The sequence below is a fragment of the Bidens hawaiensis genome, unplaced genomic scaffold (assembly GCF_021521415.1).
Source record: "Bidens hawaiensis isolate Kalapana, Puna unplaced genomic scaffold, B.hawaiensis_p1.1 tig00002866_1, whole genome shotgun sequence".
NCBI lineage: Eukaryota > Viridiplantae > Streptophyta > Magnoliopsida > Asterales > Asteraceae > Bidens > Bidens hawaiensis.
The window spans coordinates 2,913,388-2,985,476 of NW_027491154.1; the positions used below are offsets into that span (position 1 = coordinate 2,913,388).

At 36.4% G+C, this 72,089-nt stretch overlaps 1 protein-coding gene, 4 non-coding genes and 1 pseudogene across 6 annotated transcripts; 1 reads left to right on the forward strand and 5 right to left on the reverse strand.

Moving 5' to 3' along the window:
* Positions 1-32,644: 32,644 nt before the first annotated feature.
* LOC143621494 (glucan endo-1,3-beta-glucosidase 13-like) lies at positions 32,645-34,485 on the reverse strand (annotated as a pseudogene). The gene is made up of 2 exons (XR_013151531.1): positions 32,864-34,485; positions 32,645-32,754 (listed from the first exon to the last, which is right to left on the reverse strand). The product of XR_013151531.1 is annotated as a glucan endo-1,3-beta-glucosidase 13-like (transcript).
* A 9,435-nt stretch (positions 34,486-43,920) lies between these two features.
* LOC143621544 (small ubiquitin-related modifier 2-like) lies at positions 43,921-45,939 on the forward strand. Its single transcript, XM_077092945.1, has 3 exons — positions 43,921-44,096; positions 45,188-45,337; positions 45,724-45,939. Exons 1-3 carry the CDS (start codon positions 44,016-44,018, stop codon positions 45,796-45,798), a joined length of 306 nt encoding a protein of 101 aa, XP_076949060.1. The 5' UTR covers positions 43,921-44,015; the 3' UTR covers positions 45,799-45,939.
* A 15,222-nt stretch (positions 45,940-61,161) lies between these two features.
* On the reverse strand, positions 61,162-61,357 carry LOC143621549 (U2 spliceosomal RNA). The gene has a single exon (XR_013151546.1). It is a non-coding gene; the product is annotated as a U2 spliceosomal RNA (small nuclear RNA).
* Positions 61,358-63,747: 2,390 nt separating this feature from the next.
* Positions 63,748-63,942, reverse strand: LOC143621559 (U2 spliceosomal RNA). Its single transcript, XR_013151555.1, has one exon. It is a non-coding gene; the product is annotated as a U2 spliceosomal RNA (small nuclear RNA).
* Positions 63,943-66,140: 2,198 nt separating this feature from the next.
* Positions 66,141-66,336, reverse strand: LOC143621545 (U2 spliceosomal RNA). Its single transcript, XR_013151542.1, has one exon. It is a non-coding gene; the product is annotated as a U2 spliceosomal RNA (small nuclear RNA).
* A 1,689-nt stretch (positions 66,337-68,025) lies between these two features.
* Positions 68,026-68,221, reverse strand: LOC143621554 (U2 spliceosomal RNA). The gene has a single exon (XR_013151551.1). It is a non-coding gene; the product is annotated as a U2 spliceosomal RNA (small nuclear RNA).
* Positions 68,222-72,089: the final 3,868 nt, after the last annotated feature.

Below are 72,089 nucleotides of genomic sequence, written 5' to 3' on the forward strand. Positions count from 1 at the left end.
GTGAATATTATTTAAGTAATAAGGGTATTCTTAAATAATAAAAGAAAAAGAATAAGTTTCTTTGAAAAGAAGAAACGTCGGGTTTTTATAATAAACTAAAGGTTTATAAATATTGCTTTTAAAACTAAAGGTTTTAAAGTAAAAGAAATGAACTAAAGGTTCATCGAGGTAATAAGACTAAAGGTCTTAAGCCGGATTGTATATCCGACTAATAAAAGTTATACTCGTACTATAGGTGCGAGATAGCAAGAAAGATTACGCAAGGACGGTGTTGGAAACCGATCCCGATCAAAGGTGAATACGCCCCGCTTTGACAAACTTGTTTTCAAATAAACAAACGTGTTATGTGCAAAACTTTACATGAGACTAAGTGTCTCTAAAAACATTATTAATAAGAGTAAAAACCTAGCCCTCAGGCTGTAGTATACGTTTGTCTGGATCCTTATATATGTGATAAAATGAGGTGGGCACATCGCACCACGCCTGGTCACGACCTCCAGCCACGATGGGCCGAACCAAAGTATGTTCGAGTGAGAATGACCTTGTGTATATTTATGGTACCTAAGTACGTCGGGACGCTGCAGTGTCTTGCAGGGGTGACCTAGGTAGAGGCTCGAGTTTATAATGATGTTGTTTTAACTTTTTTATTCCTAAGCCAAGATGGGTCGAGGCACGCGTAACCCTCGAGGGGTAACAAAGTAAAAGAAAATGTTTTCGCGTCAGCATATTCACCAGCATTCGTTGCTGACGTATTTTTATAACATTTTGCAGGTAACCAAGATTAGAGCTAAAGGACGAAGGCTCAAGAATCCGATGGCTCGGATAATTTTTGTTAAATGTTAATATAACTAAAATGGTGGTTTTGTAAACTTAAAACAAGTAAACACAAATGGAACTTGTTTCCATCTTTTGTAATGTAAATATTTTATGACTTTGATCCTTAAGTTTTAAAGTCTTCCGCTAATTAACCGTAACTCTGATTTATTTACAAATGTGGTACCAACTATCGAGTCACACACCTAGGCCTAGTATGGGGGTGTGACACAATCGCTTCATTTTCCGGCGATTAAAAACCCTTAATATCCGATTCAACAACATTCCCCCACCCTTAATAGCTTTAATTGAATAACATTCCCATAAATTAATAACCGTAAATGGATGATATGGATGATCTTTCTCCTCCTCGATTCTACATCCGTGAAGCTGATGAAAAATCAAATGCTGAGAGGTTTTATGGTAAGTTCAAATTTTAGGGTTTATAATTGGGTTTATACAACTAACAACTGTTTATTTTTTTATGTGTAGTTAATAATCCAAATTTGTTCACGATCAAGTTGCACCATGGTGGCACTTTCACGAAATTCCTTGGACGAGTTTATAACAGACCCGTTGTCCATTTTGTTGACATGCTAGATATTGACAATTTTTCAGTTCACGAGCTTGATCGAATCTTGCTTGAATCATCCTATCCTACAGATAAGGTAAGATTCTACCATTATGTAGTACCTGAGTCAGAATTGGATTGGGGGCTTAGAGCTTTGGGAAGTGATGATGATGTTAGGGGATTTGCTAAGTATATTGGAGCTTTTAATCAGTTAATGAATGTGTATGTTGAGCATGAGTACACCTCTGTACACACATACTTCTGCTCACCCTCAAAGTTTACCATTGAAGAGATAACAGATGGGGAGTTTCTTGCAAGTGAGGTAGTACTAGATAAAGCAAACTCAGCAAAGAAAAGGTTGTTTCTTGAATGGCAAGATAGCACAAATGAGGTTGATGTTCAAAAGGTTTTTGTGGAAGAAGATAAGTAGGATGAAATTTTGACAAATGAGGGTGTTGTTCAAAAGGTTGTTGTGGAAGAAGATAAACAGGATGAAAATTTGAATGTTCAAGTAGAGAATACTGTTGGTGTTGTTGAACAACAAGACCAAATTGATTATGTCATGAGGATCCTGAATTTGACCCTTTGTTTGGAGAGGATCCTTTTGGTGTGCAACCTACAAATGAGGTGGAGATGGATTACAATGGAGGTGGGGATGGAGGTGGAGATGGAGATAGTGAAGAATCTTCAATTTCAGATGAAGAAAGTAGAGATGAGTCTTCAAGTTCAGATGAAAGTGGAACTGATGACAGTAGGGATTCTAATTATGAAATGAGAGATGAGAGTTCTGATGATGATAAACATGTAGAGGTTTGTCCAGTTAAGAAAGCAAAGAATGTGAAGACATCTAAGAATTATAAGAAATCTAAAAATGTTAAGAAAACTAGGGAGGGTGATGAAGATGTAGAAAGTGATTCAGATACTGATTTCTATCACAACCCAACCTACGGCGGAAATGCCGGGGCGTGAACTGATTGTCACAGCTCTCAAGGTTACTAGCATGCACAATATAAGTTTCAATATCTATTTAAAAATTTCAAATAATTCAAGTACAAGAATACAACTTATTAAACAAACAACAATTACAAATTAAATTCTTGATCGTATCATTTCTAACTTAAATTCTTCACTAAGTCTTCACCAACCTGCATTAAATTTCTACGATAACCTGCATATACGTTTAAAATAGAATTTTGTCAACAACACATGTTGAGTGAGCAACACACCAGTTTAGTTGTATATATAGTATATATAACCAAATACGTAATTGCAACAAGTCATATGAGAATAACAAATTAACCAAATGAGCAAGTATAACTGAGATGTCGAGAAGCACAAAGGTTATAACGACTGGCGTACGATCATACTATTATGAGATTATATTTGACCTCTCCGAATGTGGTTTACGTAAAGCATGTAAGCACATAAACAAGTAAGGTATAAGTTGTTAACACATAAGACAATATTTGCAGTTTTGTGTATAAGTATATATGAGAAATATAATTTACGCATATGTCCCCAAAACGTGAGAAAACGAGTAAAATAGGGGAATGTAGTACTCACCTCGATAGACGAACAAAAATGAAAAAGGAATTTTAAGATTGATGATTGCGTATCATCCGTTGACGACAAAGCCTAAGTAACATAATTGAGGAAAATAAATACGAATTGAATAAAGAATCTAAGACTAAATAAAGGTTCGGGATTTGATGATTGAGTGAAATCTTACAAATGCTATTTATTTCATTATTTTATTATGAATTTAATTATCAAGTTTTATCGTAATAAACATGATTTTAATCATATGAAATACATAAAAATACTTGGATAAGTATTTATAAAATTGTTGGATAAATTGTATAAAAAGATTCGTTTTAATGTTTATTTTAAACTAAAAATACGTTTTAATATATTTAAATATCATTTTATCGTTAATAATAGATAATATATATATTTTATAAATTACTTGAACTCTATTTTTAATATGCGAATTAACGTGAGATTATATATATATATATATATATATATATATATCTGTGTGTGTGTGATTTTAACCAATATCCGGAAACGTGATTAGTTAACATGTCGGGTGAAAACAGTAATATTTATTTATGTTTGTTTGATATTATAGTTTATCAAAAATCAAGATTTAAGAAAAAAATAAAAACCCAAAAAGGGCCGGCCGGGTCCAGATTGAATATATGTTTAAGGACCAGAAATAAAAATCCATAAACAGAAACGGCCTGCACCCATAAACCCTAAGAACCCTAATTCCCAAAATCAATCAAATCGTTAAGTTTATTTCAATTGATGTTAGGGCTTTGGTTCATAATCATAACGCGAACAAAACCATGTAATTAATTACCTCACAAGATGTTATATGATGGGTTAATCAGACAGAAACAGGGCCGGCAATGGTGATGACGAACGAACACTCAACGGCTAAATATAATTCAATCAGATAGAGGGTTAAGGACGGCGACGTCTTGAGGGTTGTATCTGTGGGATTAATTGCATTATAACAAACGATTTCGTGTATAATGGGTTATTCGATTGACTATTTGGTTCAAAAAGGATATTCGTATCCTATTGATTATTGTTTCCTAATCTCTTTCGTCGGTGGGCCGGTTATAGTAGGATGTATCATATCATTGATCTAATTCCAAGTTAAACGCGAAGATTAAGGACCAAGTTAACTGATTAAGATCTGGTATGCAAAACGGGTAAGGATTATCGGGTTTGGATCCTGGGTACTGGGTTGAAGATACGGGTTAAAGCACAAGTTTCATTTTAGCCCCTGAGGTTTAAGAATGGGTACAAAAAGGGATAAAAGGTTTAGTTAGGGTTGGTTTTGCCAATAAGAGAAGTTATATTTTATAATATGTAATTTAAGCAATAATATATTAATAATAAATCTTTTTGATAAACACGATATTTATATATATTTTAATAAAATAACCCGGACACCCAAACGGGTCGGGTAAAAATTGTTAATGAAAAAGTCCGAGTTGTTACAATTTCAACTATGAAGATGGTGACACACATGATGTAGATATGAGGGATTTCAGATTACATACTGATTTTGATGTTGAATAGCATGATGCAATTTGTAGTTTAGAGGGGTTGGACATTGAAATGGATGATGTTATGTTGGATAATGATAGGATGTATATGAAAAAACAGGGAAATGAGAAGGACATGGATTATCTTTTCCATGTGGGACAAGTTTTTGGTACAAAAGCAGAGGTGAAGGATATGATCAAGGCACATGCAGTTGAAACAAGAAGACAAATAAGGATAAGAAAAGATGATTTGGTAAGGGTGAGGGCTGTGTGTGAAGGGGATATGGAAGATGGGTCCCACATGCAGGGGGTTGGATCTAGCAGTGCTAATAAAGATCAGGGACCAGTCCAGAAAAATATTGGGGGTAGGGGAAAAAGGAAAGACCCACTTGCTGTTAGATGCCCTTGGGTACTGTTGTTGTCATACCAAAAGAGAACAGCTTCATGGAAAATTACAAGGTTGGTTAGTGAACATAAATGCCTTCAATCTAGGAAAATTTATGCTTGCATAGTCGGGTTCCTCTTAAACCATTTGGTTACTGATCTTCAAGATGACCCAAAGCTAAAAGTTAAGTCTATCAAAAAAGGTTTCAAAGGAGGTTTGAAGTTGGAGTGTCTGACATGAAAGCTTACAGGGCAAAGATGTAGGCCAGGGAGCAAATAAATGGAAATTTCAGAGGCCAATATGGGTTATTGAGGGATTATATTGAAGAATTGAAGACTAATCCAGATACAGCAGTGAAGCTTGAATTAGAAGAATGCTCAGATCCAACATCTGAGACAAGACAATTCAAGAGGATATATATTTGTTTGGGGTCTTTGAAAAAGGGGTTCAAAGCAATAGGTAGGGATCTCTTGGGACTGGATGGGGCTTTCCTTAAAAGTGCTTGGCCTGGTCAACTTTTAACAGCAGTTGCTCTGGATCCAAACAATGGATACTACCCTGTTGCATATGCTATAGTTGAAGCTGAAACAATGAACTCCTGGGAATGGTTCTTGGAATGCCTTGGTGATGACTTGGATTTGAACAACAGTTCCAAGTTTACCTTTATGAGTGATAGGCAAAAGGGTCTTATACAAGCTGTAGATAAGTTGTTTCCATCTGCAGAGCATAGGTTTTGTGTGAGGCACATTGAAGATAACCTAAGAACTCTCTTCAAAGGAAAGGTTTTAAGGGATGCTCTTTGGAAGCTGGCCAGATGCACAACACCTACACACTATGAGAGAGAGATGAACAACCTAAAAAATTTAAACAAAAGGGCACATCTTTGGGTATCTAAGATCCCACCAGAAACATGGTCAAGATCACACTTCACTGGTAAGTGTTTAATTTTTATCCTTTACTCTTTAATAAGTTTTACTTATTATCCTTTATTCTCTAATAAATTTCAATTTTTGTCCTTTATCTGACACTGTTTTAAATGTTTTGTTATAATAGGTAAAGCAATGTCTGATGTGTTGACCAATAACATGTGTGAATGCTTTAATTCAAAGCTGGTAGATGGAAGGGACAAGCCTATTATCACTTTGCTGGAATACATCAGAGAATATGTGATGAGGAAGATTGTTAATGTGTTGAAGGTAATTGATAGGTCATCAGGGTTACTAACACCATATGCTACACAAATTAGGGAGTCAGTGAAGAAGGAAGCAAGCAGGTGAGTTGTATGTCAATATTTACTTGTCTTGTAAATGATGTGTGAATTCTTTACATATTTGGATGATAGGTACACTATGCATTGGAATGGTGAGGATCATTATCAGGTCACAGGACCACATGGTGATCAGTGTGTAGTGAACATGACCACAAATACATGTGCATGTAGGAGATGGGAGATAATTGGGATACCTTGCAGACATGTGGTGGCAAGTATCTGGGTGAAGGGTGCACATGACAGATCTGTTGGCAGGCCAGAAACATTTGTCAACCCAATTTACACAATGGATAGGTGGAAGGCAGTGTATAGCTACAAGGTGTATCCCACCAATGGTATGAGTATGTGGCCCACATCACAAGTCCCAATCCAGATCACAGCTCCTAAATTCAAAAAGCAACTGGAAGGCCAAAGAAATCAAGGAAAAAGTCAATAGTGGAAAGAGAAGATGGTGGTTCAAGAAAAAAGTCAAAGGTTAATGCAAAGGTCAAGGGAAAGGTTGTAGAGGGTGAAGGCCAGAAGGCGAAGGCAGTGAGAAAGACAAGGTCAAAAGGATCAAATACTTGTGGGACATGTGGTCAAAAGGGTCACAACAAGAGATCATGCATGAGAAATGTTGTTGATTAATGTGCCTACTGTTTGACTTTTTTTTGTAGTTTTTAAGTTGTTGACTTTATGTATGTGATGGTATGGATGGTATGGATGTTTTTAAGTTGTTGTCTGGATTAATGTTGCTTTAAGTTGTTGACTTTAAGTTGTTTTAAGTTATTTAATGTTTAGTAGTTGTTTAATGGCAAGTAGCTTTTAATATGGTTGTTCATTATCAACTTGGTTGTTGTTTGCATTTATGGTTGTTGGTCATATTTTAATGGTTGTGCAGATGGCTTGGACATATTTGCCCTTGGGTAAGATTTTACTAATTTTAATGGTTTGGCAGATGGATGGTTGTGCAGATGACTTATTCATCCTTTGTGCAGATTTTAATGGTTGTGCAGATGACTTATTGCTTTTGTTGGTGATTTTGACTTATGCTTGGACATATTTGCCCTTGGATCAGATTTTACTTAATTAGAACAGATTTTACTTTAATGGTTGTGCAGATGGTTTGAAATATAATATGTGCAGATGGTTTATGGATGTTGTTCATCCCTTGGTTTATGGTTTATGGATGTTTTTCATCTTTTGGTTTATGCCCTTGATGGATGTGCAGATTGTGCATAATGTGCATAATGTGCAGATTGTGCAGTACATCAAAAAGTCCAAAATAAACTAACCAGGGATCCAAAATACATAATAGTCAACAATACATAAAGTCTAAAATAAACTAATAAAGTCAAAATACAAATAGTCAATAACTTCAAATACAGTCAAGTAGCTACATTTTCATTGCGATTACAATTGCAATGAAAATGATCCAACTAATGACCAATCTGTTCTTCATCTTCCTTTCTTGCTCTTTATAACTCTCTAAACTTTGTTCAACTTTGTTTTTCGACTTCAACAAGCCTGGGATAATCTCCATTGCCCGTTCACACATTGGTGGGTCACGCCATACAAGAAAGGGGCAGTCCAATGTCTGGAAAAGAGGAGAAAGATGAAGGATAAACGATTGACTGGAACTTAAATCGAATTACAAACTTACCACGTCCGGACAAGAGAAAAACCGACGACCTGGATTTCTATCAGTCCATGAAGTTCGAACAACAGCTACCTTGCCACAAACACAGTAAGCCATCATCAATCGAGCCCTAGTATTTGAATTTCGCATCGAGCCCTAGTTGATTGAATTGATTGAAGACTTGATTGATTGAAGCCCTAATCGTGCCCTAATCGTGGAAGGTGTGGGTGGGTTAAAAAGAGGGGAAACACACTGATAAAGGGGGTTTTGTTGCAGGTATAAACGAAAAGATAAAACTACCCTCACATGCGCCTCACGTGATGGGATTTAACTGACTTTTTCTAACCCAGTTAGCGTAACGGACATAACGTGTAGGAAAAAAAATGTTTAAAGTACACCGCCTGCAAAGAAACTAAAAAAAGGACACGAACCGTAAATTGGCTTATTTTAAAGGACAAAATTTGTAATTCTGTCATAATATTAAGCAAATTATTTATTTTTAATTAAATCACATTCTTTTGGAAATGTGACTAGAACTTTACACCATTTTTACTAAATATACACCCCTCTGAACTTATTAGATCAATTACGATTACCTTTTAACATTATTTATATACATATTAGTCCATACAACACTTTTTAACTTAATAATCTTCACTACACATATCAAATTAAAAATTATCAAGTATTACTATTAATTTATTTTTTACTATTAATATTGTAAATATTTATAATATCTTTTTTTAAATTTTAATACTCCGTAGTATATATATTATAATATCCTTATTTTACCTTTTTATCTTTTACAAAATAAGTCCCAAACCCGAAACCCTAAACGCTAAACCCGAAAACCTAAACCCTAATCCCGAAATAAATAAAAAACGCAACTTGTAAAAACAATATGAAATCCTTAATTTTGTAATAATTTGGTGATTATATGATTTCAAGGGGTAATATTAAAGTTGGTTCTTTTTTTTATGGGGGGGGGGGGGGGTTCTGTCAAGCAACCAGGGGGTACGTTTAGACGCGGAAGGTAAAGTGTAAAATCATCTCTTTGCCTTATCCTTATCTTCCAACGAAAATTGAAATAGAACCAACTTGACTTCATCCGATGTAAAACCTTGACCCCCAATTGTGTTGCAAATTGAGTCATATGCCTCCAAGTGGAAGTACGGTTTCTCCGTTGCTAGACCCTTATACTTCGGAAGACTTTGAAGGGAATTGGTTCTTATTTCAAATGTCCTCCTTTGTTGATTGTGAGGAATAACCACCGGAGACGGATTATTAGTGTTGGGTGCGGATTTTTATCCTCGGAATTGAGCATAACTTGAGGATGTTGACTTAAGCTGTAATTCTGAGGAAGGTACGTTGACTAATTCAATTATCCTATATTATCTAACTGTTTTGCAGATAAGAGCACGTGTTAAATATGTTTATAAGAACGTGGATTACAACGGAATACTGCTTGAACTTCGTCAACAAACAAACGTGGACAGTAACGGCCTGCTAAAGACTTAGTCTAGGATTTCCGGAATAATCGGGATATCAGTTGTAAATCTCTTATTATATATTGAGCTGATAATATCGATAGGTCACACACAACTCACTTATTAGCTACTAGTACTCATTTTATCACATAGTTCACGATCCCTTATCAGCTCCAACACTTTGTATTCACCGATTTCATTATTAATAATATTGACGGTGATAGTTTTCACCTTCCGGGGGTTTTTTGTGCCGGAGATCATAATAATCAAGCGTTAATTCGACCAAAATTTTATGTTCGTAATCCTTAACCGAAGCTAATTCGACTAAGGATTAAGTTGTAAACTCTTGACCGAAACAAAGACTATTATAATCAAGGGTTTTATCCCTCGTAATCATATCTCTGTGTTCGATCTTTTTACCATTAAGCACCTAGCCTCACGCACTAATTTGATCAAAAGTTAGTTGTTAATTTTTGACCGAAACAATTTGGCGCCCACCGTGGGGCAAACGGTGCTTTGATCATTATCAACTTTCAAACTAAACCCTACTTTCAAAATCCTCAGCGAAACCTTCCATGCCTCCTCCTCCTTCTGTTGCTGTTATTCCAAAGAAACCTGACAACATTCAGAAGAAAGCTGCTACTCCAGTATTTTCGGGATCGAGACCATCCCCCCAGGATCCCGTTATGGTATCTAATAATGAACTTTTGTCTATTTATAAGCGGTTACAGGAACAGATGGATCGCCAGAACAAGACCAACCAGATGCTGGTGAAGGAACTTGAAGATATCAGAAAAGCCAAGAAGCCGGTGGAAGAATTCACGCCATTAATCCCGAGATCTCTGGATTTCACTCCTCCAGGATCCTCAGGATTGGTGCGTCCGGAGTCACCCACGGCGTACAACCCTGGATCCTCGCTTTTCCAGCACTCAGGGTCTACAGGATTGCACTTACCTGGATCTCAAGGATACCCGTATGCGTCATCTGCTGGGCCTAGTCAACATGTAGGATCCTCAGGATTGTCGCAGCCGAGAGGATCCTCGGGATTGTTCCAGCAATCTGGATCCTCAGGATTGTTTCAACAGTCTGGATCCTCAGGATTGTTCTATCAGGCTGGTCCTTATCAGCAGGCGTTATCCTCAGGATTGTCGCAGCAGGGAGGATCCTCAGGTCCTTATCAGCAGGTGGTATCCTCAGGATTTCCGCAACAAGCAGGATTCTCAGCATTACCTCCATCAGGGTCCTTCAATCCTCAACAACCATTTGCTCAGACTCAGCAGTTTGCAGGGTCCTCCGAGATACCCCAGGGAGACTTCATCCCGATGCAGGCTAACACCTCGACCACTCCATTTGTCACTCCAGAAAATACTATGTTTGGTAATGCTAGCTACAACACCCAAACCGTTCCTCAGAATATCAATCAGGGTAACACTTTCAATACAATTCCTTTTAATGCTAATCAGGGATTTTTGCAGGATGCAGGCATAAGTTCAAGTTTAGCCCAAGAGTTATAGATGCTTAAGGACATGATATCAAATGTCCCCGGTGTAATCCGTCCCATAGCTGAAGTTCCTACTGATAGCCACAAGATATCCCGGTTCGTGCCATCGATTAGCGACGTGCAGATCCCAAAATGGTTTCAAATCCCAAATATGAAACTATATGATGGCTCGACGGATCCTGAGGAACACGTCGCACAATACAGAGAATGTATGGAGATCAATCCAATCCCTATGGAAATCAAGGAAGCATGTCTTTGCAAAGGGTTTGGGTCTACCTTAACCGGAGCAGCCATGAAATGGCTACTGAGTATTCCCCCTAACACTATCAATTATTTTTCTCATTTAGTCAACATGTTTAATAACCAGTTTTCTTGCGATAGAACTTTTGAGAAAATGACAGGTGATCTTTATAGGGTTACCCAGAATCCTGGGGAATCCTTGAGAGATTTTATTACCAGGTTTAGTAAGGAGTCGCTGGAAATCCCGAATCTAAACCCAGCTTCAGCAGTGGAAGCTCTCAAATTGGGGTTAGAGAAGGGCTCCTCTTTATATGATGATCTGGTTATGACCCCATGCAGGTCATTAGATGAAGCGAGAAGCAGAGCTCTGAGGTTTATCAGACTAGAAGACGACAAGAAAAACTCTATGGTCGATATCCCGAAGTATGATCAGACGAACAGGAAATTCGAATCTTCGGGAAAGTCTTTTCGAGCAAAGCCTTACCACAAGCCTGATAACCCCAGGATTAATGCAGTAGATGAAGAAGATGACGAAGAATATCCTAAAATCTCTGAATATTATTTTTCTGTTGATATTGGTGGAATAATGTGTGCCATGCAAGATTTAGGTGAGAAAGCCAGGTGGCCAAGGAAGATGGAGAAACCAGGAGCATGGAAAGACAAATCAAAATGGTGTGCCTTCCACGAAGACTTTGGGCACTTGACGGATGATTGCATTGCACTCAGAAGGGAGATCAACTATCTTCTCAGCAAGGGCCACTTGAAAGAGCTACTTGGCAAGAAGAAGGGAAGAGAACAGGATCCCGAGAAAATTCCTGAAAAGCCGACTCCTCCACCAACGGATGCAAGAACAATCATGTTCATATCCGGAGGATCCGACATCTGTGAAACATCTTATTCTGCTGCAAAGAGAAATGCTGACCAAAGAAAGTTAGAAGTGGCTGACAGGCCAACAAATACATCTATTCTCACTCAAGAGAGGATTATATCCTTCGATGAAAGTGATAGAGTCGATGTTCAGGATCCTCATCATGATAGTTTGGAAATAACTTTATATGTGGTTAACCATTATGTTCGCAGGATCCTCATAGATGGCGGAAGCTCTGTCAACATTATTCAATTAGACGTACTGAAAAAGATGAATATTCCTGAGGATGAGATCGTCACCAGTTCCTCAGTATTGGTTGGATTCAGTGGAGAAACTAAAAACACTATAGGGGAGATTAAGCTCCCAATATATGTTGAAGGGGTAAATAAAATGCGAAAATTTTGTGTTATTGACTGTTTATCTTGTTGCAATATTATATTAGGAAGGCCCTGGATACACGAGTGTAAGACTCCCAAGTCCGTGGGGAGTTATCAAAATCATCAGTGACCAACAAGACGCCAAGAATTGCTACACCTCTTCCATGAAATGTACTGCCAAACCCCAGCAGGTGTAGCAATTACAGAAGCCAGCACGAGGCGTAATGGAGGCCAGGGAAAAAGAAATTAAAGAAGTACCTATTTATCCCGAGGATCCTGAAGTCAAAATGCTGATAGGAACTAGCATTCCTGAGGATATTGAGTCAAAATTGCTTGATTTCCTCAAGTCAAGGCGATCAACATTTGCATGGAAACATGAAGATATGACAGGTATTTCCAAAGATATTATAACACATAAACTTGGAATTGATAATTCTTTCAGGCCAATCCATCAAAAGAGAAGAAAGTTTGCACCTAAAAGAAACATAATCATTCAAGAGGAAGTAGAAAGACTCTTGAAGGAAAAAATTATTAGGGAAGTTCAATATCCACGATGGTTAGCAAATGTGGTGGTTGTATAGAAAAAGAATGGCAAATGGAGAGTTTGCGTAGATTTCACAGACTTGAATAAGGCTTGTCCTAAACATCCATTCCCTCTACCACACATCGATTCAATGGTGGATGCTACAGCTGGTCACGAGATGCTGACATTTATGGACGCATCCTCAGGATTTCAGCAAATCCAAATGGAGCCCTCAGATCAAGAAGATACAGCCTTCATGACTCCCACGGGTATTTATTGTTATATTGCTATGCCCTTTGGACTTAGAAATGCAGGTGCAACCTATCAAAGGTTAGTTAACATGATGTTCAAAGAGCAACTGGGGGCACAATGGAGGTCTAAATTGATGATATGGTGGTGAAGTCCAAAATAGCTGAAGATCACCTTCAAGATCTCAAGACAGCATTTGATATCCTCGACAAATACAACATGAAGTTGAATCCTTCGAAATGCCATTTCGGAGTGAAGGCTGGCAAATTCTTGGGATACATGGTCACCAAAAGGGGGATAGAGGCGAGTCTAGAACAGATACAAGCTATCCTAAATCTGAAATCCCCAGAATCGATCAAGGATGTTCATAGGCTGACCGGCAGGATAGCAGCGCTCAACAGGTTCATATCCAAATCCTCAGAAAAATGCAAAGAATTTTATGATATCCTGAAGAAAAACAAAAGGTTCAAGTGGACCAGTAAGCATGAGGAAGCTTTAGCATCCTTAAAAGCTTATCTTTCTTCTGCTCCTCTACTGGTAAAACCCGAGGAAGGTGAATCTTTATCTCTATATCTTGCTGTATCAAATAATGCTATAAGTGCAGTTTTGGCTAAGGATCTCGAAGATCAACAACATCCAATATATTATGTAAGTAAAAGTCTTTTGGATGCTGAAACCAGGTATTCTTATCTTGAGAAATTAATTTTAGCGCTTATTATGGCATCTACTAAACTTATACATTATTTTGAAACTCACCCTATATGTGTTAAAACTAACTATCCTATTAAGTCTGTTTTGAGAAAACCAGAAATGTCAGGAAGAATGGCAAAATGGGCAGTAAAGCTAAGTGCATATGATATAACATATGAACCTAGGACTGCTATCAAATCCCAGGCATTAGCAGATTTTGTGGCTGATTTCACCAATGAGCTTAAAGAAAAGGCAGACTTGGAAGTCCAACAACTTGAAGAAACAAAAGATAAGTGGACTCTATACACTTATGGTGCTTCAAATGTTAAAGGAACAGGTCTCAGGATTCTGCTGAAATCGCCACAGGGGGGACATTATACCTCAATCCATATCCTGCGGATTTCAAGCCACAAATAATGAGGCAGAATATGAAGCTTTAATAGCAGGATTACAACTAGCAATCGACATGAAAATCAGGTTTATTCAAGTACATGTTGATTCATTATTATTAACTAATCATTTTAATGGTTCATATACTGTTAGAGGAGAAAGACTAATGAAATATCTAGAGCTAGTCAAAAAACTAGCAAAGTGATATTTCGCAGGTACTCAGGGAAGAAAATGTTGAAGCAGACGCCCTAGCATATTTAGCTTCATCCTTCAGGATACCAGAAGGTGTCAAGATCCCTATCGAACACATCTTGAGCCCAGCAATAGAAGAACAAGGTGTCAATGAAATATCAAAAGATGACGAAGACGTGGGAGTCAAAAATCCTGAGGATAATGAATATTCTTGGATTATCCCAATCAGAAAATATATTCAGGAGGGTGTTATCCCCAAGGATGAAAAATCAAGAGCTTTTCGCACAAAGGTGATCCCATATACTATAATGAAAGATATATTATACAGAAAATCTCTTGCAGGACCATATCTTAGGTGCTTGGAGAAGGCAGAAGCTCAAGAAGTTCTTCAAGATATCCATGATGGGGATTGTGGAAACCACACTGGGGGCAGAGCACTATTCTCCAAAATCCTGAGGACGGGGTATTTCTGGCCAACGATGAAAAGGGACACTATGAATTATTCTCAGAAATGTGATGCATGCCAGAGACATAGCAACATTTTACACCAGCCAGCAGAACCATTATTGTCACACCCGGCCCTGATCAGCGGAAACAGCCGGGCGCGCGCGAGTGGGGATTGATACTTAAGCACGGGCCATTGCAAACATTCAAGATAAGATTTTCATTGCGCATGAAATGTTTAATACAAATACATTACATTGTTTAAAAATTACATAAAATCATCCAAGTATAAAAACTGTTGAAGATTTCCACGCCATATCCCCTTGCGCGGCGAGAACAACCACGCGCATCGAAGGGATAGAACTAAAATCTTCCAAAAAGCTAGTTTTAGATGTTCAGCGTGAGGTGCTCTAAGTGTGACTCCATGCGCTACCTAGTTATCTCCTGAAAGACACGTAAAACATTTGAATCAGTATAAACTGAGTGAGTTCACAAGTTTTAGTAACTTGATAAATCGTATTGCATCATAATCTTGATAAAAATCATTCTGAAACATAATTCTGATAGCATCATTAAAACACATGCTTGGTAAAACATAGTTCTATCAACACATTCTGATAAAATCGTTCCGCGGGTTACGCGCGAACATTTCTGGGAACTGTGCTCGTCTGTGTAAGTGGCGCTGCCACTACGAGCGAAATAAGTAATACCGTCCCGCGGGTTGCGCGTGGACATTTCTGGAAAGCCGTGCTCGTCTGTGTAAGTGGCGCTGCCACTACGAGCGAATAATACTGTAATACCGTCCCGCGGGTTACGCGCGGACGTTGGGCCGGAAAACAAGGCGCTCGTCTGCGTAAGAGGAGCGACCTCTACGAGCGGGCTCAAACCCATAGTACTGCCCCATGACCATACTAGGCACTCGTCTGTGTAAGAGGTGCGACCCCTACGAGTGGGCGGATCAAACCAGCAGTCCCTACCCTTAGAGTTCCAATGGTAAAGTGATCACTTACTCGAGTTCTGGCGCACATACATCGTAAATCATAGATAACCGTTTGCATTGCTCATCAAGAAACATAATTTAAACACAATCGCTTGCATAGCTTGTAAGTATACCATGATAAAACATTATTTAAGTACGTGTCACTCGCCCCGAAAATAGTTTAAAAATAGTGAAAACAGTGAGAATAGGGGCTATGAGACTCACCTGTGGTTCTTGTTAAGGGATTAATCGAGATTCGGGTTTTCTTGGTGTTGGCCTTTGAATTGAAGGTCTAGAATACGATTAAATAACAAGAAGTATATAAGAAATAGGAGAATATAAGGTTTGGAAAGTCGATCTCAAGTTTATAATCTCGGCTTACCTAGTAACTGGAACGGAATTGAAAATAACGGATGCTTGGGAGATGTTTAGTGCAAGTTTGCAGTTCTTAAGAGAGAAGTTTGAAGTGTGTTTGGGTGATAATTTAGGTTACATATTTATAGGCAAACTCAAGGGAACACAATCCCTTGCTTTAGGGGATTGTAATCTTTTCATATCTAGGTGTAATGATGATAAAGTATGGAAATTATTATTATTTATTTAAAAGTGTAGTGGATAAAAGATTTTGATTTGATTTGGTCAGGACATGCAGGTCTGTGGTTGGTGGGAGTAGGGTGGCTGACAGTTGACTTTTCATGTTACAGTGTGCTTTTTCAGGTACTTTTGTCAGTGTACAGTAAAAAGTGTAAAATCTCTGAAACACGCTACTGTTTCCTTTTGGGCGGGAGTAATCTCCTTACGTCTGGAGAATAGACTAAGTGTTCTGTGCGTATCACTTTGTGCGCATAGCTTTCTGCGTGAAGGACATTTCTTTCCTGCGGGTAGGTGCGTAACCTTCTCGCAGTTAGGGACATTGAGTTTCATTTGTAGATTCTCCAGGTGGTCTTGGTATTTCAACATAGTGATCAGTTATGTTGAAGTCAATTCCATCTTGGAGCTTCAGACAAACTAGCTCTCAATGTTCCCGCCATGCGGGGAGGTTAGTTCCCTTCCGCACGCGCATAAACGATTTAGGATGCACCCGCCTTAGCATCATGCGGGATGGTCAACCCATTAGACAACATAACGTTAAGGTACATGAAAACATAAAGCCAAAACATTCGCGCATGGCGCATATAACATATGCCCACGCTGGTTCTTAACATGGTGCGCTCGCGCAGGGCGCACATAATATGCCCGTGCTGACTAACATGGCGCGCTCGCGCAGGGCGCACATAACAAATGCACGCGCTGATTAACATGGCGCGCTCGCGCAGGGCGCACATAACAAATGCACGCGCTGATTAACATGGCGCGCTCGCGCAGGGCGCACATAACAAATGCACGCGCTGATTCTAATATGGCGCGCTCGCGCAAGGCGCATATAACATAATTACCTAATATTTAGGTTGATTACTTGGTTTAAGGGATTGGGAATTTACCGGGTGTCACAATTATATCCTTTTATATCCCCTTGGCCTTTTATGAAGTGGGGAATGGATATCGTGGGGAAATTACCAAGAGCTCCAGGAGGAAAAGTTTTTATGTTGGCTATGACAGATTATTTCTCGAAGTGGATCGAGACAGAAGCCTTTGTTCAAGTCAGAGAAAAAGAAGTTATCGCATTCATCAAGCGCAATATCCTGACCAGATTTGGGATTCCTGCAGAGATAGTATGTGACAATGGCTCACAATTCATCGGCAAGAGAACAACTAACTTATGTGCCAGTTGGGGAATCAAGATGATCACATCAACACCTGTCCATCCTCAGGCTAATGGACAGGCCGAATCAAGCAACAAAATCATTATCAATAACCTGAAGAAAAAGTTGGGGTCTAAGAAAGGAAAGTAAGCCAAGGAACTACCTTTCGTTCTTTGGGAAGATAGAACCACTTCTAAGAATGCTACTGGTCAGACTCCTTTCTCATTAGTGTTTGGAGCTGAAGCAGTTATCCCCACAGAGATGGTTATCCCGACTGCCAGAGTCACTCATCAAAATCCCGAAGATAACACTCGTAGCCTACTTGAAGATTTAGAGGCAGTAGAAGAACTCCGGGATTTGGCAAAGATCAGAATGGATTCTTATCAACAGAGGATAGCAAAGTCCTATAACAAGAATATCAGAGTTTGAAGGTTTCAAGAAGGAGATTTGGTTCTCCGAAAAGATTTTCAAAATACTACCAATCCTATGGATGGGAAGCTCGCACCAAAGTGGGAAGGTCCTTACCGGATCGATTCGGAAGCAGGAAAAGGGGCATACAAGTTGTCTACTTTGGATGGTGACTTACTACCGAGGGCTTGGAATGCTATACATCTCAAAAAATATTTCATGTAAGATTTCTATCCCGAGGATAATTGTTATACTAAACAGTCAAGGTATGTACTCAAACCTATACTTTTATTCGCTTTTTAATCTTATTATTTTTCATACATGGTACTGACTTAAGCATCGGAGGGATGTTAGCAAAGCTAACACCCACCCCTCACTTAGAATTGACTGTTTTGTAGATATGAGGGATTCTCATATGGAATAAAATTAAAAGGGCCTTTGTCGCCAGTTTGTAAGGGCCCTGTCGCCAACTTATTCCTAAGGTATGAGAGGTTTTCACCTTTTCTAAGGTTAAAGAGATCTTCATCTCTTCTTAAGACGCCTGTAGCGCACGATTTATTCGGCCTTAGTTTGAGAGGCGGGGCCAGCACATGAAATATAGTGACTTGTTACCTCGTTATCCTCGGCTATTGGTTTGAATCACAAATTTATGGTAGACGTACCATAATCTAAGGTTAAAGAGATTTACATCTCTTCTTAAGGGCCTCGTCGCCAGTTCATACTTAAGGTTTAAGAGATTTACATCTCTTCTAAAAGGACTAGTCGCAAGTTCATTTCTAATGGTTTAAGAGATTTTTCATCTCTTCTTAAGGGCCTTGTCGCCAGTTTATTTGGGCCTTGTCGCCAGAATTTCTAAAAATATTTTTCAGGGTAATGCTGTGTCACAATTCTATTGTTGTATCCTCAGGATTAGGAGAACATTCTAAACAGTGATCTTATTGCAAGGATAAGACGATCTAGACAATTTCCGGATTAATCGGTACACGATTCTGGCATGATTTATTATTTGCAAGAATTTTATCTTTTATATTATTTAAAGTTTATGAATTAATATTGGTTTGCTGATAAAACTTAAACTATTAAGAGATTTTTCATCAAACTTAGATTTTTCTAAAAACGGAAAAAATGAAAGCATGCCAATATATGTCATAAAAAGTTGTACTAATATTATTATGCAGAAAAAGATAGTCCGGGTTTTACTCAAAATGGAGCCCATCCACCCGAACTATCATAATTGTTTTAAGTGCAGAAAGTAAAAGACGGTTTGGGTTTCGTCCTGAAACCAGGATCCCTCCACCCAAACCATTATCCTGAGCCTACTACCTTGTCCTTACGTAATCAAAATAAAAATTGTCCAAAACAACCATTCAAAACACATAAAAACAACTTGGAAACCAGGTTCAAGCTTTCCCACCTTCAGCATCCTCACCTTCCTTCTTCTCCAAATTCTTCGCCTCCCCAGCTTCAGTCTCCTTCACATCTTCACCAGCTCCAGCATCCTTAATCACCTCAGAAGTCTCAGCCATCTCATCCTCTTCAAGCTTCTCCCCCCTCAGCATTTTGAGCTTTTTCTTCCAAGCTATGGAATTCCAACACTCCATCACATGACCCTTCGTTTGTACTTCCTCGGACATCTTAATCATCGACTCCAGAATGCTGGCGGCTGCACACTTCTTAGCATCCTCAAGAAACTCAGATTTCTCTGACTCGAATGAGGCTCTGAGATCCGAAATCTCTTTGTCCTTCTTTTTGAGCAGCTTGTCCTTGGTGTTAACAGCTTGTAGGAGGTCGGCGAGCTTGGCTTCAGCCTCTCTCTTGGACAGTTCAGCATCCTGGGATATCTAACGGTAATTTTCGGCTTTCTGTTATCCCCAAATTAACATTAGTTTTTCTGCTGATTACTATTTTTCAGAATAAAACGAGAATACTTACTGTTCTGAGGAAGTTAGCAAGAGCTTGAAGTTTCTCTACAGCATCAGTGGTGGTCATGTCAACGAAGGCTTCAGTCTCAGCTGAAGTGGTAGGTTTTCTCTTATTTTGTGCGGCGTTTTTCTGGCGAGTTGTCGGGATTCTTACCGATGGATAAAGTGTCTTGGAATTTTCTTGCTTCACCACAGGCCTATCCTCAATAAAATCGTCCAAATCAACTAAGCTAAAAGATTTTGGCTTCGTCATCCATACACAACGATTTATCTAATTATTCTCAAGATAACAAAATCCCTAGAAAACCTAAAATCCCTATAATACTTACCAGAGGTCATACTCTCAGCAGGTTTTGCAGTAATCACACTTGTCTCTCCTATTTCTTCCTCTAACCAGAATTCCCTTTCCTCCGCTGGAATCTTGAACAACGCTTTGAGCCTTTTATTCGTGTCCTTCCTAAGCTTTATCAAATCCTCAAACACCACTGTCAAAAATCAAACCATGTTAGGATAAATCATTATAAAAAGAAGTTTTATCCTACAAATTTCCTACCCTTATGAACCCATTTAGTAGGCAAATTCATCCCATCAGGAATAGAATCCCGGCGAACGAAGAAGAATTGTTTTTTCCAATCAGGGTTGCTACCGGACACCTTGGGAACTATATAAACAAGGATGGACTTGGATTGAAGACACTAGCGAAAGGATCCGTGGGTTCGAAGGTTATAATTCGCGGAAATCTCAGGCACACCTATGGATAATCCATGGGTTTTGTTCAAACGATCTACTGTTGCCAAAACCCGCCACACCATTGGCATGACTTGTGAGTACGAGAATCCGGTCACATCAAAGAACTCTTGTATGAGCGGGGAAAACGGATATGAAAGGCCAATCGAAAAGGGGTAATAGAAAAAGCAGGTCCAGGTTTTAGAAAAAAAATCGGCCTTGACTTTGGGATCGTATGGCCTAAAGACGGTTTCGGCAGGTAATAAACCCGATTCTTTCAGAAACCTAATATCTAAATCTTTAAAAAGCCATTGGTCTTCATCGGTCGCCGGAATGAGGCCTTGGTCAACGAAATCATCTGAGGTTGCGAGGGAAAAAGGATTGGGCGCCCGAGGGGTTCTCTTTCTCATTATTGTTTAGTCGAAAGGAAGATTTCAAGAAAATAAAGAAGACAAAGAAGAAGGACTGACCTGGCTTTGAATCGGTGGAAGAAGTATTTATTTGAGATTGGGAAATGGTTTAATTATAACCTGGAAGGGCAGTTATAGACTTTCCTCGATCCGCGTACACGTCCTTTCAGTTGGCAGAAGATATTTTGCTTTTCAAAATTTGAAATTTTTACAGCTGTCCCGCCTTATCTGTAAAAATTGGGGGCAATTGTTGGGTGTGGATTTTTATCCTCGGAATTGAGCATAACTTTAGGATGTTGACTTAAGCTGTAACTCTGAGGAAGGTACGTTGACTAATTCAATTATCCTATATTATCTAACTGTTTTGCAGATAAGAGCACGTGTTAAATATGTTTATAAGAACGTGGATTACAACGGAATACTGCTTGAACTTCGTCAACAAACAAACGTGGACAGTAACGGCCTGCTGAAGACTTCGTCTAGGGTTTCAGGAATAATCGGGATATCAATTGTAAATCTCTTATTATATATTGAGTTGATAATATCGATAGGTCACACACAACTCACTTATTAGCTACTAGTACTCATTGTATCACTTAGTTCACGATCCCTTATCAGCTCCAACACTTTGTATTCAATGATTTCATTATTAATAATATTGACGGTGATAGTTTTCACCGTCTGGGGGTTTTTTGTGCCGGAGATCATAATAATCAAGCGTTAATTCGACCAAAAGTTAAGTTCATAATCCTTAACCGAAGCAAATTCGACTAAGGATTAAGTTGTAAACTCTTGACCGAAATGAAGACTATTATAATCAAGGGTTTTTTCCCTCGTAATCATATCTATGTGTTCGATCTTTTTACCATTAAGCACCTAGCGTCACACACTAATTTGATCAAAAGTTAGTTGTTAATTTTTAACCAAAACAATTAGTAATTATGGGTCGGAAATGGGCTTCAATCCCTCTTACCATCTCTCTTGCATGCCTTCTTGGTACCCCCATTGGTACTTTTGGTTGAACCATTTGCCTATAAACGGGCCTTGGCTGCGCAAATTGTTGTTGAAACTGTGGTTGGGGCATTTGCGGTTGGAATTGTTGATCTTGAGGTTGCCCTTGCGGTTGTTGAATAACCGATGGCGGTTGAACTTGATTAACAACAACCAGTGGTTGTTGTTGAGCTTGTTGTATAACTGGCAGTTGTTGAACGTGTTGTTGGACAACCGGCGATGGTTGTTGTCGATTAAGCTCTTGCAACGGTTCTGATTGTTGCCATTGACCATAACCAAAATTTCCCTGATTTACTCTTTTGCTTCCATAACCTCCCACGTAGTAACCTTCCACTTCATACCCCTCAAATTCACTGTCAAACCCATATACATATCCGTCACCTTGTGATCTTGAATGTTGCATGAAAGGTTGGGGTTGGTATTGGTAGCTTGATCGTGTTTGTTGAAAGGGTAGTGGTTGATATTGTTGAGATGATGATGACGTACCAAAGTTAGGAAAAAGGTTGGTAATAGGTGGTAATGTTGATGATGTTGAGTAGGTGTATTGAGCAGGGATGGGTTCGGTTGTGGGTGGTGGTTGCGATTCACTTGATGCTGTAGGTATATAAGTAATGATCGGTGGAGGTGGATTTGTTGGAGGTGTTGTCGGGATTGGTTGACCCGAAGTGGGAACTGGTGAATCCATGTTGCTGTTTGATGCGGTTGGAGAACCAAGAAGCTTGTTCTTCGTGAGTAAGACTCGGTTTCTTCGAAGCGTTCTGTCAATCTCGGGATCGATTACTAGTGGTGATGACCTGTTAGATCATCTAGTATGCATACACCTGTAAGTACCTGCACACTAACACAACCATCGTAAACCCGAAAATAACAAACCAAAACTACTAAAGCTAACACACGTTGCGCACTACTCCCCGGCAACGGCGCCAAAATTTGACGTGAGGTCGAAGACTCACTCAAAAATAAACCAAATACAACTAAATAGATAGATGTAAGTGGATATCGAACACAGGGAGTTTGTGGAAAATGCGTTACTGAGTAGCTATAAAATTAATCTAAGTGAAAAATGTAAATTCAATGATTTGGTTGTTTGTTTTTTATTAACAAAATTAACTAAAACAATAAACGAGTTTTAAACAATATAAGAAATAATGCTCTCTCCCGATTTCAGGTTTTCAATGTTGATAAAGTTAATGTTTATTTGTGAGATGAACTACACAATTATAGTTCGTGAAAGTGCTTTTGAATGTGATAAGAGAGGACTAATGACTTGGATTACAAAAACGCAAGGTTGTCACTCAATAATCAGTTTAGTATTGTTAACCCTAATTCTCTTCTACTAAATCTCGATTGCCTATGGCACCAAGAACGGATAGTCAAGAACACGAATTATACCATACTAACAATTACAAAAAAAACACACAATCACCATAGCACAATAATCATATGATCACAATACTATCTCACCAATAACATAAACGATTAACAAATATCCAATTAGAAAACCATACAATTCGAGAGAGAACAATAAGAGTACTAGCCACACATCGTTTGATTAATCATCACATCAATTAGGTTAATCGAACGAATCATAAACCCGAACAAATGATTAAAATCACCAAAGTCTTGTCCTTGCTCTCCAAAATTCGTCTCTAAGGTGTTTTTGATGAAAAGATAATGAAAAGCCATCCCAAAAACGAGTAATAAACTAAAAAAATTCGGCTGTTACGATCTGGACCGTGGCCCACGGTCTCCACCGTGGGTCACGGTGTCTCTGAGAAAAACTGGACTGTGGCCCACGGTGGAGACCGTGGGTCACGGTGGGCTTCACGATGACCACAGAGGCCACGGTACGGTGTCCTCTGTGGTCTTTTGCTCATTTGGACCGTGGCTCACGGTTCACACCGTGGGCCACGGTGGACTTCAGCCACAAATCCTTGTTTTTCATATTTTTTGGCCTCTCGCGCGTCTCCGGCTCATTCGGTTGCCTCGGTATACACCATAATAGCCCCGGAACCTCCTTTGAACCAAAAATTTACCAACAATACCGTAGTCATCTAATTCCACAAGATAAACCAGTTCAATACATGATTATTACGGTATTAACTCACTTAAGGGTTGTCCCATGAACCACCCGTCACATTCCCACACTTAAACGTTGCTTGCCCCCAAGCAACATCTCAGCACAAACTTTCTATTACATTCAACTTGTATCCACCAATCTTACCACAATTCCGGTTCAGTTAAGGTCCCAAGTCATACTCTATTCCCTTATTTTTATCGGGTGCACTAGTTTACTTGATGTTCCATTTAAACCGAAGATTTCTAACCAAACCTAACATGCTTTCGGTTTTTACCTATACATAACACACATTTACACATTAACTTTTCCTTGGTGATCATCCATACATTTCATATTTAATCAATTCTCATCGCATACGCTTGTACAATCATCAAATCTCCACCTATGTAAATGCATTTGACATGAATACAAATCAAGATGGTCTTAAAACGGGTTGTAATGGGGCCAAGTGTAAGGGTATGGAAGGGAATATTGAAAGTAGCTCAAGCGACCCGATCCGACTTATTACAAACAAACTAAGAAAACAATGAAATAAGCAACTATAAACATCACTAACTTTTTTTTCACTCAATAATTAATACTTTAAACTATGTATACATAAACATTGCGACTCTAATACAATTTTATTTTGAACTAATATAATACTTGAACTTACATACCAGCATGATAAACATAATACTTCACATCTCTAACTGAAAAATACTAAAACAATTACATAGAAACCTATTAAGTCGGATCGTTTCGCAAAATAACACCGGGGTTGATTAAATAAAAGAATAGGCCCAATAAGGTTTTCTAAAGGAACCAACCCCTCGCCCCTCACATAACCTTCCTCATATGTATAATGTATGAGGCCCCAACCCCCCAAAACCCGCACTCTCGCTCATCCAGATGAAGCTTAACCTAAGTGCCTCTATCACTTTTGCACTCATGCCAAGCTAAGATCTCGAAATGCACTAATTGTACAAGTTTTATCGGAGAATATCAACCGTCTCACCAACCAATACTTTCTCAATTCTCAAGTGTAAACGAACGTGTTATGCAAGTTATTACACCGAAAGCATGCTAACCTTGGTTAGAAAACTACATAATCTGCTTTTTTAAAACAACTAGGCACATGTTATTTAGGGAATTGAGACCATGAAAAGGGACGAAAACTTCACCCCACCATCTTACCACTTTCCGGTTTCATTAAACACACATTTTTTTAAAAAAAAATTAAGTTTTCTGATTTTTTTAATTTTTTCTTTGATATATATTTTTTTAAATGAAATTTTTCAAAACGAACGAAAATTTCCTCATCCCCACACTTGGGATACATTGTCTCCAATGTATGGTTTTGAGAAAATAAAAACAAAGACACTACTAAGTAAAACTCCATTTCCTTCCATGAAAAAACCTTGGTTGTTCCCAACACAGTGTCGAAGAGAAATCCATAAGAATTTCCCACACTTGGTTTTTGCTAAGATGGTAGCTTAAAATACCACTAATAACAAACAAACAAACTAGAAATTATAATACAAGAAATAAAAAATAAAATATACAAAATGTACAATTACCACCTTTTTGAAACTTTTATGACATTCAAGGTGGGTGACTGGCCCACTCTCGTGCAGCCTTCTCGTTATCAGCACACTCTTTTTCAAGCAACTGTTGCCAGTCTTCCGGCAAACCAGGATCGTGCCCGAACATCCTCAATATCCACCATGGATCATTTAGTTTAGGTGGATGTCTCACTTTCGTCTTCCTTGGTCTGCTACCTTTTTCTGCCACCTTCTCACTCTGTTGATGCTCAACTTCTTTGTTCTCAACTAATCTGTCAATCACAAAACACTCCACTTTCGTGTGATCCTTGCTCAAGGATACACACTTGTTAACAAAATCCGCCTTCAGGCTTTCCTTGTCAACAAAAGGGTCAATGCTATTTTCAAATAATAATAACCGTTTATCACGATTCCCACACTTTATTACCAGTGTCCCCTTAGCACAATCAATCACTGCAAGTGAAGTGGCAAGGAAGGGTCTACCCAATATGAATGTGGGTTGTGTGTTAGTTATATTTTTAGCATAATCAAGTACTAAAAAGTCAACTAGGTAACAGAAATCCTCCACATTTACCATCACATTATGTATCATGCCTCGGGAAAGTGCATGGGTTTGATCCGCTAAAACCACAGTGGTGTTTACTTTTTTCTGCCACCTTCTCACTCTGTTGATGCTCAACTTCTTTGTTCTCAACTAACCTGTCAATCACAAAACACTCCACTTTCGTGTGATCCTTGCTCAAGGATACACACTTGTTAATAAAATCCGCCTTCAGGCTTTCCTTGTCAACAAATGGGTCAATGCTATTTTCAAATAATAATAACCGTTTATCACGATTCCCACCCTTTATTCCCAGTGTCCCCTTAGCACAATCAATCACTGCAAGTGAAGTGACAAGGAAGGATCTACCCAATATGACTGTGGGTTGCGTGTTAGTTATATTTTTAGCATAATCAAGTACTAAAAAGTCAACTGGGTAACAGAAATCCTCCACATTTACCATCACATTATGTATCATGCCTCGGGGAAGTTCATGGGTTTGATCCGCTAAAACAACGGTGGTGCTTACTTTTTGTAGTGGACCAAACTCATATTTATCATATAAACTACCGGGCATGATACTAACACAAGCTCCAAGATCTAGCATGGCCCGATTAGTTTTAAATTCACCAATTTGGATTGATAAAAGGGGCACTCCTGGGTCTTGAAGTTTACTCAGGATAATATTATTATCAACCCTCTCAATCCTTATTTTGGTTAATTTGTCATTTAAACATTTATCACAAGAACAATTTTCACAAAAAGATGTTTCATTCGGTCGTAATTCAGATTTATTTTGAAAAATTGTTTCATAATTAACCACATTTTCAATCTCATCACTAATATCTTCCACCATCCCCTCAACAAACTGTGGTGTTGGGTCAACTTGAACACTAGAAATTTCAAAATTAGGTAAAAGACTTACCGCATTGATATGCACGTTGTTTCCCTTCTTTAAACTCGAGCCGTTTTTCCTTCAAATCAATTCGCCACATCGGTTGCAAGTTGACCCATTTGAGTGGTCAACGATTGGATGGCTTTGTCACGGACTTCATCCTTTTGCATGCGCACTTCATCAAGTTGATTTCTCCTTTGCATGTCTTGTTGCAATATCTTTAACATGTCCATAACTTCATTCCCACTTGATGAACTTTGACCCACGGAACCACTTTGACCGCCACTTCCTTGACCTTGAAACCCTTGATTATTCCCGCCATGAAAATTACCTTGGTTATTATATTGTTGTCAAGGAACATAATTCCCTTGATTTCCTTGAAAATTCGGGTTAGATTAAGTGGCTGGGTTTCCATATCTAAAATTTGGGTGTTTTCTTAACCCGGGGTGGTAGGTGTTAGAATTCATGTTGTAATTCCTACCACCTCCCCCTTGAAGTGCATTCACCTCTTCCACCGGTGCTTGACCAACCCCGCATACCTTCGAAGCATGACCCAACTTGTTACAATTTGTACAAACATCAATTACCTGATTAGTGGTTTGTACATTTTCTTCTTCCACGGCTTGCACTTGCGGTCTACCAATCGCCGATCTTGCTATTCGTCCGGTTTGAGCCTTTCTCTTTGATGTAACCGCCATTTGTTCCAAATATGCCCAATCATCTTGTTCATAATTGGTACCAAATGTACCATTAGTGATCGATCGCAAATCCTGTTCATCCTCCATACTCAAACCCTCATGAAACGCATTCAACAATTCCCATAAAACAATACCATGATGAGGACAATTTTTAATCATCATGTTAAACCTCTCGAATGCTTCATGAAAAATTTCCCCCTATTGTTATTGGAAGGTTCTCAAACTTCTTCTTGCATCGTTGGTCTTTGGGCCGTGTGAAATTCTTCTAAAAATCTTTGTTGCATTTCGGTCCAAGTATAAATAGACGCGGAAGGCAAAGTGTAAAACCATCTCTTTGCCTTATCTTCCAACGAAAATTGAAATACAACCAACTAGACTTCATCCGATGTAAAACCTTGACCCCCAATTGTGTTGCAAATGGAGTCATATGCCTCCAAGTGGAAGTACGGTTCCTCCGTTGCTAGACCCTTATACTTCGGAAGACTTTGAAGGAAATTGGTTCTTACTTCAAATGTCCTCCCTTGTTGATTGTGAGGAATAACCACCGGAGACGGATTATTAGTAATTATGGGTCGGAAATGGGCTTCAATTCCCCTTACCATCTCTCTTGCATGCCTTCTTGGTACCCCCATTGGTACTTTTGGTTGAACCATTTGCCTATAAACGGGCCTTGGCTGCGCAAATTGTTGTTGAGACTGTGGTTGGGGCATTTGCGGTTGGAATTGTTGATCTGGAGGTTGCCCTTGCGGTTGTTGAATAACCGGTGGCGGTTGAACTTGATTAACAACAACCAGTGGTTGTTGTTGAGCTTGTTGTATAACTGGTGGTTGTTGAACGTGTTATTGGACAACCGGCGATGGTTGTTGTCGATTAAGCTCTTTCAACGGTTCCGATTGTTGCCATTGACCATAACCAAAATTTCCCTGATTTACTCTTTTGCTTCCATCACCTCCCACGTAGTAACCTTCCACTTTATACCCCTCAAAATCACTATCAAACCTATATACATATCCGTCACCTTGTGATCTTGAATGTTGCATGAAAGGTTGGGGTTGGTATTGGTAGCTTGATCGTGTTTGTTGAAAGGGTAGTGGTTGATATTGTTGAGATGATGATGACGTACCAAAGTTAGGAAAAAAGTTTGTAATAAGTGGTAATGTTGATGATGTAGAGTAGGTGTATTGAGCAAGGATGGGTTCAGTTGTGGGTGGTGGTTGCAATTCACTTGATGCTGTAGGTATATAAGTAATGATCGGTGGAGGTGGATTTGTTAGAGGTGTAGTCGGGATTGGTTGACCCGAAGTGGGAACTGGTGAATCCATGTTGTTGTTTGATGCGGTTGGAGAACCAAGAAGCTTGTTCTCCGTGAGTAAGACTCGGTTTCTTCGAAACGTTCTGTCAATCTCGGGATCGATTACTAGTGGTGATGACCTGTTAGATCATCTAGTATACACCTGTAAGTACCTGCACACTAACACAACCATCGTAAACCCAAAAATAACAAACCAAAACTAATAAAGCTAACACACGTTGCGCACTACTCCTCGGCAACGGCGCCAAAATATGACGTGAGGTCGAAGACTCACTCAAAAATAAACCAAATACAACTAAATAGATAGCGGTAAGTGGATATCGAACACAGGGAGTTTGTGGAAAATGCGTTACTGAGTAGCTATTAAATTAATCTAAGTGAAAAATGTAAATTCAATGATTTGGTTGTTTGTTTTTTATTAACAAAATTAACTAAAACAATAAACGAGTTTTAAACAATATAAGAAATAATGCTCTCTCCCGATTTCAGGTTTTCAATGTTGATAAAGTTAATGTTTATTTGTGAGATGAACTACACAATTATAGTTCGTGAAAATGCTTTTGAATGTGATAAGAGAGGACTAAGTACTTGGATTACAAAAACGCAAGGTTGTCACTCAATAATCAGTTTAGTATTGTTAACCCTAATTCTCTTCTACTAAATCTCGATTGCCTATGGCACCAAGAACGGATAGTCAAGAACACGAATTATACCATACTAACAATTACAAAAAAAACACACAATCACCATAGCACAATAATCATATGATCACAATACTATCTCACCAATAACATAAACGATTAACAAATATCCAATTAGAAAACCATACAATTCGGGAGAGAACAATAAGAGTACTAGCCACACATCGTTTGATTAATCATCACATCAATTAGGTTAATCGAACGAATCATAAACCCGAACAAATGATTAAAATCACCAAAGTCTTGTCCTTGCTCTCCAAAATTCGTCTCTAAGGTGTTTTTGATGAAAAGATAATGAAAAGCCATCCCAAAAACGAGTAATAAACTAAAAAAATTCGGCTGTTACGATCTGGACCGTGGCCCACGGTCTCCACCGTGGGTCACGGTGTCTCTGAAAAAAACTGGACCTTGACCCACGGTGGAGACAGTGGGTCACGGTGGGCTTCACGGTGACCACAGAGGCCACGATACGGTGTCCTCTGTGGTCTTTTGCTCATTTGGATCGTGGCTCACGGTTCACACCGTGGGCCACGGTGGACTTCGGCCACAAATCCTTGTTTTCCACATGTTTTGGCCTCTCGCGCGTCTCCGGCTCATTCGGTTGCCTCGGTATACACCATAATAGCCCTGGAACCTCCTTTGAACCTACAATTTACCAACAATACCGTAGTCATCTTATTCCACAAGATAAACTAGGTCAATACATGATTATTACGGTATTAACTCACTTAAGGGTTGTCCCATGGACCACTGGTCAGAAGCTTAGGTGCATAACATCATATTCATTTTTTTACTCATATTTCACTTTTCATGGTTGATCAACTATTTATTGCTTATATATCCTTTCCTATTTAGGCCTAATAACAAGCGCAAAGAAGAATATGTTGTTTTATCGGGTTATGTTTATTTATTTATTGGTTATTTACGTAATGAGTAAAAAAGAATATATTCCTTTAGTTTTGGCGTAGTAGTTTTTCTTTACCTTTTTTATTTTCTTAGATACTCGAAACCCTATGAGCCCAACTTGAAAAACATGAACCCAAATAACCCGAATCCTAAAAAATCATGAAAGATATAGGTTAGGTTTCAGGCTCTATAGTTAAAACTTTAAAACCCAAAGAGCCCGAAACAAGAAACCCGAAGAACACCCCTAATTTGATTTAAGAGATTCTTATAATTAGGTTATTCTTTTTTCGTTAACGGCAATTACACACTTGTGAAGTTAAAACGTCTTAATACCATTGGCTATGCGCCCTTTGGATACGTATATATGTGCTAAATGAACATGAACGAAATTAACCTTGTTGTACATGTAAATTTAACTAAAAAGGAAAATCAACAATTTGATACTAATTATATGTCGACTCGTTAAGGACACAAGGAAGCATGTTTGTCCGTTTTTCATTTATACTATTCATTCACGTGTTAAACGAAGTTAAACCAACTTTTTGTTTCACCATTTAGTTAATTTTTAGCCCAAAACTCGTGCGCACCAAACTAATTTGTTCATATATTTTTCTAATTTGACACCATTTACATACATATGTATATGTTATATTAACATAACAACCTTAATTATATATTAGCGAACAATTAAGCTAATTTAAAGGGTGACAAACGGTACATAACATGTACACCGCTTTCTTTCAATTTTTCTATGATCCGGAAATAAGTGGTTTTTTATTTTATTATGCATATTCTCGCAATTTATTATGTTCCATATTGTCCTCTCCTAAGCTTTTATTCGGGTTTTAGATAGCTCTAAATCTAATCTATGCAAACATAAAATGAAACTAAAGAAAAGCTACTATTTGATTTGTTAAAGGTTAAAACAAACTGAAACTAAGTAATTCAATCCAAATTGATGATGACATCCTTAATCACTATATAGCAACTTATCGATTTGTGTTAAAATATGCTAAACTGTATTCCCCGTATCGTGCCTACTACATGTAAATCAACTAATATTCGGTGTTAGATAGAAATTACAATGGACCAAGTGACCAACCAAAACAACTAATATGAAAATGTACACATTGTGTTAAGGCCAATAACATTACTTTGCATTTGATTTCGTCATGTTTTGGTAACTCTTTTGACCCCTTTTTTTCAACACGGTGCACACGTAACATCTAGTTGATGGGTTATTGTTGATGCAATAAGTCTTGTGTGGTGAGAAACTGAGAATGACCTACACCAACAACCAACCACCCAAACTATATATATGCAATAAAATGTGTGATATTTGTTTCTATATGTTAAGTCTAGCCATTAACTTAACTATCCAAACAAAGTTTTATATAATTATATAAACATTAAACTATTATAATTATAATAGATACGAACCTCGTTCAATCAAATGGTCTAAAAAATAGAAAGAAACATAGACTTGATTCTTAAATCATAATATTTTCATTCATAATTATATAGCCAAGATATAACCGCCCCACTACTTAATAAACTACCCACTACAAAGATACTAAAAACCACAATTATCAAACTAAACAAAAACAAAGAACATATAAAAGTTGAATGGCATTGAGTTGAAGGTATGGAAACTTGGGTGTGGTGCCAGATCGTGCCACACAACATATAAAGCACTAATCAAACAAGAACTTTATTACGGATTCTTATATAAGATCATATCTACTTCTACATAACACGGATGAAGGTTTATCCTTCAGGAAATCATTATCCTTGCTTTTGTTATTGGTTTCTCTTTTTATTGATCTTTACCATATGTTAGAAATTAAGACATTATAGCGATCTCTACAAGTAATTGAATAAGATAACAATAACATTATGGTAGGCATATATATACTGATAAACATAATATAAAAAATCAATTTTTAATAAAAAAACAAAGATAGCTTATAAATCCGACCTATATACGACTAGGAAAGGATCTATCCAACTTACAAGAAACATTAAAGTCATAACAAATACAAGCAACCAAAACCTAACATTAATATATATTTCAAAAATAAATAATAACATAATAAAATAAGAAATACTTCCAAATCACGTAAAATATCTAGTTAACCAACTCCAACACATCTTCGTCTTGTCTCTAATAACCCGTAGGAAACTTGCAGCTGCCATGACCTGTAACATTAATCATCAAAAATCAACAGTTAATAATAATTCTATTTAATTTATCTAAATTAAATCCCAAAATATAACCATAATGAGAAATTATAGGACATATACGCACGAGGAGGTTGAGTAACAACATAAGCAGCTCCACCAAAATCACACGACCCGCTCGTACGTGCTTGTTTCTGGTAGTAACTGTTAAACGCATACGAAGCGTGCGCCTCAAGCGTATTCGGATTATAACACTCGTCACCCGATTGAATCGGACGGCAATCAGCACCTCCTTCCCCACAAGCGTAATCCAACGCATCTTGTAACTTCTTTTGCCCGACTTTCCCGTTAGCCACACACCACGTATGCCCTTCGTTACCGTTACTTGACGGCAAAGGCGTTGGTGCTGTAGCCACCTCAGTCTTGCTACTGTTACTAACGGCCGAGGGACTATTTGCTAATTCTTCCACACTAAACGGCACATTATACACCTTTCGCTCATTTGGGTAAAACAAACCGTAATTACGCTCAGAAGTCGGACCCGACTTCTGATTCTCATTGAATAAAGCAAATTGATAAACAGTTAACGGCTCGTTAGGCCGTAACGGTGATCCACCCCCAGTAAGCACTCTACGGACCAGGTTTCCGTTATACTGTGCTGCATTATCCTCCCCAGCTCCGATTTCATTCGAGTCGCCTTTCGATGGCCATCCGGTTTCGGAAACCACTAATTTAACGTCATTAAATTGTAATGCATCCATTGCTGCATAAACAGCATCCACCTGTGCTTCAAATAATGATTTGTATTTTATTCCGGAATTCGTGTCCTTCACTCCTTTGTTGTCTCGTAGCAGAGCATAATCTAGTGAAATCGTGTCGCTGTTCGATCCGTAAGCGAAAAACGGGTAGATGTTTACCATGAGATATGAACCGGTTTGTTTAAGGAAGCTAAGCATTGGTTTTATTACCGGTTCGATTAAATCCGGTTTGAATGAACCGGAAGATGAAGGATATGAGGTTCCTAACGCGCTTAATGCGATAGGCGAAGAAACGGTGATGTTAAGTTTGTTTTTCGCTAGTGAAGCGTAGACGTTTTTCATGGCGGGTAGGAGGAAGTTAGTAATGTTGTTTGGATCGACGAATACTTCGTTACCAACCGCAATTGCTTCGATTATTGTGGATGGATGATACGGTAGGACATTTGATTGCACCCAATTATCGGTGTAAGATTGATCCGCGGCTGCGGATTTGAGTTGTTCGTTCGGGAGGCAGACGGTTACGCTGATTTGGAGCCCGATAGGGCTTTTAGGACCCTCGAATCGGTGTCGTAAATTTTGATGTGGTTGATGGAGTTCGATTTTAGGAGTTGGACGACTTTGGTTGGGTCGGGTAGGTTGTCGGCTATGCGGCCGTAGTTGACGCCGATGGTGCCCGTGGCGGACGTGGAGGCGGAGAAGAGGAGGAGGAGAGTGATGGTGATTATTGTAGGTGCAGCCATTGTAAAATTTATGAATGAGGTTGAAGATATGGAGGTTGTAATTTGGGAGAATGAGTATATATAGGTGCATCTGGTGAGGTAACGGGTATATATATATATATATGAAGTTGGTAAAACCGATAACTACTCTATAGAAGTGGGGCTGGTAAAATGGTAAATCGTGGAGTCGTTATCTCTTACGGTTGCAATTACGGGACACGAAAATAATGGTTTTGAATTTTGTTACATTTGGAGGATTAGACAGTTATCATTGTTACGTTAATGATTTGTATAAAGATTAAAAGGAGTAGTTTAGCAAGAAATATTACTATTTGAAGTACGTTTATCTTGTTTTAAAATAAAAACCATATAATTAATCGTCCAAATCTTGTATATTGAGATATATCACCTTTTTTTTTATTTTTAGCATTTACATGTACAACTCAATTCTTATACGAAAATAACTTAGACCTTCACATAATTATGTATTGATCATGTGCATAAAATTAACAAATTTATCTATATTATATATAAAGCATGAGTTAGGAACCTCTTAAATTTTAAGAGGTACAAAACTCATTGTTTTATATACAACACATAATGCATCAAAAATTTAAAAATTATGGGTAATTAAATCTTTACTCACAAATATTATACTTATAACTTTTATCTCTCAACTTCACTACATTTTTTTATAAAATTTAATAATAGTTCACACCTTTAATTCAAAACTAACTATTCAACTATTTTTAAACGGCCATAACTTTTTAACACGTTAATATTTTTTCAAAAAAATTAGATCATAAAAACGAGCATTTTATTCTCTTTAATTTGGGTATAATATTGCTATAGTTTTTAGTTTTAAAAAATTAGCATGTTATATACTTACCATTTAGAAACGGGTAATTAGTCGAGTCGGACGAGTTCGGGTCATTTGTAAAAGTACAATAGGGTCGGAATGAGTCGATACGAACAAATGGTTGTGGTTCGAGTTCAAGTAGAAAGGGGCTAAGTCAGAACGCTGTCGAGTCGGAACGGTTTGAGGCCAAAACGGGTTGGTTTAAAAAAATAATTGATTTCAAATTACTTTATATTTCAAATTAATGTATATTGGTTAAGCATGTTTTAATGTCGGTAACGTGCATTTCCGTCCGGTTTCACGTGTTCAATCTTTGATTACACGCAACTGACTTGCACGAGTTACGCGTCCAATTTTAGGCTACATGTGCACCGTCATCAGGTGACGTATGTACCGACACGAACTATGTGTTCAATGTTGAGTTGCGTGCGTGTCCCGCTGCATAGTGCGGGCACCCTGCTAATATACAAGAATATATGGGTTTTTTTTGTTAAAAGTTTTTTAAATGATTTCTATATTAAGAAAAAGATAAACTATTTTTTCCCTCTCAATATGGTTTTATCTACATGTATTAAATGATGATACTATTTCCAACATTGGTATAACTAACTTCAACAAGGATAGGTCACCATCCAAACTTGTGGTTCAACTTTATCTTTTCTTCCTTCAATTCGGTTACTTACGATTTAACAGGTGTTAAAATGATTTGAATAGGTCATCTAAGTTGAACAACGGTAAGTTGTTTAGGTATATCACTAGAAACTTAGGAAATCAAAGGTTTAATCCCTAGCCGTTAAAAAAATCAAAGTTGAATAATTAGTAAAATTAGTAAAAGAAATCCATTTCAATATTTAGTTGGCTATCGTTACACGTGTTTTTTTCTTCAATAAGAGATTACATGAGAATCAGCTCATAGTAAAATCATATGATTGTATATTAGTAAGACATTGACGTATTGAACATTATTGTTGATGAAAACAGTGGCGGATCCAGCATACAAACGGGTGGTTCCCCGGAACCACCCGAGTTTCGAAATAATAGTGTACGGATATATAGAAGACGCGTAGGAACCACCTTATAAATTAAGAGGGAACCACCTAAAAAAAATTCCTGGATCCGCCACTAGATGAAAAGGTGGCATTTGGTATACTTTACATTGACGTATTGAACATTTTATATGGGCGTCATATTCATAGACTAATATTATATATATTTGTTTTTCTTATAATTAATATTACAATTATATAACCAATCCTATACTCCTATGGATTTTTGGAGCAGCAGGACCCATATAACTAGAAAAAGAGAAATTAATGGATATTGTTATCAGAATGTGAAAAAACAAAAGTGGTTAAACTAGCAACAAAAAATTAGGAAGAAGTGGGCAAAGGCAGATAAGAAAACATATAGACTTGGGCCAATCTTCTCTGTGTTTGACTTATGATATATGAATACAAACTGGTCAGAAAACATGATTGGTTATCTTCTTGGAATATCTTTACTTTTAAAACTTAGAAATTAAGATTTTTAAACAATAAAGAGTACATCACCACCACCATATTTTTGCATGGTGGCGAACATTTACCTGTTTCCGTTTAAAATTTTTACCTGTTTTTGTACAAAAATTTTGAACCAAGACGCATACGTTGCATATTTGATAAAAGAGTTAGCAAAGTACTGCTATTTGATATCAAATTGCTAAAAGTTCCAATCAAGTTGAATTCGATCCAAAGATAGGGCTCATTTAATTAAGAGCTAAGGCATGAGCTTCATACATCTTTATTAGACTCGCAATCTTTAAGCAACTTTGTTATTTATATAAATATATTTATATAGATATAGCATAGCTTAGAATGTAATATAAATTTATGTATATATAATTACAATCATAAAAGTGTACAAAAATAATTATAACAATAAAAAAAGTAATTAAATACTAGGAGTCAACTTCAAGTTATGTGCCTATCGGTAGAGGTGCATAAAAAACCCGTACTCGGAACTGGACCCGAAAAAATACCCGGAACCGTTTTTTTATACCCGGGTATTTTATACCCGAAACCGGAACCGACCCTACCCGTAGGGTATGGATAGGGTATGCATTTTGAGGTCCATATTTGTACCCGGAACCGTACCCGATTTATACCCGTAAATACCCGGACCCGGTCATACCCTATACCCGATACCAATTTTCTAATACCCGAAATAATACATGAGTTTTTATAGTATATTTTTATGGTAACTTCACAACTTTTATGTTTAAGTTTTTGTAAAATGCATATTACTAAGTAAATAATTTGTAATTAAGTGGATTTATGGTTTTTGTAATATAGTTTAATTCATTGCAAAGCAAATTTAAATTTTAAACAAATTAAAAAATGTATAAAAAAAATTACAAATTTAAAACCAGGTATTAATACCCGGTCGTACCCGGTTCCAATACCCGAACCCGATCATACCCTACCGGGTACATAGGGTTGAGTTTTTCTTCTTAATACACTACCCGAACCCTACCCGAACCCTACCCGATTTTCCAATACCCGATTATACCCGAAACCGGTTCATACCCAAACCCGGGTATTAAAAAAACCCGATTTGTGCACCTCTGGCTATCGGTAACGAGTGAAAATGTTTTTTTTTTTTTTGAAATAAAGTGCATGAAGACCTCTTTATTACTACATGGACAATCTAGAATTGTAGAAATGATAGAATTTTTTACTAAATGGGTGTAGTTAGAAAAAAAATTTACCAATTAGGTGTAGTTTAAAAAATATTTATCAAAATAGGTATTTTTCTTGAAACTTGTTTGTTTCTCCCTCTACTCTTTTAATTGAATAACCCAATCACTTAAATTAAACTAAAAGATTGATAAATTGATAATTTTATTCAATAAAATATTATTAAAATGAAACTGATTAATTATGCCTTTGTAACTCAAAACTAAAAACAGAACAAGTCAATTAACAATTTTCTTTTTATTGCTCAATCCACTCAATATACTATGCTATTTTTCTATTTGTAATTTAAGTATTAGGAGATTGGGTGGAAATAATAATCATGTTAATCGTTAAAAAAATAAAAGTTCTAATTGATTCAGATCTATACGATGCTTGAAAAACGAAAACGCAAAAAAATATTTTAAGTTTTATTAAAAGGCATTTAGTTAAATGTTACTTATAATATATAATACGACAGTAGTAAATTTTTTCGATTTTGGTTTGGTTAAAAGACATTTAAAATTATAAGCGAAAATGTATTGAAATTCGTACGGGCACCAAAAAAATATGGCGTGTTTGATTAATTAGTTATTTTAACTATATGAGTTAATTAATAAAAATAGAAAAAACAAGAAAAGGTATAGCCACGTCCACTGTTTGTTAAAACAAAAATAAATATATAATAAAAATATTAAAAAAAAGCTACAATTTTTAATAGAAAATGATATGGCCACGTTCACTATTACTTAAAACAAGAATAAATATATATAAAAAAAATATGATAATTAGTAAATGGTGTTTTCTTTTTATTTAATTCATTTTAACAATTATTATTATAACAATATGATAATTTACTTTTAATAAATTGGGTTTATCCAATAAGAATATGAGAGAAACAAACAAGTTTTAAGAAAAATACCCAATTTGGTAAATAATTTTCAAACAGGGACGGATCTATGGTACAAATGGGTGGTTCCGAGGAACCACCCGAGTTTTGAAATAATAGTGTATTTATGTATAAAAAATATTAAAGGAACCACATTATAAATTGGAAATGAACCACCTCATTCTTATTTGACGCGCTTGTATAGCTGGTAAGTTGTTGATTTTGCAACCTAGAGGTCACATGTTCGATTCCGTTTTTTTACACTTATTTTTTTTAACTCACTCTTATACCAATTAGGGTTTTATAATAATAATACACAAACACCACAAAACACACTGCAGCGTCTCTCCCCTGATCCCTCTTCAAGACTACCAGCCGTCCCCGTCCGTTCTCCGACCACCGCGTTACCGCTGCCGCTTTTCCGGCCGTCCTTCTACACTCCTCCCGCCGCTGCATAACCTTCCACTCTTCCTCGAAGCTCGATTGTTCGAATCCTCCCACTTTGAAGGAAAAGTTACATTCATTGTTAGATGTTAATTGTTCTTTTTCTTCTTCTTCAATGTTAATTGTTCTTAACTGTTATTGTTGGTTTCAATTTGTTAGGTTGTTAGAAAGATAAGCTGCAGAAGGTTATCTTTAAGTTGTTTATTTGTCCCCAGCCCCTGACCCTCTTCAGCCCCTGACTGCCGGCAGCCTCACTCCGTCAGCCACTCGTCCTCGTCACTCCGACCATCGTGGAACGTCGGCAACCTCACTCTGTCAGCCACTCAGCCGTCCCCGTCCTCTTGCCACTGCCTACTCTTACTCGAATCCTCTAATCCTCCCACTTTGAAGGTAAGTTTACATTCACAATCCATTGTTAAATGTTAATTGTTCTTGACTTCTTGTAAAATGTTAATTGCTCTTGATTGTTAAGTTATTTGTTAAATTTAGTTTTAGTTTGTTAGATTGTTGGTTTTAATTTGTTAGTTTTTAATTTCTAATGACGGTGTCTCTTTTATTATTTTATCGTATTTTTTTTATGTAATGAACTTTCTCGAACCATCGAACCGACCCGAACCTTAAACCGACCCGGATTTTTTTATACCCGACTCCATGAAATAGAAACGTCTAAAAGTAGTGCACCACCCGGAAAAAAATCATGGATCCGCCACTGTTTTCAAACTACACCAAATTGGTAAATACTTTTTCCAACTACACCCATTTTGTAAAAAACTCGAAATGATCAGACTTTCAACAAAAAGAGATGGCAGAATTTTACGATTCTGGAAAAGGTTAAAGATGCAGACCTAAATTTAGTTAAGGGCTAGTTTAATGTTGGAACTATTTTTCTGTTTTATTTGTTAGTAAGTTTTCTCTTTGTTGGGTCTTTTAAATATGCATCTCATTAAGTTTGTTTATAATACATAGCCGTTAATTTTTTTTTTATTTTTGCATGAAAGCAGCCTACATGACATGAAGTCTGGTAAGTTGGTATAGTTGATCACTCTGTTGATGTCTTGATGAAGTGTTTTCTTGTTGGCCAGCCTATGCTTGCGTGTGTGGGCCGAGAAACAAGGACACAATATTGGGCCTGTGCAAGTGTGTAGGCAGAAAATCGAGGAAATAAGTAAGGTCAGTTTGATGGACCATTGATTAGTGGCGAGTGGGCAAAGAAAAGTAGGAAACATGTATCATTATCAACCATGACGAAAGACGTGCATAAAACCGGTTTTCTGTCCGGAATTTAAGGTGAACAAAAGCTAAAATCGGTTTGAACTGAAAAAAGTCAAAAACCCAAAACTATTGGAACAAGTCAAAGTCGGTTTGAAAACATTACGGATACTTTTTTTCTTTTTTAACAATTTAACAAATATTTTCCCACCTAAAACTATTGGAACAAGTCAAAGTAGGTTTGAAGTGCCGAAACTCGAAATGCAAACTCTCTTAAAACACAAACTTTGTCAAGCTATCCTGAACCAAATTTACGTGGAAACTCCGGGCGTTGCCGTCATCTAACATTGTAGCTTACTAGTAACCCAAAACATTTTTCATCACCTTGCAGTTATGGATTAACTAGAAGGGTGCCCACGCGATACAGCGGGAACAAAGACCGTTGATAATGATTTGGTTTCAATTTTCGGTTTATGACGATCAAGAACTGTTACTAATTGTTTATTTAAAAACCATTAAAATCGGATCGCAAACGGCGCTACTTAAATGTTAATTTTTTAACTAATAAAAACTAAGGTGATCTCATACTTAAATTAAAGATAATAAAATTCTCGTTTTTATGATGTAGGTTTTTTATAAAATATTAGCGTATGAAAAAAATATGATCGTTTAAAAGTTGTGGGTGAAAGTTTAAAAGTTGGGTTAAATATGAAATTTAAAAGTATATATAGTTAAAAGTTAAGGAGTTAACATTGTAACTACTAACAATTACTTTTATTGTTTTTTTATTTACACGTGGCAACCCATCTAAGTTCACCAATAAAGTTAGTCTTACTTCAATTTACAAAAAATAATTAAAGTTGAAAGTTAATTAAAGTTTATGGAACAATATTGCAACTATGTTTAAAAAACTTAAGTTTATGTTATTCATATTTTATAAGACATAATTACAGAAATTGTCCTTCATGTTTGCAGCAAATTTCACTCACTGTCCTTTATCTTCAAAATTGATATTTATTATCCTTTACGTTTACAAATCTTACAACGTTTGTCCTTTGGGCCCAACCCAGTTAGTTTTTCTTGTTAACTAAGGTCATGTGCGTTGCACATGAGGGCAAATTGGTCATTTTACCCATATATTAAAATAAATAGTTTTAATAATAAAAACTAATATATGTTTCCAAAATAAAAAAAAAATGAAGAAAAAAATACTTCAAATCAACAAAAGCTTATCCGGAACAGCACCACCAGCCACCCACCAGAAGACCACCATCGACCACCCACTCCAACAGAAGACCACTTTCGGCCGCTTGAATCTTGATCGTCTTCTACATCTTCGCCGATAGAGATCGGCCACCGCTACAATCCTCACCGTCTCTTTCGTTTTCCCGGCGATAGATGATAAAAACCCAGATCTATGACCTCCACGAACATCGGCAACACCGTTTTTTCGGAGGTGGTGGCGACGATGTTCCTGGACGGAAACGACACCGTTGTTGCGATTACAGGTTGTTTTAAATTAGGGACACTGAGAAGTCGTGATTGTTCAACTGAAAGCTGCGATTCAGTTGTTGAACACTCCGAACTCCAAGAAATCAACCTCCATTGATGTCAGAACAAAGCTTGAGCTCACAGACGAGGAAATTGAATATAAAAAGTGAAGAAGAATGGGGCTTGAGATGAGACTACAAAGAAGGAAAAGTGAAAAGGTGTGAAGCTGATCTGATGGAGGGGATGGAATGAACAGAGAGGTAGAGAGAGTGAGGGTTTTTTAGGGTTTGTATTTGGGGAAGATGAAGAATACAATGGAAAAGACTTATCTACCCTCATGTGACTTGCATGTGATCTGACTTAACCAAAAAATTTAAATGAGTTAGGCCCAAAGGACAAACGTTGTAAGATTTGTAAACGTAAAGGATAATACATATCAATTTTGAAGATAAAGGACAGTGAGTGAAATTTGCTGCAAATATAAAAGACAATTTCTTTTATTATGTCTATTTTATAATGGACTATTTTGTCCATCTTTCAACATGTTAGGTAAATTGTATCATTTTCTCTAAATGCCTTAATTTGCCCATAAGTTATGTATATATAATATAGATATAGATATGCTTCTCAATGTTGAGTTTGATTGCCAAAAAATACACCATATTTCTTATATTGAGCTATTTTGTGGTTCAATTTAACATTTTCATAAATCTAACATGTTTTCAAATTTCGTTGTTTTTATTTGTTGGTGGAACCGCAACAAGCATCGATTTGCTACATGAAGAACTAACATCAGTGGAAGAATGTGATTAACTATATTCAAGTGCCATTTGGAGCATTTTTTTTAGAAATAAGGGAGGGTTTTCGTGTCAATGTTTTAAGAGATTAAAGAGTGTTTTTGAGTGTTGTGATCTAACAGCACATCCGGTACCTGTATATACTAACAAATGGGTGAATAATGACCACAAAACGGCTAGAAACGGGTACATAGTCGTATGTCAACAACTAGATTGTTTCAAGCAATATAAACCGATTTCTCAAACATAATACCAAAAAATACCCCTAATAGGTTTCTTGCTCAAAGCACTAAACCAGATGCCAAAGCCTTCCTTAATTTATTCTCTCAAATGTTTGGGGATACGAGGAATGCGGTATGAACGGGCACCCCCCACCCCTCCCCGCGCATTTGTGTTCAGGCTTCACCACCGGTGAGAATAAGTTTATCTAGGTGATACTTATAGGAGGTGATGTTCCCGATCTCCTGTTCACCTCCATAACAACATGCTTTTTTTGCTATTTAAATTTTATGACTTTCGTTGTGATTACTCTTCGGTCGTGTTCTCGACCCCTCTACCATAATGCCATTTGTCGAAGTTTACTCATCTTCCTGCTTTCCTATACAAGAATGATACCATTTCTCCGTATAAACCATTTAGAAATCTTGGTTGTACACAAAAAACACGTGGTATGCATATGTGGCTTATCTTATTGTATTCACTTACGATTTTTATGCCTTCCAAATCATCTTAGCTGTAGTTGTTGATTTTATAGCCCGTTTGGATATCTAACTCTAATTAAGGTTCTAGATATGCAAAACTTCTTGTCGATTTTCCATGCCTCTCCTAATCATCTTTTTATAGAGCCCCAACAATTCTTAGCCCATAATCTTTTACTCTCATTTTAGGGCAACGACAAAGGGAGATAGACATATAGTAATAAATAAAAACTAGCACCGTCTACGTGACTAGGGAGGTCGACGGTTACTAGTTACAGCCTTACGGGTTAAGGAAACAACAAATCACAACACACGAAATACGCAATTCACTTACGTTCACAAAAACAAGATGCGCATTTTCTTAACCAACGGACTCAAACTATAAAAATTCATACGTTTAAGTGTTCATGTTTACTCGTTTATTTAGATAAAAGTTAAATAAACGAACAAAATTAAACACATAATTAAATAGTTTGATATTGAAAAGTTACGAGGGTGTTTATTAACATAATTAAATAGTTTATTCTAACTCTTGAATTTCCACCGTCAGATATTCACGAAACAAATCCAAACCGTTGATTTCAGGCAATTCACTTTTCACATTTTTATTATATAAACAACTACCCAGAAGCCATTTCAGCGTACCAGTGACGCCAACAGACGAACAAATTGCGAGTGACAGTTTTTGTTGATCGGAGAATAAGATGTCGGGAGTGACCAACGAAGAAGACAAGAAGCCAGCCGGAGATCAAGGGGCGCATATCAACTTGAAAGTCAAAGGACAGGTTAGGGTTTATGTTTTATTGCATTCAATTGAATTGCTTAATCGTGAAGTTATGTGACGATTGATGCATTTGTTGGTTAATTTGATGTTTTGATGATCGTTGTTAGGTTGTTAGATTAATAATTTAGGGATTTGTATTTAATTGACGAATACGGTTCTATGTGTATTTGACTCGATTGTTTGTATCTTTATTGGATTGGTTATTTTTTTATTTATGGAGTATTTGTATCCGGAATTTAACATGTCTATATGAAATGATAGGATATTAAATGTTTTTTTTTTTTTGCATAAAAATGAAGTTTGATTTTATAGCAGATTTTGCTAGGGATGAGCAAAAACCGAACCGAACTGAAAACCGACGAAACCTATTTGAAATTAATCAAAAACCGAATTAACCAAAAATCAGTTATCGGTCGTTTTATACCACCATTTCATGTGTTTATACCTCGATCTCATATGCATTTATACATTCATTTCATGTATTTCTTAGTAAATATTTAAGCCCAATTTTGATTTTGGATATTAATCGAAATTAACTGAAACTCATCGGGAACATGGAAAATACCGGATAAACTGAACTGATTGACCGAAAACCGATTGGTTAATTCGGCTGAGCTAATACGCGAACCGAACTGAACTGTACACAACTTAGATTTTGCTCATCAATGTATACTGCAGTTCCTTGGACTCATAATAACTGTTTGATCGCTTGTTCATTTTGTTTTGCTCATCAGTTTTTTGTTAATCAAAATTTTAGATGCAGAAATTGTTTTAAGATTGCCCTGAGATTTTTGAAACATCTGTTTTGGCAATGAGATCCATTGTCGGTTAGCTCACTTGTCTTGTCAACTTGGTTTATAAAGTGCGAGCTGTTTAGTCTATGATGCCATTGGATTTTGTTCATGATACTAGTTTCTCCGTCTTTGATGTTCTATACTTCTTTCTGTTTTCATGATTTCACTTTCACTTTTTATAGACCCGTAACATGACATATTTTTTTATCTTGATATCGTTTTTGTAACATGGATATACTACAGGGTATTCTGATGATCTTAACATGTGTTGGTTTTATTTTTAATAATTCTTTTACAGGATGGAAATGAAGTGTTCTTTCGGATCAAACGAAGCACACAACTTAAGAAGCTGATGAATGCATACTGCGACAGGCAGTCCGTTGAGCTTAACTCCATTGCTTTCTTGTTTGATGGCCGTCGCCTTCGTGCAGAGCAGACCCCGGATGAGGTCCTCTCTCTCTCTCTCTCTCATACACACACACATTTGAATTCATAATAAAGCTTAGTTCTTGCATATGGGCTAGTATATATATTTTTTTTTGCTGTCGCTCCTTATCGGTGGGTCTGTTACATTAAAATCCAACTTTAACAATTGATAAAAACAGAGTAATTGAATGTTATATGTAAGGGTCTAACTGGTAAGACATATATTTTAATGATATATAATTCTATAAATGTAGTTATTGCTACTTTATTCAATGCATTGATATATTATTTTTAAAACAAAAAAAAACACAAAAGGTTGTGGTTTTACCTGTTTGGAACCGTTATTGCAACTGTTGGTATTCTGTGTTTATATGAGGGTGCTCATGTTTAAAAAAATGATGTTAACAGTTGGAGATGGAGGACGGGGATGAGATTGATGCGATGCTGCACCAAACAGGAGGTGGTGGTTTGTTGCGGTTCTAGGAACTTATAACTGGAAGTTGAGCTCTAAGCTTTAGTTTGTTAGTATGGTTTTAAACTGTTGTGTAGCTATCTAATATACCTATCCTCAAATGTGGTGCTATTCTATCTTAATCATCATATGCTTGGTGCTGGTTATGCTTTTATTTCTCTACAATCTTGTTTCGTCTTTATTTTGGTCGTCTCTTTCTCAAATTCATTTTAACGTCACTGGAGTTTTAAGAAAATTACCAGCTTAATGTTATTTTATGTAAAAGTTTAAAATTAGTTGGACTCACTTGATGGTGTCTGGTATTCATATTGTAAGAAGTTAGAACGACTTGTGTGTGCAGGTTGTAGGATGATGTTTCCTCATCTTATAGATCAGACTTAATGACACAAGAACCCACGTTGATTCGAACAAAGGCTTTAATCATGGGATGTTGAAATATAAGGAGCATCATAAGACATGCTTTAATCATCTTGCAGTATGAGGCATCTGAATGAAATCATTTCAGGACGTCAAGCCCAGTATCCTGGTCACTGACCTCAAAGCCGACTATGATGAGGGTGTCTTCACTCTTCAACTACGAGGAACCAGTCAAACCACAACGGCAAGTGGTGAAACCGGCTTCATCGTAAACCACAGATCAACAAAAGCTAATAAAACTAGATTTTAATTCAACACTTTTACCAAAGATTTCAAAGACGAAAAGCTGGTTTGTTCGAACTAGCGTTTCAAACAATAGGAAACAGAAGTTAGTCGACGTCATGCAAAAACAAGTAAATTTCAGCCTAGAGGGTTGTAATAAAACATTATTCAGTAGCATACGTTGACGAAACATTAATGAATAGAAATGACTGACTATAAGCTTGTATTTATCTCAAAAACTATTGCAAATCATGAAACTTAAATTGGCACCAGAATCAAACAAAACTCTAGCATACGTGTCGTTCCTCAAACCACAACGGCAAGTGGTGAAACCGGCTTCATCGTAAACCACAGATCAACAAAAGCTAATAAAACTAGATTTTAATTCAACACTTTTACCAAAGATTTCAAAGACGAAAAGCTGGTTTGTTCGAACTAGCGTTTCAAACAATAGGAAACAGAAGTTAGTCGACGTCATGCAAAAACAAGTAAATTTCAGCCTAGAGGGTTGTAATAAAACATTATTCAGTAGCATACGTTGACGAAACATTAATGAATAGAAATGACTGACTATAAGCTTGTATTTATCTCAAAAACTATTGCAAATCATGAAACTTAAATTGGCACCAGAATCAAACAAAACTCTAGCATACGTGTCGTTAACTAGGAACGTACCGGTGATAGTTTCCGGCATGTCGGCCGCTTTCTTCGTGTCAAGCATGAAAACTCTTGCATTACCCTTCCTTGCTTCATTCTTTTGGCCACTTCCACCCGCACCACCAGCAGCGGGTTTGTTCTTAGGGCATTCGAAGCTTAAGTGTCTCATCTCCTTGCAATTGTAGCAAGTTATCATCTTCTTCCAGCAATCGGCGGGTACCCGAAACCCGACGGGTAACTACCCGACAAAAACCCGACGGGTTTGGAACCGGTTTTACTAATCGGGTATGGGATGAGTTTTACTAATCGGGTATGGGTTTGGGATTGCCTAAACCCGTCCCAAACCCGACCCATTGTCATCCCTAATCAGTACCACATCACTCATTTTTCTCTCTTTCACTCCATCTTGCCCAAAGGAATTGGTTTAATCCATTTAACTCCATCTCACCCCTAATTGTTAATTTAATATGTTGTTATTGGACTTTTTAACTCATGAAAAGCATAATCTATGGTCTTTTTTAACAATTTAAACACAAGTGGGGAGTGGTTTATGATGAGTGGGTGTTTAGTTGTGATTAATTGTTAATAATATTGCATTTTTTGTTTAAATATTTGTTGAAATGTTATTACATTGAGTTGCTTTTATACTTGATACTTGATTGGGTTGAAGACAAAATTAACTAAAACGATTAACTTGTAAATTAATTTGTGAAAATGAATTAAGATGATTTAATTATACCATTCTTATATTAATAAACATAAGGTGAAAAAAGAATTACATTGTTGGTTGGTTTTGCATGGAAGGTGCTACGTGACAATTAATTACCACCACATCATTAGGCTATAATGTAAATTCAGTTTGTGGGTTGTATTACACATTTACACAGCAACGAAATACTCCCTCCGTCTCATTTTAAATGTCCATTTTTTCATTTTTGGTTGTCCCAATTTAAATGTCATTTCTATACATATAAATTCAATTTCCAATTATGCCTTTACTATTACATATACTAGATGTTTCATTTTACAAAAATGGATTTTAGCCATAATAACTTAAAGAACATTATTGTCATTTTACAACTCATAAAATAAAATGATCAAACATTTATTAATTTGTGTGTTTTGGGTCCCATGACATTTAAAATGGGACGGAGGGGGTAACAATTTGGACTTTGGTGGGCCATGACTACTCTCGAGAAAGCCTAACCCATAACAACTAAAAACATCTATATTGGGCTACATATTCCAAAGTTTGAGTTTCTATGTAACACCAAGCAAACTTGGGGAGACTTAAAGTTAATTATTGTGAAGCTTTGAAGTTTGTCACAGGTTTGTTTCTTCAAACTTGGAACAAACCTGCAGTGTGGGCCCCACATCTTTTATACACACACATATTATATGTACATCTATCTATTCTAATAAAAGACTACTTAATTTTGTCACTTGTCAATCTCATGGCTCTCATCATCTTTTTTTCAATATATGGTCCCTTATCTTTAAGTGATTTCAATATATGAATTCAAGTTTATTTTTATTAAAGGTAAATCCTAATCGACTTATTCATTAACATTAATGGTGAAAGAAGAAAATCAGGAAATTTCAACATTGAAGTTGCAGATCTGTTAGAATAAAATTTTCAAGTCACATGTAATTGCATATTAAATAAAATAAAGGCGCATCATTGTTTAAGAATTTGAATTTGTATGGTAATAAACAACAAATTGCTTTTAATCTGGATTCGAGCAATAGCATAATATTTTATATAAGATTGGTTACTGATTTTGATTTAAAAATTTCTCATATGCATTTGAACTCAGAAAAATGTGTATTTTCTTAATTTTCTCCAAACATTATATATAAATATTGTAAACATAGAGAATACCTATTACAAAAATCTTTTGTTTAGTTTTAATTATTTCATTGACTTTTGTGTGATATAAATGGGTTTAGAAATAAGAAAATCAATATTTAATTTTCAATATTTTTTTCCATAAAGCATACCAAAATGTTTCAAAACATATATTTTATGACTTGATTTATACTTTTTTATATATTTAAATATTTTTATATATTTAAATATATTTAATTTAATATGCCTTATAATACAAATTACTTAATTAAAAGCATTCAAATACAAAGTTTTAAACCAAAAAATGTGTTTCAGTCTCATCCACTATTTTTGCTTTCCAAAAATCAATTTTGTTATTGAAATCTAGATCTATAGAATATCATTTTCGTTAGGTTTTTACATAATTTCAATATTATATTAACTTATTAATTTTACTTTTATACAAACACAACGAATTGAGGTTTTGTTAGTGTTTATAGTTGGTTAGTACACAATTAAAGTGTTTATTATGGTTTATATTCAATACAAAAAAGCTATACGCAAAATTAAAAAAAATTACAGTCATAACATTTATTATTCAAATATGTTATACAAATTTATTAAGATTCACACATTAATTATAATGTAACTGAATAGAAATATTTATTATTTTTCTTAATATTTGTAACTTGATCATGTTCCTCATTATATTTCAAGGATATTCCGTTTTCATATTAATTTAAAAAAATAGTTAATTAGATTAAAAGTCATTTACAATGCTTTCATAAAATTAGAAATATATTCTTCTTCTTCTTCTTCTTCTTCTTCTTCTTATTATTATTATTATTATTATTATAACTAGGGTATATACCCGCGTGACACGCGAGTGGAATAAATTGTCACTAAACATAATCAACTTAAACATCAATTTAAACAAACATAATGTTTATTTAACTATTAAAACTTAATAGATTTACATTGTCACTAAACACATCACCATACCAACCAAAAACTAATAGATTTACATTGTCTTAATATTAAAACTTTCAAATTAGAGGAAGTTATTTTGAACATAACAAACATAATAAATTTAAACAACAAATTCAAGCAACACAATACTTCTTCAAACTTTCGGACCAAAACGTTAACCATTTACATTGTCTAGATCTTAAAAGTTAAAAGTTACAATAAGTTAATGTACATCGAACAACCAAAAAACATCAACAAAAGACATAAACATGTGCTTTCATATTAAACCACCATCAACTTCTTTAAACATTCTACCAAAACAAACTCATTTTGCTTCACCACCCGAAAATATAATAAAACATTAGCATCAATATTAAATATATTTAATAATGAGTAACATTTGAACATTAATAAAGTTATTTTTATTAAAACAAAATAACATACAACAACAAACAAAGTAAAACGACAACATAAAACATCTTTCTAACTTAAACCATTAAACCAAAAAGATATATCAATAAAAATCTTTTTTGGCCGTAATTTTATACATAACAAATTTGATACTCATTTAAAACAGACCATTTTGAAATATTTTCAAAATAGTTACAAAATATAAAAAAATTGGAATTAGTCAACTTCAAAAATTTATGAATTTTTTTGAGTTTTGACCAATCTTGCAACAAACTTTTAAATCAATGACATTAATATTTTGTTAAACTTGCAAAACATAAAAACGATTTACAAGACATTAGTATTTTGTTAAACTTGCAAAACATAAAACGATTTACAATAAATGAATTTTCAAATAACTTTGGAAAGATTAAAAAAATTTATGTTGACTTTGAAAATATTTAAAGGTGAAAAAATATGATACAAAAATATATATACCATATATACATGTATTTTAATAAAAAATATATTAAAAACGTGGAAATTAATTGTTATATTTAAATGAGAATATTATTAAAGACATTACTAACGAACATATATGAATATCCCGTACAAACAGAAAATGTAATAAGCACGTATTTAAGATATTGACATTTTATGTTGAGTATATATTAGAAAAATGAATTAAATTAGAATATATTAAATGGTCGGTCAACAATATTAAAGAAAGTTATTAACTTTAAAAATTTTAGAAAACACCGACCCACATTATAGTCAATTCTAAAAATAAATAAATAAATTATACTCAATTTGTTTATTTGAAATTCGAATTATTAATTTGAATACACATAAAAAGTAATAATTATAAATAATGACTTTAAACTTCATTATTATAAATCTGTTTACCAAAATTGTTAAACGAAATTTGTTATAGTCAAAGATCCTAAATACAAAAAATATTACAAAAATCATGGAATAATGTAATCTTGAAATTATTACTTTTTTAGCCGATCCACAATTAATATTATTTTATTACAGTCAAAGAAATATGCATTCAATTTTGTTAAAAACCCATTATCATTAATTATGATATTTATGTCTAATTATAAATTGGTCAAACATATAAGATAGGGAAATTGTGGAGATTGGAAACTAATAAACAATAAATATTGAAAATGAAAACAAAAATTTTCCATAACCAACTGTAATATATTTTTTTTAGAATTCAAATTCAAATAATATTTCAAATTTTTATAGTGCATTAATTGTTACAGTTGTAAGGCCCCGTTAACGGTAGCCCTACTTTCGTGTTGGATTTACTCATAAACGCAGTTCTAAATATCAGAGTTAATTAAAACATTCGCGGAATATAAAAGCTTTCATAAAACATTTCATAACAAAACACCTCTTGTCTTAAAACAACATCTTGTCTTTCAAAATAAACAAAACATTAAACTTAAACGTCTTGAGTCTTCCGATGCCAGCCCCTTATTCAGTGCCACGTGTCTCCTCAAGCGAGCTGCCTCATCCTACTCACCTGCGTGCATACTAAAAGTCAGTTACGCTGAGTGAGTTCTAGTTAATCACATAATCATACAATACCTTCTTACATTTCATACTTAACCTCTTAACTTTCTTACATACACACGTAAGTGCATATACTTTCATTCTTACCTTCATACTTCCTTTACATACATAATCATACGTTTTAAAGAGTCTTTCGCCCTATAACCTCACAGATATTATAAGGGTCTGGTCCCTAACATCACAGATATTATAAGGGTCTGGTCCCTAACATCACAGATATTATTAGGGTCTGGTCCCTAACATCACAGATATTATAAGGGTCTGGTCCCTAACATCACAGATATTATTAGGGTCTGGTCCCTTTGTTTCGTGTAATTGTACCGTACCTGTTCATACATACTTTCCTTGACAATACGTGCAATCTCCGAAGAGCGTTCACGTACCATCATCATAACATACATACATTATGCATACATCATATATTCATACATACATCCTATCTTTCATCATACTTATCAATCATATCTTAACTACCACCTGACGGTACTTGCAATATCCGAAGATCGTTCACGCACCGTCAAACAATCATCATACATAAATCATACAAGGCATACACTTACCACTTAAGATAAGTGTATTAACTATCACATCGAGTATGCACACAGCCCCGAAAACATAACAAGGAAGTGGGGCTAGAAACTCACCTCAATGTGGTTGCGTTCACCGTTTACGGTTATTCCCTTCTTGAGCTGTGCACGACTAACTGTATAGTAATTATACGTTTCAGTAAACTATCACTACACATATCGCCTTTCTAGTTTAATCATTACCCTCAACGAACGGGGGTCCGGGGGCAGCGCCCCTGGCAGCGGGGTTCTAGGGGCGGCAGCCCCTAGCGGGGTCCAAGGGGCAGAGCCCCTGGCTGGGGTTAAGCTGTCAGGTCAGCTTGGAAAAATTTTATTTTCATTAACTGTCTTATCACATTTTCCATTAGCATTTTGAATCATTGAATAATATGCTACTTAAAATTTCAAGGGTTTATTTGTAATTAAATCATTCTTTTCTAAGTCCAGGGACTATTCTGTCATTCTTTCAAAGTTCTGATTCGTTAAGATGCTCTTTAGCGAATTGGTGTTCATTCGTTACTTCTGTCCTTCATAACGAACTGGCTAATTTGTTACTTCATAACGAATTGGCCTTTTTAGCGAATTGGTCCATATTCGTTTGGTCTGCTTAACGAATTGGTCTTCTTGGCGAATTGGACCCTCATAGCGAACCAGTCCTCATAACGAATTAAACCTTATAACGAACTGGTCGACATAAGAATTGGACTTAACGAACTGAAGCTAGTTCGTCAGTCTTTCCTTAACGAATTAGTACACGAATCAAAGCTAGTTCGTTATATTCCCATAGACGAATCAGCTAGCGAATCGCTTCTAATTCGTCAATTACTCCCTAGCGAACTAGGGTTAGGTCAGGGGATGTCAGAACATTCCCTGATAGACGTGCACAAAAAAACCGGTTCCGGAACCTAACTGGTGGAACCGAACCGGAACCGGTTCCAGTTCCAACCCGGTTGGTACAATACCCGGTTTGGGTATTTTTGTACCCGAAAATCGTATCCGGTTCTCCTATTTGTATGTCAGTATCAGTTCCAACCCGGTTCCTACCCGGTTCTTAATTGGAACCGGTTCGGTTCGTACCTGGAAAAACTGGTTCCGACGGGTTTTTTTTGAAGGGTCAAACAAAAGTCAAACTAGCCGTTGGAACCGGTTCCAACGGTAATATAGCCGTTGGAACCGGTTTTTTAGACACCAATTAGCCGTTGGAACCGGTTCCAACGGTAATATAGCCGTTGGAACCGGTTTTTGAGACAATAGATCCGTTGGAACCGGTTCCAACAGTAATATAGTCGTTGGAACCGGTTTTTGATGCCCAAACCTATATATAACTTGTTTCCACCACTTGTTTCACCACCAAACTCAAAAACAAACTAAAATACTACTCCTTTAGCAAACCCGTTCCTTTACCCGACCATCCAACTAAATATTATTATGGCACCCATCAAAAAAACTAACAAGAAGGCTAAAACATAAACGATACTAAACATAACAACTAAAACATAAAAAACAAAGTCCGTCGTTTTAATCCGGGAATACTTATTTTTGGGTTGTAGAGCCGGACGACTCTCCCACTTCCGTTTTTTTAGCTTCCAACCTTCTTTTCTCTCGACAATACTTATTCGTATGTTTTCGTAATGTCGAGTTGGACCCTGCTTTAAGAAACTTCGAGCAATATTTGCAACGTGCCAACTCATGTGAGTCGGTCATGAGACACAAATCGTAATGAACCCAAACATCGGGGCATCTTGTTGTTTCGATCACCATAACAACGTCATCATTAGTTGCCATTTGTTGTCGGTTTAAGGTTAATTGTGGTTTGGAGTGTGTTTTATAGTTTTGGAATTGGTTTAACAAGTATACAAACAAACCTTGCTATTTATAGTAAGAAAATAACCTATTTGTAGTTAAAAAACCGGTTCCAACGGTTAAAAACGGCTATATAGCCGTTGGAACCGGTTCCTAACGGCTATAATATTTAAATTTCAAAAAAAACCGGTTCCACCGGTTTTTACGTAAAAAACGTTTCCGGTTCATACCCTACCCGGTTCTTAAAAGTTAGCATATCTGGGCATCGGTTCGGGTCGGGAACCGAACCGGTTCTTGATTGGAACCGGTTCCATTTTACAACCCGGTGTGAAAAAACCGGTTTCGAACCGGTTCGGGTTTTCCAGTTGAACCCGATTTGTGCACGTCTATTCCCTGACACCCGTAACCTCGTATTAACTTTTCCGGCGCCGCCTTTCCGGCGCCGCCATTGCCGGAAAGCCGCCGGAAAAACGCGAACTCACCGGAAAAACGAGTTTTAACTCGTTTTTCGCCCCGTTCGATCTAGATCTGAGCTAGGGTGATCCCTAAGCTCATCATAGGTTCGGTTTATACCCGATTCCACCCGGATCTCGTGATTTAAACGGTTAAACGGTGTCGGCTCGTCGTTTCGCAACTATATCTAACGGGTTAAGCTCATACAATATAATACTATCATTACCTCGGGTCGGTTCTCGGTTTCCTTCTTGATATCGGTTTAGAGAGAGAGAACTAGAGAGAGAATCTTAAGTGTGTGTTTTGGATGGTGTAAGGGATATGTGTAAATGAATTAAATGGAGGATTAAGGGTATATATATTTTTGATCATGGGCTTAAGCCCAAGGTCTTTCCTTCATTCCTCCATAACCCAAGTCCATAACCCATATCCATTTACCCAACACAAGTCCATCTCGTATTCTATTCAACTAAACCGATAACGACCCGCTATAAAATAAACGAACTTTATTTTATTAATATAACTGAAAGTAGGATGTTACAACAGTTTCCATAACCAAATGATGAGACCCATTAGCATTAATTGTGACATTTATGCCTCATATACATTAGTCAAACAAAAAAGATGAAAATGTGTAAATGTTAGAAAATATAATAAAATAATAATGTTTTAAGTCAAATACATTGAAATATAAAAATGGTAAGAAGTAAATGTTATTATTTCTGTCAAAATAAGATGTAACAACTAATTAGAAAATGTAATAAATTAATAATAACAAAATTACTAAAATTATAATTATTATTATAAATTATAGAGATTATCATTAATAAATAGATAAATATAAGATACAAAAATATATTTTTTTAATACATCGGTTGTTATTAAAATATATTAAATGGACAAAACCAACAACTATATATGATTGATTATATAAAAGTCAAATAAAAATGTTTGACCAACTTAAACGTTTGACCAACAATTAACTAAAAAAATCAACTTTAATTTAAATTTGGAAATTTAAACTTTTTAATCAAATTGTTTAACTTACCAACTTAAACGTTTGACCAGCAATTAAATAAAAAAATCAACTTTAATTTAAATTTGGAAATTTAAATTTTTTAAATCAAATCGTTTGGAAATTTAAACTTTTTAAATCAAATCGTTTAACTTACCAACTTAAACGTTTGACCAGAAATTAAATAAAAAAATCAACTTTAATTTAAATTTGAAAATTTAAACTTTTTAAATCAAATCGTTTGGAAATTTAAAATTTTTAAATCAGATCGTTTAACTTACCAACTTAAACATTTGACCAGCAATTAAATAAAAAAATCAACTTTAATTTAAATTTGGAAATTTAAACTTTTTAAATCAAATCGTTTGGAAATTTAAAATTTTTAAATCAAATCGTTTAACTTACCAACTTAAACGTTTGACCAGCAATTAAATAAAAAAATCAACTTTCCAGGTTAAACCTTTGACCAGAAATTAAATAAAAAAATCAACTTTAATTTAAATTTGGAAATTTAAACCTTTTAAATCAAATCATTTGGAAATTTAAACTTTTTAAATCAAATCGTTTAACTTACCAACTTAAACGTTTGACCAGCAATTAAATAAAAAAATCAACTTTAATTTAAGTTTGGAAATTTAAACTTTTTAAATCAAATCGTTTGAAAATTTAAAATTTTTAAATCAAATCGTTTAACTTACCAACTTAAACGTTTGACCAGCAATTAAATAAAAAAATCAACTTTAATTTAAATATGGAAATTTAAACTTTTTAAATCAAATCATTTTAGAAAATAATAAATTGTAATGATGGTAAGTTTAGACGTTTTGGAATATTGACTTACCATTTACAAATTTCAAATTTAACTTAAATTTGGAATTTAAAATTCGAAATTGTAATCGTTTTAGAAATAAAAAAAAGTAATCGTGGTAATGCTACATGTTATGGAATGTTAAACCACTGATTTACAATTTATTATTGGCCTTACCGGAAAAAGAATAATGATAATGTCCATGGATGAAACTTTTTATTTAGGACCTAGAAGAACAACATGTAAAAGAAAAATACAGGAAAAATATAAAACATCAAATAAATATAAAACAACCATTGTTATAGGTATAACACATGAACCGAAAAACTTACCGGAAAAACGTAAAAACGTGGAAATATTAGGTTAATCGCCGTTTTTGATTTAGAACCTAAACTGATTTAAAAAAAATCAGTTAACAATGAAAATAAAGATAAAAAGGTTAGATCTACAATAACCGGAAGTAAATATGATGTTGCCGGAAAAAGATATAACCTTGCCGGAAAATCATATAACATTGTTGGACATTAAATATAATATATAACCTTACCAGAAAACGATTAATCTCGATCTACATTACCGGAATATAGAAGATGGTGGATGGTGGAGTTAGAGAGAGAGAGAGAGAGAGAGATTAAATACAAACAAAAACGGAAAACAAAAATCTTACCGAAAAACCTTACCGGAAAACCGTAATAACTTTAAAATATCAATTCAATCTTGGATTTTGATATACAACCTAAAGAGATTATTACAAAATCATATAACAATTAAAATAAATATAAAACCATATCGGAAAACCTTACCGGAAAAAGATATTACCTTGCCGGAAAATCAAATAACATTGTTGGCCATTACCGGAAAATGATTAATCTCGATCTACATTACCGGAATATAGAAGATGGTGGAGTTAGTAATTAAGCCGAGAGAGAGAGAGAGAGAGAGATTAAAATGATTAAAATGATGGTGGAAAATTCTAAGGTTTAAATAGTGTGTGAGATGACACATGGCAGCATATTAGAGAGTCTTAGAATGGAAATGAGATGACATGGAGGCCTAGGTGGACACCCTAGTAGAAGGACATTTGACAAAATTGTATTGATTTAATAGATTAGTAAGATAAGGGAAAATTCTCAAAATAGCCCTTTTTTAGAGAGAGAAGTGAAAAATAGCCTTAAATTTCAACATATTCCCAAAATAGCCCGTCTAATTTGGACTGAGTAGACGAGATCTGAAAAAATCCTCCGGCCAATAAAATTTAGGCAAGTGTCAAAATCCGACGATATTTTTAAAAATATTGGCGGACTAGTCCATATTTCCTATTAGAAGTTTTTGAAATTAAACAGTCTTGCCAGACGGTCTTTTAATGTTTCCTAACAGGTCCCCACAACTTCCAAAAACATGGGAAAATATGCCTTCAAATTCAGTCTTTCAAGACGCATTTATGGTGAATTTGTACCAATAAGATCATAAATTTATAAATATTGAGGGATCCCTCCATATTTTTGAACTAAAATTTATATTCCAAAGTTGTCTTGCCAGACGGGTTATAAAAGTTTCTTATCTCGACCCTATATATTTTAAACTCATGAAAAAATGTGTCATTCAACTTTGTCTTTCAAGACACTTACTTGAAAAATTTGAACGAATGGGATCATATTTTTGAAAATATTGTGGTACCCGTCCATATTCTTCACAAATCTTTATATTAAAAATTTGTCTTGCCAGAGGGTTATATAAGCTTCTTATCTCGACCCTATATATTTTAAACTCATGGAAAAATGTGTCATTCAACTTTGTCTTTCAAGACACTTATTTGAAAAATTTGAACGAAGGGGATCATATTTTTGAAAATATTGTGGTACCCGGATACGAGTACGATGAGAACTTGTATGATAATCGGGAAATGTGTGTTACTTTAAACCGAGCTTCAAGTAAATCAATTAGCTTGGAATGGTTAATGTTTGAAGCAAGACTAACACATCCCCGTTTACAGTTTATTGGAACATAACCATACCTCCCGTTACCGGTTTGCCAGTTACCACCGTAACAAACAACATTATCAAAATCCATGGAAGATAAGGTTTAGAGTGGTATGAGAGGATGGTTTAGGGTGGTATGAAGTGGAAGATGATGAAGATAACTCATGTATATTCTTATGATGATCATGTCGGAAAAGACGGAATCTCATACTATATTGTCGGTATAGACGAAATATAAATAAATTTTGAAGGTATAGACTAAATTCAAACACATAAGAAATAAACTACAAACTCATCTTCTTGGTACAAATCACCCTAAATGCGTCTTGAAAGACTGAATTTGATGACACATTTTCTCATGTTTTTGGAAGTTGTGGGGACCCGTTAGGAAACATTAAAAGACCGTCTGGCAAGACTGTTTAATTTCAAGAACTTTTATTGGGAAATATGGACTGGTCCCCGATATTTTTAAAAATCTCGTTGGATTTTGACACACTTGTCTAAATTTTATTGGCCAGGGGATTTTTTCAGATCTCGTCTACTCAGTCTAAATTAGATGGGCTATTTTGGGAATATGTTGAAATTTAGGGCTATTTTTTAGTTTCTCTCCTAAAAAGGCTATTTTAAGAATTTTCCCTAATAATAATAATAATAATCCGTATAGGTTAGGGTTTAGTTTGTAGCATTTTTATTCAAATGATGTTTGATTATGTCAAATTAGGGTTAGCTTCTACTCATATACGGACTTTGATTTTATTGTTTAGGAACCAATTTTCATTGAAAGAGAGAACTAGGGCGGTTAACGAGCTGACCCGAGTTCAAGCTCGACTAGAGCTCGTTTTGAGTTTTGACTTACGAGAGCTTGAGCTCGAGCTAGGCTTGTTTTGAGCTTTTCTTCTAATGCTCGGCTCGTGAGTAGTTTTTTAAGCTTGGTTCGGCTCATTTAATGGTTATTGATTACTTTTTGTATTATATATATAGTATTGAGAAAAACCTTTAACGAGCGCCTAAATGAGCTTCTCATACAAGGGTCGAGCTCGGGCTTGATAACTAAACAAGCTTTATTTGAGGCTTTGGCTCTGCTCGATCTTGAAAAAGCTTAGCTCGTTTTGAGCTTTTTATTTATTTATCTCGAGAAGCTCTCGAGCGGCTCAGTTCTTTTGTACTCCAAGATAATACTGGAAATGATCATAATAGGATAATAGGTTTTTGTTTTAAGGAGACTTTTATCATCTGCTTTTAGTATTAAGTGATAACTCATGTGCGACTGTTTGTTGTGATTCCAGGACGGTAATGAAGTGTTCTTCAGGATTAAAAGGAGCACACAGCTGAAGAAGCTTATGAATGCTTACTGTGACCGACAGTCTGTCGAGCTTCCATTGCTTTCTTGTTTGATGGGCGTCGCCTTCGAGGCGAGCAGACTCCTGACGAGGTTCTCTTTCTTTCTCGCATAGATTGCTTACTGCAGTAGTTGCTCAATCTTGTTTTATGCACGTATGAGTTATTTGTTTATGGTGTGACCTTGAATATGTTCTGTTTGTATGTTGCAGCTGGAAATGGAAGAAGGTGATGAGAGAGATGCAATGCTTCATCAAACGGGAGGTACATCTGGCGAATTTTGGATGCAGAGTACTGTATGGTTTAGTGTCTGTGCTGTAGACACACCAGTTGAACTTTCTGGTTGTTGTCTCAGTTTGATTGTTTTGTCACTGAGGTTTATGATTTGTGTTTGATTATTGTCTCTAGTAAACTTTTTGTAGGATTTGTTACGTTAACGTGCTTTTGTGTTAATCTATCTTTTGTTTGAAGTTGATTCTGGTTGCTATCTCAGTCTTATGGCCCATCACAAGCATCAAAGATTTCATTTAAAACTTTTCTGTTTTGTTACTATTGCTATTCGGGAGTTTGGTTTCTAGATTATATAATATGATATAAACTTACCTCGTCAACGACATATAGTTCTTATTTAATCATTTTTGAAGCGATCTTGTTTACTTCTTCTTTGATAAAAGTAATGTGTTGTTTGGAACAAGACATTTGATCAATTTTGTTTGCAATGTTCATGTCATATTGTCGATGATATTTTCCTTTACATCTTGATCCTTGAAATCTAGAGTTCCTACCAAGTCTGCTTCCTTTCCAGAAATCTTTATTGGCTTGAAACTGCATTATAACATTATTGTGTTCCTCCTAGACGGAATTTGGATGTTACCACTTTACCCTTGTTGAGAACTCAAGATAAGGTATGGCTCGTATCATAGGATCAAGGTACGGAAATTTCTGTATCTTCTACTTTCACATGGATTCTTTAAAATCATAGTAATGAATACACTTTGACCAGCAAGCTCATTCTTCTAGCAACACAAGTTCTTTTGATGAGTTCATTTGGGTACAGTGAAGCCCTGCAAACGAGAATTAAAATGAGTGAGATAGATGAAAACAATAGAAATTGCCCAAAGGTTAATTGCAATACTAACTCACCATAACTAGGAAGTTTATTTCAATTTCATTTGTACGTTAATTTTCCCCAAATAACACATACAGATTTCTGAAGTCTTTTTAGAGTTTGTTAAGAAAATTGATAACCACTTAAAACTAAACTAACTATAAATAATTAACTAGAGTCTAGAGGGGTGCGCCAGACCTTAGTGGTAGTGTATAAAAAATTAACTAGAGTCTAGAGGGGTGCGCCAGGCCTTAGTGGTAGTGTAAGACCAAGTCGACGCATGAAGACCCAAGCAGCAAGCTACTTTGACAAGTTTTCCCCCATAAAAAATAAGATTAATATCGAGTGAGCTCATGGCTCACATATCAGATATTAAACTGATAAGAACAGATACTACACTTGATCTTAGCCAAAAGGCCGAGAAAGGTATGCTTGAGACCTCCTTGGGCAACTGATAATATACGCAGTCCTTTCATGTGTGTATTCTCTACTCAGCCGATGTGGGATGTGAGGCATCTGTTTTTCTTATTAGTTTTCAACCCTCCAGATCCTTCAAAACGTGCCTGGAAATTACTTTCTTGCTCCCTCATCACACTCTTATCAATAAACCGAACTTATTTCTAAACCTGATAACTATTGGCTATATTCAAACTTTCCCATTGGTTTATCAACTCTAAATCTCTTATAATAAACCATGAGGAAGTGCATAGGCCTGTAGTTAAACCAAACGTTCGGTAAACTGTTCGTGAACCGTCTGGTGGGAAGTTCGTTTATGTTTGTTTAATTAATAAGCATACGAACATGAACAAAAAATTTGTGTTTGTTTAATTAAACTAACGAACATGAACACATATTTTGTTCATTCATTTTATGTTCGTGAACGTTCACTTATGTTTATCTATGTCTGCTTTTTTATGTTCGTTTACATAGTAATAGGAATAAATTAATATATTTTTTTAATAGTCAACGAATCCTCCAAATGAGCTACTAGCTAAAGTCACCACATCGAGATAAGCTCGTCTTCCGATTCGGGGAACCCCTTCACCTAAGGCCAACGTCATGAACATTCGCCCGAAGGCACGACAGTGTGGTGAGATAAGCACCCGTTCAGTTCAAGGATCCAACTAGTGAACACCACCTACTCGTCTAGTCTCCCATCATCACCTGGTGTCGCTGAAACTAAATGAGGGGGCGTGATTCGAACCTGGGTCACATGGAACACCTACTCTCTTCCTTGGCACTCCACTACAAGCTCATTGGCAAAAATTATTATCTGGATGAGTCATCTACTTAATGGATTTATATTTGTTCATTTGTGCTCATTTATGTTTGTGTTCATTGACACTTGTTCATATATAGAATGTTCATCTTTGTTCAGTTATGTTCATTTATGTTTGTGAACTGTTCATTTAAATTTTAAACAAATAAACATAAACGAACATGAACACAAAATATATGTGTTCGATTAAGTGTTTGTGTTCGTGTTCATTTAAAGTTAAATGAACAACACAAACATGCCCTTGTTTGTGTTCATTCGGTTCGTTTACAGACCTAGAAGTGCGGATTAAGGTCATCAAGTTTTTAACAATCAACCAACACTACAAATCCGTTTTAGAATGCACCTGACTGAATTTATTCTATGGCATGCATCATCAATAACTTCACCTTGAAACTTAGATGTTACATACTTAAAAGAATTCAAACAAACATATGGTTCATAGTGTCTTCATCTAGGTGCGTTTTTTCTGTTTCGTGTATTTTTCATTTTCCTTTAGGTGCTAGTGAATATACAACTTATAGGTTGATTTATATGCAAGTTGTCTGATGCCTCTACGTGTAAGGATGACATGCAAGTTAACAACGAATTAAAAGTAAATAGAAGTACACGCTTAATCACATAGCTAATAACAGTTCTATTTGTTAAGTTATCCATGATGCACGCCTGCTTATATTATCTTCAATTGTTATTTGTTAACTATGATAAAGTGAAAGCAAATAACTATAGATTTGGACACACAATTGCCAAAGGCGCCAAAAAAAGTTTGTCATGCGATGTGGGTGATTACTAACCGTTAAAGACAATCATTTCTTTCTAACCCGATTGTGATGTTCATCATATGGAATGGCAAACATTTATTTAAAGGAAATTATGTAAACTTTGGTGGTAGTTGGGATGCTTATTTACCTCAACATGTGTAGCAATTCAAAGAACTTTTGACGCACAAGTTTGTTACCGTGTTATCTTTGAATGTGATAAAATGCTACTTATAAAGCTCCAAACGATAAAGCATCAAATGTGTTGTTTAAAGTTTACAAAAATGCAGAGTTTTACAAAAATATACCTTAGCATAAAAGTGGATGTTCAGCAGCCATAACCCCGTTTCCCATAGCACAGAAAAGCGTATCATCTGTCATCATCGTGATCAACTGCGTATTAGTAAATGCGTTCATGTTAATGTATATATAAACAAAAAAAATTCAACATAACAACAAAGCTATTAGTTAAACTCTCTTGCTGCTTTGCTGGTAACAATACTTCCAATGTATTCAAAAAACACATACATCTAAATGAGTATAATATGTTTATAAAGTGATTATAAACAACTGAAGGTGAATCCTCGCAAAATGAGAATCATACAAGTTAGCGGGTGAAGAATTGGGAACAAGGGACAGTATAGAAATAAAATACAGCAGTATTCTTAGTTTTCACTATAGTACAATTAGAATTAAAGATTACAAAAATGTAGTTATTTACATAAACATTTATTAAGAAAAGTTCGGCTATGTTTTGGAGGGGTGGTAGTGTAAGACCAAGGAGACACTTGAAGACCCATGGCCTGGTGGTAGTGTAAGACCAAGGCGACACTTGAAGACCCAAGCAACAAGCTACTTTGACGTGTATTCTCCATAAAAAATTAGATTAATATCAAGTGAACCGATGGCTCACATATCAGATATTAAACTGATAAGAACAGATACTACACTTGATCTTAGCCAAAAGGCAAAGAAAGGTATGCTTATTTTATTCTTGGGCCTTTGTTTATGTAGGCACTCTCTTCATATGTGTTTTCTTCACCCAGCCGATGTGGGACTGTGTGAGGATTTTTCTCTTTGTACCTGACTGCAAAGTCTATTAATTCCTAAAATCCATAATACATGCATTCATTTTCTAACAAGCCTGATCCAGAACCTCACCGTGAAATTTGTTGTTTCAAACTCAAAGAGTACCCGCTTTTGCTTACTCACCCTCTTATCAATAAACGATCCTTTCTCTGAAACCCTAACAACTATTGGCCAAACAAAGACAAAATTTGCCTGAATGCTAGACAAAGTTAATCCAAGAAGTAATAGATGCTCTCTTACACCTGTGACATGTTTATTCCTATCTAAATATCAAAAGTCTTTATACGCAGGCGCCTTGCCTGCACCAGTAAGAGTAAATACAGGGTCCACAACCTCAGTAATCATAAGAAGACAAGAAAATTATGAATATTGCCATTTTGTTGTAAACCTGTTAACAGATATTATTCACTCTTATCAATAAATTAAAGTCTCTCTCATGTCTTATAAGAGTAAATACATAGTCGTACATAGTTCCATCAACAAACAAACAAACTAAGAATGTATCTGAAGAGGTAGATCCCAGCAGAGCCCAGTTGGACCCGCAAGACTCACCTTGAAGAGGGACGTCTGCGCAAGGACCAACTGGTTCCGCAGGACCCACCATGCTCAGAGATGAAGACCTTACGCGCAGTACGCCAGCTGTTCCCGCAGGGAAAGCCTCCCAATGGTGAAGTACCCCGCCTGTCCCCGCAGCTGCGGATACAAGCCATCAGGGAAGGCTACCCGCACTAATAGCAAGGCTACACGCACAAGGCACTCAATAATTCAGTGTCACCTGAAGGAATGAGCAAGGCGGGAATACTCCCGCCCAAATGAGCCAGTCCGTATGCCTCTGGAAGATCTTTTGTACTATACCTGCCAAGGTATGGACAAAATAGACAAGATCTGACCAAAGCAGCCCTTGAACCAATCACAGGGTGACAGCTCACCGACAACAGTACGAGGAGGAGCATGCTCTAGTACTGTTTGTCACTATTAGCCGCTGCCTACTCACCAACCCTTGTCGTGGCACGCACATAGCCTGCAGTTGGTGGAAAGGGAACAGTACACAGCCGGCCTTGTCACTATCAGCCGCTGCCTACCCACCAACCAGCATGGCACGTGCGTAGCCCATAGTTGGTAGAACAGGAATATTATACAGCTGGCTGTACCTGCTTGGAAACCTACCTTCGGGCTATAAATACTCCAAGACCTTGGAACGGTATAATCATCTGGTATTTTACCTTCACTAGCTATTTCTCTCAATATACACTTATATTCAGAGCAATCTAGTCTGATTCTCACGCCGGAGGGTGGTCACAAGGAGGAACCCCCCCCCCCTTCTCAGTGACGAGCTCACGGTGTTTGTTTTGCAGGTCATCTGAAGAACATCCTTCTTTACCGGACCTGACCCTCGTGGGAAACATCTATTTAACCCCCAGATTATCCGTAATCTGCCCGGGGTCGATTAGTGTTTCTTCAGTATCTGATCAAACAAGTTTGGCTGCAAAAATTGAAGCCCTAAAGTGGATGCATTAATTAAGAACTAAACACTATGCGACACCAAGCCCCTCATTTATTATAATTATGATATAATGCAGAGTCCCTCATCCCACTTGACTAGAAAACTTGTTTGATCTTTACTAGAGTCGTAAAGAGTAAAGATTTGTTAACGTATGAGTATAGGAAGCTGCAACTATGGCAACATGAGTTGGATAATGTGTTCAACTCCATTAGTAATTACTGCATAATAGAATAATAATAGATTAAAAGGGAAACCTTTTGCTTGTAGGATATTATAACTATTCAACACATCTGGCTTTAAATCAAGGTAAAATCTGTTAACTTCTTTCACTTAATTGCTAGTCATATTATTCATTCTACTAATTAAGACAATTTCCACAAATAAAAAACCAGAAAATTACATTCCTAATTTAAAATTTTATAAAAAGCAAAGAGCATTAAGAACAGAAAGAATCTTTAACTTACTTAAAAAGATATAAAGAATAGCTTTAACTTACTTTAAAAGATATAAAAAATACTAAATAAATTATACGGAAAAAAGGAAAGGTATAACTACTTATTAACTAATAGAAATTGACTAAGGTTTGGAGGGGTGCGCCAGGCCTTAGTGGTAGTGTAAGACTAAGGCAACGCATGAAGACCCAAGCAGCAAGCTACTTTGACGGGTCTTCCCCCATAAAAAATAAGATTAATATCAAGTGAGCCGATGGCTCACATATCAGATATTAAACTGATAAGAACAGATACTACACTTGATCTTAGCCAAAAGGCCGAGAAAGGTATGCTTATTCTCTTCTTGGGCCTTTGTTTATTTAGGCAGTCTCTTCATATATGTTTTCTTAGTTCAGCCGATGTGGGACTGTGAGCTACTTTTGCCATAACAATTGCTGATTAATGTTCAATAAACTGTAATGAGCATAAAGTATTCACCAATTGATTGAAACTTGAACTACACTCTAAATCTATTTTTAAAGGCATCATCCATAACTTCACCTGAATATTACTGTTTATAAGTTGCCTAAAACTATAATATTTTGCTAGAACCCTTCCCAACCCGACTACTGACAGGCGATGTTGAGTAGATAACCTCTACTGGTTTCTACATCCCAATCATGATTCTAACTTATATCCGTTCGTTCATAGTGTTTTCTCTAGGTGGTTTTTTTTTCTATTTCTTTTCCACTTAAGTGCTAGAGAGTATCAATCATGGTAAATAAGTGTAACAACCCTATTTCACTACTTAATAAACTAGGAGCTTCAAGCCTCATCGATCCTCTAACAGGTTTCTTGTGGTTGCAGCTTGTATGGTGACCCGAGAAGAGGAAACTGACACCGATCTGAACCGATCTTTCAAGCAAAGTTTGTTCATGAGACTATCATGCACACATATCGCAACTTGAGCGATAAACTTGTGGAGGTAGCCTTCTAGATAACCTCCTTAAGAACTTCTTGAGTTGGACATATAATAGCTCAAGTTCTCTCCATCATTACTAAATGTTTTCATATTTAACAGTTCAAGAAATTGTCTAGTACATATGAAAACAGTGAGGACCTTCGGAAAAAACCAACTTAAGCTTTTTAAAGCAGTGAACAGCATCAATGAAGTTGTATAAGCATCTGTTAAGATCTTTTTTTAATACCTAGTATATGAAGAGGAATAATACCTCAATTCGCTCGATTTCAAGCCGGCTCGTTTTCTAACCGACTTGATGGCTCTTTTAATATACACACACACACATATTATAAATAATAACAATATTATATACATGGCCCAAATGGCCTTGACGACCTCGTTTACAAATTTCACTTTCTAAATCCCGCCTTCGACGTTCTCGCTACCAAATTCTAGTTTCTAAATCTCTCCTATATATTTACCATCGAATCAACGATTATTGGCATGCAAGTATTTTTCCTCCTTTTTATTTAATACATAAAGAAGTTGGGCCGACATTTTGTATAAAAAATATATTTTTAAAGAAGTCGAGCCGAGCATTGTGTAACAGCTTGTTAAATAAAATTGAGCCGGGCCTAGCCGGCTCGAGTTAAGTTTGAGTCGAGCTGGGCCTAGCTAAGGCTCGTTTACAGCTGTTCTTTCTCTTACAGGCACTCTACCTCAGCAGGGAATCTAGTTCAGCAAGGTCCTCTTTAATGGTTCCAAGCATCTGTTAAATTCATCATTTCTTTTCTATAAATTCGTTAAAAAAACAGGATATGGACAGAGATTAAGGAAAAAAGAATTAACAAACAAAACATGCTTTGCATTTAGCATTTCGGAAATAATGCCACAACAAGTAACCTATGTAAAATTTTATTCAAAACAATAATCATAAGTTTGCGGTCGAAGTTTAGAAACGGTAACTTGTGCATTTCAAAGCCTCAAACCTAGCAATGAAGTTACTCACATAAATCACAAACTCATCTTTCCAAAGTGTGAATACTGAATTTGGTCTAAAAACTTCAAACTATGATTTGGAGGGGTGCGCCAGGCCTTGGTGGTAGTGTAAGAGCAAGGCGACGCATGAAGACCCAAGCAGCAAGCTACTTTGACAGGACTTTCCCCATAAAAAATAAGATTAATATCAAGTGAGCCGATGGCTCACATATCAGATATTAAACTAATAAGAACAGATACTACACTTGATCTTAGCCAAAAGGCCGAGAAAGGTATGCTTGATTTATTCTTGGGCCTCTGTTTACATAGGCAGTCCCTTCATATATGTTTTCTTCACTCAGCCGATGTGGGATAGCGAGTAACAATATCTTTCTGTTTCACTGCAACAAAACCTAACTTGAACTCTAGAAGCATAGTATACTATGAAGGGTCACAAAAGTAAAAACAAGGTAAAAGCCAGTTCATAAACATAACCCAAGTTTGTTCATCCAATCGATGAACACTCAAACCAAACTCCCCCATCATTTAGGCGCAGGGACGCGAGAACCTAAGAAACAACTTTTTTGTTTTTTTTTCTCTTTTTTATTTTGATATATGCCAATGGTAGGAAACAGAAGTCTAAAAATTGCAAGGTTACCAAGCTCGGGAAAATTAATTCCGTACCTTCTCAACGATATTTACACCAAAATAGTTAGCATGCTCCTGAAGATTATCAGAAATTCCTAGTTCAAATATCATGTTGATATGCAGAAGTACGATTCTACTGCAAGACTCTACAAAATAAAAAAAGCATTTGCGGTTATAAAAAAGTAATTAATAAAGTCATATAGCATTCATGTCAATATTCAACCACTACAAAACGCCAACCTATTGTTTATGTAACTCATACACTGAAGATAGTTAACATGAGTTAGTGACTCCCGAAGCAGACATTAGCAAAATACGGTGTTTTAGCCCAAAAACAATAGGATCGGACACCAAGGAGGTCAATACCATCTAGAAAGGAAAATAGATGTGTGGGTAGTGTGCAATACACAATCTATTAAACATAGAACCCTGGTGATGCCTATACAATTCTCAATAACTAACTTCAGTTAGAGCTCCCTTGCCAAAGGTTTTAACCTCAGTGTAATTTTGAGAACATAAAAAAAAGAAGAAATATTTCTTGGTTGACCGCAGTAAGACCATGTTTAGTTACAAAAGAAGATACCTTAGCATCATTCAAACTTGGTGTATCTGACCAGTTAAGTTCTGCTGAAAGTTGATTCCCTTGAGCAGATGCCTCGAGAACTCAAGAATATGTAAAACCAGTTATAGTCGGAAACTGTTGTAAATATGTGACAGCAAAACGACACAAGAAATTGTATATTAAAATATATACGAACATGCAGTCAAACCACATAGTGAGGACTGAGGAGTGAAACGCGCTTTAGCAGCATCTGATAAAACAAAAGCACATAGGGTTCATAGTGTCTTCCCTAGGTGTGTGTTGTTTTCTTCTTTCTTTTCTTTTTCTTTACCATCTAAGTGCTAAAGAATACCAAAATAAGGTGTTTTAACTTCAGGGTCTATACCAAAATAAGGTATTTTAACTTCAGGGTCTTTACCATCAGAATGTGTACCTCCAAGTTATACAATTAAACTACCCTTTGAAGATCATAAAGTAATGCTAATTAATGTCTAATACACTTCAAAGATCATAAAGTGTTCATCATTTGACTACAAATAACCAACACTCCAGGTACCTATTTGGTTTGTAATCAACTTGTTGAAGCAATTTATCTCTAAACATCTAAGGAAGACGTGATGACAGCACCTGCTGCATGTTATGGAGTAATATAATCAGGTTAAGTATTCTTATTTCAAGTTCCAATGTTGACACGATTAAAAACATTTTATAACAGGAGACCGGTCTACATCAAATGTTACACAATCTACTTCAAAAGTTGTAAATACTTCATAAAATGCTGACTTGTATATCTAACTTCTTTCTCATAAACTTCAACATCAAAAGGAGAAAGATTTTGTCACTGCAGAATAATGAATGAGTGACATCTACAGAGTTACAAACCATTGGGAGAGCAGAGCATACATTGAGATAAAATGATCAATAGTTCCACCAAGGAGACTGATGCCATATAAAAAGAGACGTAGGTTTCTCAATAACCAAACTTCAGTTATAGTTTCTCAATAACATTTTATAACAGGAGACCGGTCTACATCAATAGTTCCACCATGTCGAAGCATGAAATGAATCTGACCTGATCCATGACGATGTTTCCACGGATTTCGAGATGAAACGAACCACGCCTTTATCTTCTTCTCCGGTTGCTTGAGATCTGCAATGGCTTTTTGGGGGTGTGGAGGTGACTGCTAAGAAATCTCAAGGATCTCTTGTTTTACAGACACAAAAATATATGATGGCAGCTCTTACTGAGCCTCCCCTTTAATAAGGAGGTGAAGACCTCCTTATATGGAGAGCCTCATGGCCACCATCATGGTACCCTAATGGGCCTAGCCCAGTTAGGGTTACCTCCACAAAACTCCCTCAGCCCAATAACATTGTATTAGTCCGTATAATAAAATAAGCCAAACATAATAAATTTAGGGTCGTAAAACCGGGTTTAGTACCATACCCCTACAAGCCCCCCAAGTCCAGTGTTGCTCCTAGGCGTGCAAGCGTTTAGGTGGAGCGCTGGACTTTATAAGGTGTGTTAGGACGTGAGGCGGTTTTTTCCCTTTTCTTCGGCCTTGTCTTTATTGTCTTTGAGTTTTGGGAGGTTTTCTCCATGATGGTGACATGTTGTGGTCCTTATGATAATGATGGTGCACTAGCATGAATAAGATATAGCACGCATCATAACAATAGTGGCGCGGGGCCTGATAAAAGATAGAGTGCGCGTCTCGATAATAATGTAATGTAACTTGCGCGCGAGGCAGCTTACGAGTTATAAAAATAATTAAGCTTGCGCGTGAGGCGACTTACGAGCTATAAAATAATAAAGCTTGCGCGCGAGGCGACTTACGAGCTATAAGAATAATTAAGCTGGCGCGTGAGGCGACTTACGAGCTATAAAATAATAAAGCTTGCGCGCGAGGCGACTTACGAGCTATAAGAATAATTAAGCTGGCGCGTGAGGCGACTTACGAGCTATAAAATAATAAAGCTTGCGCGCGAGGCGACTTACGAGCTATAAGAATAATTAAGCTGGCGCGTGAGGCGACTTACGAGCAATAAAATAATAAAGCTTGCGCGCGAGGCGACTTACGAGCTATAAGAATAATTAAGCTGGCGCGTGAGGTGACTTACGAGCTATAAAATAATAAAGCTTGCGCGCGAGGCGACTTACGAGCTATAAGAATAATTAAGCTGGCGCGTAGCCATGTGGGATATTATTAGGCTCCCGACCTTTAAGTTTGGCGCGTGGCCATATGGGTTTATAAGGATTCCCAACCTTTGAATATGGCGTGTAGCCGTATGGGTTTGGGGATTCCCAACCTTTTGGTTTGGCGCACGGCCTATGGGTTTATGAGGATTCCCAACCTTTAAGTTTGGCGCGTGGCCTATGGGTTTATGAGGATTCCCAACCTTTAAGTTTTGGCGTGTATGTGATGTGCGCCATGCGCAGATGTTTCACGCGCGGATGTGATATGCGTGAGCATATGCGTGAGCATACGTGTAGGTTTTGGCTTTGTGTCTTCATGACATCCTTATTTTAAGCCTCGTCTATATTTTGTGGGTTGACCCGCCTCGCTCGATGTAGGGCGGGTGCATACCCCCTTCAAGCCCCCAGTCTAATGTGTCTTGTCTCGCGCGAGCGAGATAAGATAGATATTAGACAAGTTTGCTTTTTCAATAGGGCCTGTTTTTTCTTTTTCTTTTCTTGCACGCGCAACATGAAAACGAATCGTCAATGCACGTGGTTGGTTGGTGTTGGATCGCGGTGGTGCGGTGCTCGGCGCTAGCGCGCATGAGTGACGGCGCGCTGCTGCTTCATGGCGATGTATTGAATCGTTGTGGCGCATGCGTGGTGGCGATGTATTGAATCGCGGCGGCGCATGCGTGATGGCGGTACATCGAACCATGGTGGCGCATGCACGATGGCGCGCGCGTGTGCTTGTTGAATATAAGGTATGCTTACAC

Bases quoted from the DNA above. Each gene is read 5' to 3' on its own strand.
- LOC143621544 (XM_077092945.1), top strand. From the start codon at position 44,016: ATGTCGGGAGTGACCAACGAAGAAGACAAGAAGCCAGCCGGAGATCAA. The intron at 44,097-45,187 runs GTTAGGGTTTAT...ATTCTTTTACAG, and splicing joins ACTTGAAAGTCAAAGGACAG to GATGGAAATGAAGTGTTCTT. The intron at 45,338-45,723 runs GTCCTCTCTCTC...TGATGTTAACAG, and splicing joins CAGAGCAGACCCCGGATGAG to TTGGAGATGGAGGACGGGGA.